This window comes from Prionailurus bengalensis, chromosome B1, assembly GCF_016509475.1.
Source record: "Prionailurus bengalensis isolate Pbe53 chromosome B1, Fcat_Pben_1.1_paternal_pri, whole genome shotgun sequence".
Lineage (NCBI taxonomy): Eukaryota > Metazoa > Chordata > Mammalia > Carnivora > Felidae > Prionailurus > Prionailurus bengalensis.
In genome coordinates, this window is record NC_057344.1 from 103,838,085 (window position 1) to 103,910,173 (window position 72,089).

Sequence of the window (72,089 nt, forward strand, 5' to 3'; positions counted from 1 at the left end):
TCTTTACCATTGTCGTTCACCTTAATCAGTTTACTACCAGTCTTTACTTTCTCCTGGCTCTCTATTTTAAACTCTTAACCACTATCTCTTCTTCTCTTCCCTCTCCTGTCCTCTATCTCCCTATTTCCCATTGCCTTTATTCTTCATCTTATTGTGTTTCTTCTCCTACATGTGTCTTCCTGGACTTGCCTCAAAATATAGAGAAAGGGCGAGTAGGAGGTTTGTAAATGTGTTTGCTCATGCAAAGATAGAGTCAAACATTTTAGCACTTTTGAAGGTCTTTGTGCACTTGGATCCTCCTGGATTTGTATCACTTATTCCCTTAAGAACTTTCTCTGTCAAATTACAAAAATTCTGGTCTAGAATTGATTGGATATAAGATTACCTTTAGTTTTTGAATGAGATTCAGTGTTTAACACAAATTACATATTCCTCATAAGTCAATGTGAAATTTCCTCCATAGATAAGGTCATTGAAAAGTTCTTTCAAAATCAGAATGATTTTCCTATGTTTTGACAGACGCACAAATGAGTTCTTCGAAGGTTGGTATTTCAAATGACCTCTGAGTTTCCAACCTATTTGTTCACGATGTTATTTTCCTCAAATTTCAGAAAAATGTCCAACCCCTAGGCTAGCAGTTTCATCACACCAGAAATTCCCTCAGATTTTGACTGTGCAGTTGGTTTGGGGACTGGAACTGATACACCACCACTGTTTATCATGTTAATACAAATGTATGTACTTAGAAAGAGAGCTACTGACAAAATGCTAGGAAGACAAAAAAAAATCAAGGTTCCATATTGATTATATTTTATAGAGAGAAAATGTCATATAAGGATTAATCTGAAGAATGAAGATGATTTAGGTTATATCATCTAAGCTTACATTAGCAAAAATCAGAATTTTCCTTTAGAACACCAGGAGTTTTCAGAGTCACATCAGACTCTGTTGGAATGAAAGCTGTTTTCCCAAAATAATTTCAGTGATTAAATTACAATTTATTGCCCAGGAAAAAAAAATGGCTTTACTCCTTTTATAGGACCTGAAATAATGCAATTTTTTTCTTCAGTAGAGCATAATGAGAGTTGAGAAGTTATGCTCAGAAAATGAGAACCACCTCTGTTTCTCATTACCTTGAACATACAGATTTTGAGTTTTACAGAGTAGTGATTCATATTTGATCTAGTTTTACAATAGGATCTGATTTGGCACAATGAAGTAAATATTAAGACATTTCTTTCCTAGACGTGGTATTTAAAAGTAGAAATGTGACAAAATCCGGTGTTAACTGCTCTAATCCAATAAGGAATTTACTATATTTCAGTCTGATAGCACACACAAAGAAGCTGAATGGAATTTTTCCATAATGCTATTCTATTCAAGAACAGTTTTATTTTTTGAAAGGGAAAATGTTTATAAGAAATAGCTAAAAATGATGTTGATATGACTGGAGTTGACTCATTCTTTAATTATTTAGTTCATTCCCCCACATTTGTGAGGGAACACCTTGAATCTATTCCAAAAGGGGAGAAGAGAGTGTCATAGAAAAAAGTATTGCCTGGGTTCAAATTTCTTCTTGGCAAGAAATATGACAAATTCTGACAGCCTTAGTAGCTTCATCTCTAAAATGGGGATCATAATAATACCTCTGGATAATGGTTCTTGTGGGGACTACTGAATAGTAACAGTAGCAGGCACATAGAAACCACTCAAGGAATATAAGGATTAGACAGTCAAAAGGTTAATGTGGATGACTTTTTTTTTTAAATAATTGATCTCTAGGGTTAACAAATTACTAGTAATGGAAACTGGTTGAGTCAAAGGTACATGTAGGCTATATGTCTACTTTTTATGAGCTGCACATGATAAGACTGCAAAAATTATGTGCACCCTCCTATCCATACCGTTTTTCATAGACAAGCTAATTTGTTAAGTACCTTTAGGGAAGGACCCATACTGTGTCATTAGGAGAGAGTTTAAATGGTTGTCTAGTAAAAGACTCAGGCAGCTAAATCAGTCTGGACTACTTCAGCTCCCTCTGGTTTACTTTTCCCAACTTGGGACCTGAGAGGTTTGTGGCTCGAACTGATAAATCGGCACACTTTTGTGAAGACGGTACGTGTGGTTACATTTGCTCTTATGGAGCACCAACAAGGAGCCACCAAATCAAATTCTGTGGTAAAATCCTCTCTTAAAAATTGCCCATTAACATGACAGCACCAAAAGGAGAAAAATGAATCTGTGAAAATAGTTACTAGAAAGGCTCCAAGTAATATATCAGGACAGCCTGCAGAGGCTTTGGATCAGACTCCGGCCTGGCCACTCGCATCTCTAAATCTGTTTTCTCATCTGAGAAATGTGGAAAGTTATGTCCTTTACACTGGATATTTTAAGTAATAAGCTAGATAAATTTATAAAGAGAAAGTACTAGATATAATACATTTTGTCAAACATGAAATCACTTATTTTGGTCATCCTAATGAGCAAGTCCTGTATGTGCCATTCATGTTATTTTTTCGCTTAAAAATGGTTTTCTAATTAGGTAGGGGCAAATGATTTATGCATTTTAAGGCAAATTAAATTCAGGGATTAAGAACTGCCAATTATTTAGTGCCTATTTTTGTAGCAGGCGATTTACATATTTACATAATTCTGACAACAACCCCATCAGGGAAATTTTATTACCCCCATTTTACAGATAAGAAAACAGAGCCTCAGAGGAATTAAACAATTTTCCGAGTTCACACAGTGACAGAGTTATTAAGAGCAATGTAGGAAATCATACCCAAGACCTCTGACTCAGAAGCTTGTGTATTTTCCAGTATATCTCATGCCATTCGGCTTCACAACATTTAAAAACTAACCAGGCTTTGTGTCTGTGTGGCCTTAAGGCAGTATGATATCACCACCATGGAACTGTCAGGCACTTGGGCCAAATTACTCACAGGAAAGAGTTTTCTTTTTAGCTGTGCCTAAACACAGCAATTCTTAAATGATCCCAAATTATAGGAACGTATTAATAGCAAGCCCCTGGACTCCCTGTTACAGCTCAGAATGCATCCTCACCCCTGTTTCTTTCGGCCCTTTTTATACTCCAGACTTTTCTCATCTCTCTATTTTTGTGTGCATGTATCTTTTGCACCCTTACAATATTGCTGCTAGCTTAAGCTTGCATTGTTCTTCATTGCTTTATAATACATCCAGTTCAGGATAGTGAAAACAGCAATCCATGCTGATTTGGTCAACAACCTGGACCAAAGAATAGTGAGGGAATACCAAAGGCTGAGACTCAAGGTCATCAATAGATTCCTTCCTCTAGAACATAGGAGGAAATGTTTTCTGGATTTACATTAACAAATATTTTCGTTTTTCCAGCACATAACTGATAGAGTGTAATATATCAAAAATGCTGCTTTTACTAATTGCTATATTAATGTGTATATTGAAATGCACAGATATATTGAAATGCAATGAATGAACAAATATATACTTTAAAGTAAAACAGATAGGGGATTTTTTTTTTTTTTTTGTAAGAGGAACGCATTTACTACAATCAAAAGAATCTCTCTTTTACAAATCAAGAGTGTCCTCAGGGCACCTGCCTGGCTCATTGGGTAGAGCAGGCAGCTCTTGATCTTGGGGTTGTGAGTTTGGGCTGCAAGTTGGGTGTGGAGATTACTTAAAATCTTAAAAAAATAAACATTTAAACTGTGCAAACCAGAAGTGTCCTTCTGGACTATGGCAAACGGTGCTTGCTTTAAATGTTTTAAGTTTTACCCATTGCCAAGAAGATCAAGTCCAAACCTCCTCTAACATGGTCACTACAATCTGCCCAACCTATGTATCCAATTTTTTTTCTATATTAATTCCATTAACAAAATCGATCCTAGCCAAACTATACTTTTCACTGCCTCTTAATGCATCTTGGTATTTCCTTCCTCTGAACCTTCCCCAAAAACATTTCTGTCGCTTTGATGTTCTCACCCTCTTTGCCGTCAATTCAAACCTTTCCTAAAGTGAATAAATTCTATTTTATAATTTTTATTACTCCCTTGGCAATTATCCCTTGGTGTCTGATGCTGTGACTGATATTTGAAAGCCAACTAATTTGGCACTCTTGTGCTGTAAGCACTCTGAGGGCAGGGGCAACATCTGTCTTTCTAATAATACATCCTCAGGATCTGGCAGATAAATATTTATTGAATGTCTCAAGAAAGGAAAGAAAAAATGCCTGAACTCTTCTTGCAATGTCATCCTGGACAGTTACTATTCTATGTATTTTTCAGTATGTCTTTCAGCAGTGAGTATAGTGCCTTGAACAAAGCTACATAAACAAATTCCATGAAACAAATTTATGAATTTATTTTAAAGCATGAATTTATTTAAAGTAAGAATAATTTTTCTTTGCCATGTACTAACTAACTTAATCTTTGAAAATTCATGCAAAATTATGCTTGAGGTTTTTAATACAATTTTAGATATTTTTTTAACCCAGTGATATTTTGTAAGATAATGGTAATTCTGATGTAAGTTATATTGTATTTAAATGTAATATAGCAATTTTTAAATATACCACTCAACTTCTTAAACAAACTAAAACTCAAGGAAAATATGTTGATCTTATCTACACCTTTATAATTAAGGTGATTTAATTAAGGAAATTTTCTATAGTAATGGTCTCTTTGTTACATTCCCTAAATATGTTACTCCCTAATGTAACATATGTCCCTAATAGGTAACATTCCCTATATCTGTTTTTACTTCCTTCAAACCCCATTGACTCCACATGTCTATCCTTTGACCCAAGATGACTGATCCATTTTTTAGGTTTCTGGGTGTTACTTTTTTCAAGAATTTTTCCCCAACGTCCCACTCCCACCCTCCTCGTGGACTTGAACAGCAAGCCCACCCCCTTATTATATTACATAGTAATTACCTAATTTTCCACTAGACTACAGCCTTTGGGGAACAAGAGCTCTGCTTATTCTTTTATTCCAGCACCTAGCATAATGCATGGCATATAGTATGAGCTTAACAAATATTTATTATGAGAATGATTGCCCTCAGGAAGAATGAAAGGTGGCTCAGGCTTAACGTTTCAACTTTACATTAGTTCAGTGTGTAAGAGCCATCAAATCAGAGGTTATCACTAATTTCAAAAGAATTTTTGAGAACTACTTCAAGAACTGTGTAAGCATCTTTGCCATGGAGAGGGTGGGATGGGGAAAGGATTGAAAGTGAGTCAACTAACAAAAGAATGCCCAGTACTGATTCAGTGGTATGGCCAGGACTATGACACTGGTTTATACAAGCTTCAGGATTTGTACAATGGTTTCTGCCAGTTCTTTTGTTCAGGTCCCCAGAGTAGTGATGCCAACCACAATAGTCTATGGAGTTAAGTACATGTAGAAACTATACATATACTATATACATATAGAACTATGTATATATACATATACTATACATATATTATATACATATAGAAACTATACATATACTATATACATATAGAAACTATATGTATAAAATGAGACATATATTGGACAAGTATAATTGAGGTGGTGGCCAATCTATAGGCAGAATATTATCATAGTATTGATGATCTTCAGTGTATTCCATTTTTAAACAATTATTTTCCATCTATTGATAATATTTCTATCTATTTCATGATTGAACCTATTCCGTATAACGGTGGTCCTCAGGAACACTTCATAGTCTTAAAATTATTGAGGATCACAAGAAACTTTGGTTTATGTGGGTTATTGCTATCAGTGTTCATTATATCATATATTAAAAGATAAATTTTTAAAAATATTTATGAATTTATTTCAAAATAACTGTGGTATATCTGCTACATGTTAACATAACATTTTTTTCTGAAAATGACTATATTATCCAAAGAAAATAATTTAGTAAGAAAAGTGTCATTGTTTACATTTTTGCAAGTCTCTTTAATGTCTGGCTTAGTAGAAGACAGCTGAATTCTCATATCACTTCTCTATTTACTCTGTATTGCAAGATGTTGTTTTGTTTGAAATAGATGAAGAATATCCCATTTCACACAGATATGTGGATGGAAAACAGCAGCATTTTAATAAGATTCTTAATAATTCTGGATATTCTTCTTTGATGCTACAAAGTTTCTTAAACTTTGTAATTGCAGTGCGGAGTATGAAACCAAATTGGTTAATATTTCATACTCCATTATATTAACATTTTTTGATCTATCTTGTACTTTGGACATTTAACTCATGAATGATTTTATAACATCATTTGTAATTGGCCATTTGGAAAATACTGGTTCAATGAGTTATGCAGATCTTCAAAATGTCAACATATTTCATTACACAATATGAAAAAACACATTAATTAAAATGATCACAATCTAATTACAAAAGATTTTAAATATGGGAAAGCCACCAAGCTCATAATGGCGGAAACAAATTTTCTAAATTCTCTATTTTTTACTTGAAAGCTCATATTTTTCATTGAAAATAAATACTTCCAGTTGTTTACCTTGAAGTGACAAGGCTCACTTAACTTGTTTTGAAAAAAAATGTTTGCAAAATATCCAAGTGTGAATAACCATAGTTTGTCCGTTGTTCTTTCAAGTGAAAAATAAAACAGCTTGGGGCACCTGGGTGGTTCAGTCGGCTCAGGCCATGATCCCAGAGTCCTGGAATTGAACCCCACTCTGGGCTTCCCACTGAATGTGGAGCCTGCTTAACATCCTTGCTCTCTCTCTCTCTCTCTCTCTCTCTCCCTCTCTCTCTCTCTTTCCATCTCTAAAAAATAAATAAGTAAAATTTTAAAAAGCAACTAGTTTAGGGGCGCCTGGGTGGCTCAGTCAGTTAAACGTTCGACTTCAGCTCAGGTCATGACCTTGTTGTTCCTGGTTTCCAGCCCTGCACGGGGGCTCTGTGCTGACAGCTCAGAGCCTGCAGCCTATTTCAGATTCTGTGTCTCCCTCTCTCTCTGCCCCTCTCCCGCTCATCCTCTTTCTCTCAAAAATAAATAAACATTAAAAGAATTAAAAAGAAATAAAAAACAGCTAGTTTAGCTCACAACCTAATTACACAAGTGTTTCAATTCAAGACCAACACTGTGCTTTGGTATGCCGCAGAAGAATTTTCTGTGTACTTTCCATTTTACCACACAGAATACTAAGAGGACAGAGTCAAGAGTTTAAATTTAATAAAATAAAAAATCCTTCTGCTTCATCAAAGACATTCTTGAGTGAAAGTGACATTTGTGGCAGTGGGCACTACGACTCCTAGCATGGTTGGGCTGCACTGCCCTGGGCCATCCTCAGGTGCTAGCAGTTTTACCCGCCATTGCTTCTGCGTCAACACAGTAAAACAAGCAATTGATGTAATAATACAATAATACAATCTTAGAATTAGTGTAACAATAGCTTTGGCCTTGCAGACCTCCCTGAAAGGGTCTCATGAACCCCTAAGGGATGTAGGCTTGAACTAGGAGTTCTCTTAAATAGCCTTGAATGATATTCTTAATTTTATAATCATTTTGAGCTTCCCCCCCCCATTGAATAATCATAAATCATAGTTTAAAAGTAATTTAAGATATAAATAATCAAATCTCTGCCAAACACTTGAATAGGGTATACTACCTAACCCTCACAAAGCATCTGTAAATCAACTATAATTCGTCCCTTTTTTATACTTGAAAAAATGAAAACATTGAAGCTCAGTGAGGCTAACCTATTTACTCCATAGCAAATAATTATCGGAGTCTAGAATTAAATGTAAGTCTGTCTGACTAACGCATGTTCTATCTAATATGTCATATCACCCAAGTCTGAAGATGTCTACACACACACACACACACACACACGCACACACACACCACATACATTTTGAGAAGATAGGCATATTGATACATGCAAATCGTGATGTTCTGTTCAAAACAAAAATATCTTTAGGAACTTTCATAAAAATATTCTTCATAGAGTTCTTATAGAACTTGACACAAAGGGGCGCCTGGGTGGCGCAGTCGGTTAAGCGTCTGACTTCAGCCAGGTCACAATCTTGCGGTCCGGGAGTTTGAGCCCCGCGTCAGGCTCTGGGCTGATGGCTTGGAGCCTGGAACCTGTTTCCGATTCTGTGTCTCCCTCTCTCTCTGCCCCTCCCCCGTTCATGCTCTATCTCTCTCTGTCCCAAAAATAAATAAACGTTGAAAAAAAAATTTTTTTTTAAATAAAAAAAAAAAAAGAACTTGACACATGGATTTGGCCTGTCACGAATCGTCTGCATTAATGATAAGTCACTTTAACATCTTTTAGACTCGGTTTCTTCTCAGTGGCAATTTTAAAGCACTATTTCCGCCTCTGGTTTATTCAAACTCCCCACCAACCCTGTGAGATTCATAGACTAGTTAGGGTGCCCTGTCCGTGTTGAGGAGGGAACCGATGCTCAGAGAACTTCATGGAACTTTTTAGCCTTTCCCTTTCCACCTGCTTTTCCCTCAACTTCATGCAATTAAGACCAAGTATCTCACATAAGAAAAGCAAACAAACATACAACCTCCACACAAATGCTTTTCTTATAACTCTCTGTCCTTTCCCTCAAGTCCAAACTGCTAGGTAAATGAGCTTCTTCCCCATGATCCCACCTTCTCTACCCACTCTTATCTGGATCCTTCATATCCGTAGACCATAAACTACAATTGCTTAGGTGAAGATCACAGAGACATTGGTAAAGAGTAGCAGATGCTTCTCAGGCTGGCTGTCGTGATTCTGCCACATTCTGCACTGGTCAATAGTCCCTTCCTCCCTTGGCTTCATCAACCCAGTTGTGCCTAGCTTCCTCCTCCCTCTCTGGTCTGCATCTCTTTTTTTGGCAGGCTCCTCTTCTCCCATCAACCCCTGCGGGAACGGAACATTGGTGTTCTGCCATGTTCCATCCTAAGTCTCTTCTTGGCTGTCTTCTTCTCCCTGGCTTCAAGAAACACCCGAATGCTGATGATTCCTGATGATCCTCCAGCTTGGGTCTTCTCTTTTAGGAACAGAGAGAAGACACACTCCTTCTAGTGGACTACATAGTGCTGCACTCAGATATTCCACAATCTCCCCCAACTCAACAAGTTTAAAATAGAACAAAATAGAATGCATTACATTCTTCCCCAAACTGCCCCTCTCTATATGTTGTTCCTCTTGGCAAACAGCACCATCATTTGCCTTCTTGCCCCACCCAGAAATCTCCAACTCAGTCTAAACTACTCCTATTCTCCATTACCCTCCAAATTCAGTCAACCACTAGGTCCTGCATGTTCTGTTTCCTAAGTATCTCTAGAGCTGTCCCAACCTCTCAATGGGCACTGCCATTGCCTTAGTTCTGACCTAAATTTCTCTGGAAATAACCTCCTCACTGCCATCTCTCTCCTATTTGTCTTCCACAACAACAGCAGACAAAACTTTTTAAAACTCTTATCTGATGACAGTTAGAAACCATAAAATCTGTCCTCACTTAAAGCCCTTACTAGTTTCCCAACTATGCACCCCCTTCAGGAGAGTTTTGGCTCCTTGGGCCCACAGATCCTGGTATGGCCTGGCCATGCTTACTTTCACCTGCAATCCAGCCACACCTAACTTCTCCCAGCTCCCAGGACACACCGTGTAATTTGACAATTTCCTAACCTCTTCACTTGCTTTTCTCGGTTTGTGGAATACCCTTCCTTCTCTATCCTTATTTGCCTGGCATTCTCTTCCTCATCCTTCAGAACTCTACACTAAAATCTCTATCAAGAGTACCTTCTAAAGAAGAATTAGCTGTTTCCTTTCCAGTGTTCCTACAGGAACAGGTACACATATTTATTATAGTGATAATCCCATTTCCATTTATGCCTCAGTCTCCCCACCAGGCTGTGAGCTCCTCAAAATCAGCAAGGTGTATGACTTACCTTGAAATCACAGCACCAATATCTACATAGTACACAGTAGGCACTTAATAAATGTTTGTTAATGAATGCCCAATGACCTGTTCTGCGTCATATCTGTTAAGCGTTGGAGTCACTTCTCCAGATCTTCTGAACAGACACCAAGAGATCCCTTTTTCCCACCTTATTGTCCCATATGCAAAAAAAAAAAAAAATCTTGCACAGTGATGTCAACAACCCTTTTAGCCGTTTAAACATTCTATGGCTTTTGCAAAACTACTTTGTGGAGTATAAACTGTTCCATAAATCCATCTATGGCAGTATTCTCACCTAGGAGCCACAAAACCCTGGGAGCCTCATTGGACTGCCCTCTGTGACCAGGTATTTAACAAAAAGACCATAGTTGTTCATATGACCTCGGTAAGGCTGATTTGCATCTTACTTATCTTCATTTCTCTGTGGCAAGAAGAGGGCAAGTATCCTTCATGCTTTCAATACTGACACTGTATCTTAATAAACTGTTTTCTGAGAACATAAAATTTGAGAGTCTAAAAACCAGGTTTGCTGGAAACTAGGTTCGCATTTGGGAAAATGAGATCACTAAATCACTCACTACTCCCCTCGCCCCCCGCCTTTTTTTTCTGTGCCCTGGCCAGGTTGCTAATTAGGTAACTTCTTATCATAATTACCTAGTCAGCCTTAATGGCTTCACACACTCTGCTCCGTCTCTCACTGGTCCTGTAGGGCCGCTTTTCAATTGTTAAAACAGCTGCTGAGTTTCAAACCGGAGGAGGCTTGGTGTGCGCCGAGGGGGAAGCGCTCCCTGAGTGAAGGCGGTGGTAGGCAGGCGGTGGGGTGAAAAGTGGGACATGAATGCACAGTTTGCACACTCTGCTTTCCGCCTCCAACCTTCTGGATTTAGCTCGTCTCCCCACCCCCGGCCCCCAATCAACCCCAGAGTTCCCCCTTATTGTGCACCCGGGGCTCCCTGACGGTGCGATGGCCCCGCGTACGCTTCTCCCTAGGTTTTGTGGCTTTGAGGGGGTCTCGGTGGGCCTCTCTCTTCTTCCCCACGACTGGCGGGGAGGTAAGAACGGCGGTGCGTCCCCTGAGATGCCGCCCGCGAAGGTCCCCGTTTGGGGAGCGCTGGGTCTCCGTGTGTGTGTGTGTGTGTGTGTGTGTGTGTGTGTGTGTGTGTGTAAGTGCGCGCGCGCGCGCGCGCGGTGGCGCGCAGCGGGAGGGAGGGAGGAACCGAGGGGGGAGGCAGCGGGCAGAGGAGGGAGGGGGCGGGCGGGCAGCGGTGGGGCGGGAGGGGGAGCGGCTCTGGGCTTCAGCAGTGACACTCGGGAGCGAACACACACTCCCGGCTCGGAGCCGCGAGAGAGCGGAGCGAACCGAGCCGCGCACCCGCCGCCGCCGTCGCCCCGCGCGCCCCGCTCTCCTTGCGCCGCACTCCAGCCAGGCGCCGGTGCCCCGAGCGGCCGCCCGCGGAGCCCGCGACAGCCCCCGCGGGGCTCGCAGCATCCTCGCGGCGCCCAGCCCCCGCACGTTCCCGGCCTTTTAAAAGGACCTCCCGCCACTTCCCCACTCTGCCCAGGGATCCCCCAGCCCCGCGCTGCTCCCCGCTCCACTTCGAAGCAACTTCGGCTGCCGCGCGCCGCCAGCCCTCGCCCGCCTTTGAAGTTTGCAGCGCCCACCGCAAAGTTGGGACACTTCGGCCGATTTAATTTTTCTCTATTATCGGCCTCCTCCTCCGCCTCCCAGCCCCTTCGGTTCCTGAGTACTGGTGCTTAGCATCTTGGCCGGTGCCGGGGACGTGGACTGTTTCGCACACCACACCTCGTGGAGGGATTTTTCCTCTCCCCCTCCCAGGAAAAGCAAACCGATTTTTTTTTAAGGTAAGTAACGAGAGGAAAGCAACTCGTGACGTCCCGACGCCTTAGACCGCCACCCCAAGACCTGGTACAAGGAGTGTTCACACCCGAGGGCTCCTCTGGGGTTGGGGGTGGAGGCGCGCGTCCCCTAACTCAGAGGGGCCCAGCGAGGTTCTCCGTCGCGGCTGGACGAGGGCGCCAGATCCCGAGGAGCTGAGGGCTTAAGGGGCGTGGAGCAGATCTCCCTCGGTTTTCCACACTGGCTTCGTGGCTGGGCGGCCCCAGCGGTGTTAGGAGGTGGAGAGACCGTGCACGGGCGGGGGACACGGGGTTCCAGGTGCCCAGGGTGCGGCGGGGTCCCGGGAGCCGCAGAGCCTTTATCCCCGACTTGGCCTGGACACTTACTTTGCCCGCCTGCCGGGAGGGTTGCTGCCTCCCCCTCCGGTTCACCTCCTGTAGCCTTGGCTACAGAAAGTCTGTGAGACCGGCGCGTTGAGTGTGGGACGAAACGCGAGGAGTCCGGACTGCGCACCCGGCTCGCGCTCGGGCAGAGCAGGCGCGGGGTCCTGGTGGGCTGCCCCCAGCCGCAGCCAGGGGCTCGGGGATCTCGGTCCGCTTCGGCCAGCCGAACCTCTCCGCTTTGGCACCTCGTTCGCGCTCTGCCTCGGAGGCGAGCATCGTTAGAGAAACTTCCTCGAGCTGAGCAGGGGACCTGGGACCTGATCTTGCTTTTGCCGCGGTACCAGAGCAGCCACCGAGGGGACGCTCCTTCTCGCCCCAGACCGAGCGATAGGGCGTACGTAGTGCACTAGCCCTGTCTGTGCACCAGTGGGTGCTCGCTCCAGTCCGCCCTACCTTCAGTACTGAGGTGAGACTTGGGGCGGCCCCTACCCTCAGGAATGAACGAGTGGTTCCAGGTCCCCGCTGTTCCCCTGGGACACTTCGCAAACTGCAAAATTTAGGGTGTGGTTTCGTTTCATTTTGCGCCCTTCCTGCTCCCTCCCCCCCCCCGTGCCCCCGCCCGAAGCTGGAGAATTCCCCTTAGCCCTCCGCACCGGGTCCGCGTGGGTCGCGGAGGCCCTCGGAGTTTGCCGCGGGCACCTCTGCAAAGGGCGCTGAGCTGACCTTCGGGCAGGTCGCGGTTGTGCTCCCGGCCCCCTTCGGGGCGCTGTCCATCTCCTGCTCAGGGTACAAGTAGCTCCGTGAAACCAAGACCTTGAGCGAGAAATGAACCTGAGAAAATGTCTCTGGGTTTGTTTTTTGGGTTGTTGTTGTTGTTGTTGTTGTTGTTGTTGTTGTTTTCTTTTTTCTTTTTCTTTTCTTTTTGTTTGCTTTTTTTTTTTTCCACATAGTTCCTTTTAGCAACTTAGTTGGACTGGTAAATTCGTCCACTTCGCATCATTCGATCCTACTATATCAAAGAAGAATTTATTTCTTCATTTAGTCCCTGACCTCTCCAACCACACTACCCTCTTTCCCCCACTCCCTCACCCACCCCTTCTTTCGCCTCGCTTCCTGAACCCTTTTTCTTTTCTGAAGGAGGGAATCTCCGCACCTCCTCCCCTTTTCCTCCCACCCGGGCTCTGAGCGCCTGTGAGAACCCGGGGAGTCGTCAATGGAAATAAATAGGACCCAGCTCCATTCCCCGCCCCCTTCAAACAAGTAGAATCCTCCCTGGGCTCACAGAAGTAGAGATAAAACATCCCTCCAGAGGGAGCGCTTTGGAGGATTTGATGGGATTGAACTGTTTTATTATCCTGAAAGATGTGATGGATGGACGCGACAGCAAATACGCGTACGGAGAGCGATCAGTAGTTATTATTATTAATTATTGTTTGTAACAGTGATCGTAAGGCCATACCCTAGCTGAAGACCGTGTTTATATTTGGTTTTGATTTTGTGTCAGTCTCTTATTACAGTGGTTTCAGAAAGTGAGTACACCAAAGGGGTATTAATTTCTCACACTCATTCTGCATGTGGAATTAATTAAATGTCAAAAAGATACTGTCATTTTACCAAAGTCTTGACCTATGAACTTTTAGAAGGTTGCAGTCTTATGAAATGCCCTCCTTTGCCTCAGTCTGTCTCCTTAAAGTTCAAAAAACATGGCAACATAATTAATTATAGTCCCAATTCCCATTTTCAATCTAAACCTATATGCAGGATTACATTAAAATATCCCATCATGTATCCTTTAAAAGTGACTCTGATGAGTTTGAATTCTTCAGGAGGGGGAGTCCGCTGGGAATGAGGGGTCCTGCAGTTAGAAAAATTGGTGACTATTTCAGATTTCACTAAAAAAACCCTTTAATTCTCCCTTTAAAGAAAGAAATTACAAGTGTTTTCTCTGCATAATTCTTAACTTCAGTGAATATCCTTAATCCTTACCACACACTAGAAACATAACAGCTTGCAGCTTTGTCTGTATTGTTTTCATTTTTATGTCAGGACGTTTGATTCATTAAACCTGTATGTGGAAGTCACAGGCTCCACGTGGCAGTAACACTCCGTTTTAATTAGTAACTATCATAAAAAAGAAGCTAGAACTCTGTAATGGGCCTAAATTGCTAGGAATTATGTGTGGTTTAAATTACGCATTTATTTCAGCAGAAATGAAACCATGAATATAAAACATCTTTTAATCACTTGCAGACACAGCTTTTATCTCCTAAGATGTAACAAAATGTATAATTGAAAAATACCCTTCTAAGAATGAGGGAAGCCCTCACCCTCCGTTTATTTGTCCTGGGTCTATTGAGCATTCATGTGGCAACATATGAATGGTAAAAAAGCAAAGAGTGATGTCATAACCTTGGCAACACCATGCTGAGGGAATGCTTACATTCAATGTAGCCACAGTGGATCAGTCTTCCGATAACTTAATGTAGCGAATGTTTCAATCAGCTTCATGAACCTGGTGATTCAGATTTTAGTTTTCTCACTTGGATTTATTGACCATACTCTCCGTGTATAATACGGGAAATTTTGTGTTGTTAAACTATAATTATTTGGAAGGAAGAAGGGAAAGGTAGAAATAAAATGTATCTGTCCATTGTTGTCTTCCCATGTTCATTTCTGTAGTATCTCTAGTCAGTCTATGAAGAGGTCAGAACTTTTATTTTAAAACTGATTGTGTTTTTGTTGTCATTGTTAGGACAGAACTTATTTTTCATTTTGCAGCGATGAATGAGTAGATATTGGGATTGTGACGACTATGCCTGAGTTAACAGATAGCAAGAAATAGTAAGAATTCCACATAATGTGCATGGATTAAAATTATTTTAGTCTTTTTTTCCTTAGTTATTCCAGTGATAAAGTAGTTGAGTCTAGTGTCCAAGCAGTGTTCTCACACTGTTTTGCTCCCTCTTTTCTTGTCAGGTCTTGCTCTGGGGAGCCCTGCGCCCATAGTACCATCCAAGTAATAAATGGAACTTGCCAGGGTCAGTTCCCATCAGCTTAGGCACCAGGAAGAAAGCATATCCCATAGTCATCTATACTGGGTCAAAGGCAAGTGTAATCTACAAAACTAATTCAGATTATTCACTTGACCTTGAAACAATGTCTAGAACCTGTAAATGTTTATTTTGGAGCAATTATTCTGAAGAATATAATTTTTTTTTCTTTTCTAGTTGGCTCAGTCATTCATAGAAGCACCAATTAAACAAGTTATGTAGTTGAGTAGTAAACAGTAAATCGCACCAAATCTTTGCTTTCAAACTGATTTCAAAATTAAAGTCCTCAAATATTTAAATATTCCATGTAAAAATGCCTGGCCACTTAAACCCCAAAGTTAGGATAAATTGTGCCTTGTTTCCCCTTATATTACAGTGCACATTGACACCTACGACACACATAATCATGCTTCCGCATGTTATTTTTCACCTAGGAAGAAAAGGAAATACTGTGCCACTGTTGTTAAAAAGGAAAAAAAAAAAGAATCACATAGTATGACATAGAAAAACAAAACTAATACTTTATCGCATCGTATAGTGTTATGCTGATCCTAAATTCGGTTGTATTTCTGGGAAAAAAACAAAGCATGTTATGATGAGTCTGTGTTTGGACCTGTGCATAGAGATCTCTTGCCACTCCTCAGATGACACCTGACATTTGATGTCTGTAGCCCACCAGTGCCCAAACCAGTGACAAAAGCAGGTGTGTTCTCAGCTGCTTACTTCCGAAACACATTCCCTGAACCCGAAGGTACTATATTCACACCTTCCCCCTTTCTTTGTGTATCTTACTACAACTGCAAGCCACCTAATCTGTGTATTTTAGTATTCTGAAATATTCGGAAATTATAAACTATATAATATTAATTCACCTCAAATAAAAAAGGTATTGTTAGTTTTGCATTTAAAAAATTGAGGGTAAGGTAGTTGATCAGTAATGGAACAAAAGTGAACTAGCGATATGTTTCTGCAGATCTTTCCCTTTGGGATGAAGAGACAGACTTGACCACAGAACAGCTGGATATTGGGTTCTGTTACAATGTCAATTTTTTTTAAGCACTCACTAAGCTAAAATTGACTTAAACTTTAACGTCCACAGACCTCAAGTCTTTAAATATAGAAACATCCAAGATTATATCTCATTATTCCTTCCGCAATTATCCATATCCCTTGGAAACTGATATATTTTAGTAAGTTGGTGGATAGTTTGGGGTTTTGATTTGTTAATTTTTCCTGTATCAAATTTGAAAAGGACATATATTTAATATCATATATTTCTCTGAAATATTTATTTTTAGTTTCACTTGTGAAAACTCTGGATCTTTAAAAAAGAAAAATATGACAGAATGTATATAGTTAACTTTTCCAATGGCTCTTTTAATTGTTCTTTTGAAAGAATTTGCTGCCTTCTATATAGTTATTAGAAAAGAAAAAAAATACTTTTTTAGAAACAACAGGAAATAGGGGCACCTGGGTGGCTCAGTCTGTCAAGCCTCCGACTTCTGCTCAGGTCTTGATCTCACAGTTGGTGAATTCAAGGCCCGTGTCAGGCTCTGTGCACAGAGCCTGGAGCCTGCTTCAAGTTCTGTGTCTCCCTCTCTCTCTCTTCCACTCCTGGCCCCTGTTCACACTCTGTCTTTCTCTCTCTCTCAGAAGTAAATAAACATTAAAAAAATAAAAAAGAAAGAAACAACAGGTTATATAAAGTTTGGAAAGAACTCAATAAAAACGTGATTACACATGACTAGAAATCAGCTCAAATGAAGGAAACTCTTGGACACAGTGTGGACATTTTACATTTAATAACCAAATAACAAAAATCGAGTTAGCAACATGCACTCATGTCTGTTTTCTAATTGGAATGCTTACAGCCAGTATCACAAATAGTGGTCCTGACTGTAGTCTACAGTGACCGTACAAGTTTCTGTCTTCTCCCTAACATGAAAGCAAGGCAAACACTCTCGTATTCCAGCTGTGTGCTCAGAGGACGTGTACTCCACGATCTAAAGACATAGCCGAAAAATATGGACTCTATTCATATGGGCATTTTATCCATAACTAAAAGTCATCATAACTACATCTTGTTCTCTGAGGCAATTGTCCTTGTGTACACAGATCTAGACAAAATGAGACTGAAATTTATCATTTTTAAAAAATGTTGATTTATTTATTATTTTCGAGAGAGAGAAAGAGAGTGCACAAGCACACAAGTGGGGAAGGGGCAGGGAGCCAGAGGGAGACACAGAATCTGAAGCAGGCTCCAGGCTCAGGGCCAGAGGCGGGGCTCAAACCTAGGAACCATAAGATCATGACCTGAGCTGAAGTCAGATGCTTAACCGACTGAGCCACCCTGGGAACCCCTGAAATTTATCATTTTCTAAAAGAAAGAGTAAAACCTGAACTGATCATTAGAAAGATTTGTGAAGGGTGATATCTTGTTTTTGAAATCACCATGACTGCTGTTTAATACAGAAACTATGAGCAAGTGTTTATTTGCAAAGATAGAGAATACCATATCTGGATAGTTGACAAACAAAATGAGGGGTGACATTGTGATACTTGAAAATATTATGTTTACAAGAGAAAAGCTTGTGTAAAGGGCTTGATTTATTTAGGGATAGTTTCTCCAACTTAGGTGCATCCTGGAGTATAGGTGGTTACAATTTATAGCACATGGTAGTGAAAAGTTAAACCTCAGCAATCCATGTGAACCTAAGAAATGGCTTTGATTACTCCCTTTTGTTCAGGCCATGTGTACTCTAAGCTCATGGGCATTGCCAAATGTCACATTATGCATTTTATTTCTGTAATAAAATATGTCTCTGATTAAATTATCAGAGTCATACCAAAATAATCTCACATAAAAATACACATACTTGATCCTTTTTAGTTATCTTGTTTAAAATACATTTAAAGACAGGTAATAAATACATGTTACCCCTAAGAATACACTAGTATATATGTCATGATTTAAATCTAAATATTATTCATATGTTGATAGCACTCAATAAATGTTGTAATTCATATTAAGTCACAGCATTCACTAAAATTCACTGATACCATCCAAAGCTTCAAGTTGGGATTGTTTCAGAAGTAACTGGATCCTATAGCTGAAGAGATATTTGTTGCCAACAGTGGTGACAGAGATCAGAAACAGCACTGGTAGTTAAAACACCTGGAAAACTGAGAAAAGACAGCAATCATTTATCTTTTGGCCTTCCCAAGTCTCAAATATTTCAGTTCGAGGGGTGATCCTTCGAAGTTTGCTAAAGTGTGCTATGAACACATAGGACTTTTTTTTTATGGAAAATGAAACTGCTTCTCAAATAGAAGACAAGGATTTGATACTCCAACGATCACAGTAGCAAGTACAACCATATTAGTAGATGGACAAAAGGGCAGGTTCCCTGAGGTACTGGGGAAGGAGTCCTGCCCCCAAATGTTACCAAGGCCTCTCATGGTACTAAAATGCTATCTTCGAAAGATGATTTTTTTTTTCCCTTTTTAAAGTAATTTTATTTGTCAGTGTCCCCTATAAATATGAAAATACCCCTGGGGAGGAAAACAGGGGAAGGTCATTGCTAACATCTTACAGAGATGTTAATAGCCAGATAAAGCCAGATTGGAAAGAATTTTAGAGAAGGGAGATACTTATCTTTGGATCTCTTAGCCTCTCCTTTGGACAGCCTACCCTTAGTGTGTATCTGCTTTTTTCCCTTCCTCTTCCCTTCCCTTCCCACCGGTAATTGACTCTCAGTTTCTTATACTCTAGTGTAACTTATCCCCGGGGCCAGCCTCAGGGGCCACACTTGGAAGGTCTCTTGTGCTTAGTCGAATGCTCTTCTGTCACCATCTTGAAATTCTTACTTTTTGAACAAGAGGTCTTGCACTTTCCATTTTACACTGGGCCCACAAAATATGGAATTCACCTTCTTTCTTCCTTGATGTAAATTTAAGATACGGAATCTAGATGTTGAGGAATCGGTGAGGACACTTGAGATTATCTTTGCAAGGTTAGGTCTACTGAGTATTTGTATTTAAAAACATATCTTTTCAGTAAAATGAAGGAAACAGGATACTCTTTTAAATAATTGAGGCACTGAACAGATATCTAGTGTTGATCTTGTAAAGCAGAGGTCTCTAAAAAAGGGTGTCCTCTTTCCCTCACAAGATGCCTCATTATGATGAAATGAGAAAATATCAGAAACCCTATCTATACTGACTTTTATGTATAAAGAGGGAAATCTAAATGTTCTGTTAACATTATGTAATAGATCTAATGTCAAAAGCACTCTTATTCAGTGTATCAGATGGTCAATGAAAAAGAAATAATGGCAGAGGTCACATTTCTATGAAGTAAAAATAATGTCAGGTGAAAATAGTGGCATTCCAATCTCCAATTCTTTGACAAGAAGTCAGCCCTACCTGAAAAAATGACATGAAGTATAGGATTACATCCAATATAATCAACTAGGATACTCACTGTGGCATAGAATGCCTTGTTATTTTATATATATGAAATACAGGTATATATATTTTTAATCACAATTCCAAAAGATTTGGGAAACAACACATTAGAGAGCCAGAGGTCTTGAACAGAAAGCTGAAAGAGCCCTCAAATAAATTAGTCACCATTGTCTTCAAAAGTATTCTTAGTTATATGTATACACATTTGATAATTCCTCTGTTACAAGTAAACAGATAATACATTCCATTATGTTCTGAAAATTTTCAGTATCCTAAGAGTTAAAAAAAAGTTGTCTGGGGCGCCTGGGTGGCGCAGTCGGTTAAGCGTCCGACTTCAGCCAGGTCACCATCTCGCGGTCCGGGAGTTCGAGCCCCGCGTCAGGCTCTGGGCTGATGGCTCAGAGCCTGGAGCCTGTTTCCGATTCTGTCTCCCTCTCTCTCTGCCCCTCCCCCGTTCATGCTCTGTCTCTCTCTGTCCCAAAAATAAATAAACGTTGAAAAAAAAAAGTTAAAAAAAAAAAAGTTGTCTAATCTGCTCTAGTAAAAATATATAAAGTGCTACATTTGGAAATTTTTATTTGAAATTTTATTGTTTATTGTCAAGTTGCTAGTTACTAACTTATGTTAAAGTTGCTTCTGTGTTTTGAATTTCACAACAGTGAATGGAAATTATTCTACTTATTAACAATATTATAACTTTGTAAAACCCATTGATTGTTTACAAGGTACTTCCACATTCATCATTTACCTTAATCTTCACAGGAACCCAGTGAGGAAGATAGTAACCCTCCTCCTGCTGAGAAATCTGAGACTCAGTTAAGAGACTTCCCTACACTCATTCACATACTTCTAAAATAAAGTAGGGACTCTTGGTTTCATAAGCAAAATTGATGGAAATGTCTAAAAATTTTTAATTGAGATTAATTGCCAAATTAATTTGCAAGGATGCATTTGCTTGGAAAATTTTTCTTTTACAATTTAATGATTAAAAAAGATCATTAATTTAGTCTCAATTGATAAGACCTTAATCACAGACAGTTTATGTGCTAGATGTTTGCTGGTTTTGGTAATTAACTTACTAGAGAAGTTTTTACAGAAAAATGATTACAATTTTCGACTTTTAATCAGTATGTGTTAAGGTACAACACTGAAAAATTAATAATCTGCAGAATCCCTTTTTAAAATAGTGGTATTTCATAATAATAATTCACCTCTAGACTCATTCCATTATTCCACTAATAATATGGCACTTTTGAGAGAAAAGATTTGAAGTTACGTCTCTTTTAAAATTATTTAAATAAATGATTCCTCCCCCTCCCAAGTTGGATGAAATTACACATTTCAGTGGAATGAAAGTTATTGTAGACACATATGATAGGATATTCCAAATATTCTAAACAGTTAAAGCCCTTTAAAACATAATGAGGAATAAGTAAGTTCAAACAGTGAAGATATTTATACGCACACTCACATTAACATTTCAGCCAGCAAGGTCAATCTGTAATTGAAAACAATCTCTATATTTAAAGTTTTATTCACATTTACAAAACAATGACAACAAAGAGGCAGTTTTGAAACATTTTTTTCTCCCGGCAGGCTCTATCTTGTGTAATGACCAATGAACATTGTTGACCCCTGACACTCACCAGCAGCAGCCTTTCCCCAATGCTTAAAAACAATTTTTTTTTTTAAAGGAAAACCACACCTAACGGTAGATCTTACTTTTGGAGGAGGGGAGGGATGAAATGATTGTGGTCAGTGTCTTTTGGTTTGTCATCTCTCTGTTGTAGACTTACGAGCTTGTGTTATTTCATCATAATTTACTATAAACTCTTCATTAAAAGTGACCTTGGGGTCTGCCCGCACTATCTGCCTTTTGAGTGCCCTGTTCTTTAATCATCTCTTAATCCAGAAATAATAATGCAGAACATCCCAGGAACTGAGCCTGATCCTCAGCTCTCTAATCTCGACACGTGCATCTGAAATCCCTTGCTAGATCTAGTGCCTAAAAAGCCTGAGAACACTCACCTTTCAATCCGCTTAATCCATCTTTGTTTATTAAACAATATTGATGCCCTCAGATATGGTCTATCAAGGCTAACAAAAAGAATATTAAGAATTTCCTCCTGTTTATGTGATTCTTTTTTAAAACCCAACATCTTGGCCTTTCCTCTGTGTTTCTAGTCAGTCTTTAAATAGGAACCTAATCTGTTACCTGATAGATTAGGTAAATTCAGATAGAATAACCTGATGCTGAAACTCTTTCTGATACCTGTTTGAAGAGCAAGTCAAAAGATGTATCTTTTGTTGTTGAATAAAATTTTGCAACTAGTTTGAGAAGCTGTTTTATACTATTTATAGATAAATAGGACCTTTTTTCATTGTAAAAAAGCATTCACACCCACCTTTTTAAACCTCATTAACAACCCTGAGAATAAATGTTTTCCATTTATGGATGAGGAAACTCAAAGAGTATTAAGAGATTTGCTAAAAGTACAAAAGCCAATAATGGTTTGGTCAGAACTCCTTCAACTCAGATCTTCTTACTCAAAGTCTAGCGATCATTTTCTATTTTACTTTGGCAGCCTTTTAACCGTCCCCAGGCTTGGAGACATGAGCCCAGAGAGTGAGATACAGAAAGAAAAGAGAGGTGATGCATTAACTATCCTCTCTTTGAGGTTCTCTCAACTGTGAGATTGTCACGAACCAGTGTCCTTGGAGAATATTATCTCATCTCTCCGAAGACAGGGCTCTACATTTGTAGTTTGTTTTTGGCCTTGGATATTATAGGAGGGATCGCCGAAGAAATCCATATTTTAAAACTGTTACTTGAACTTACTTCTTTTTACAAGAACACAACAACTACATACTTGTGTGCCCCTTGCTTTTTTTTTCCTTTTTTTTTTTTAATCTGGAAATAATAACTTAGGGTTTAATCATTTGAACTATTTAAGGTTCCTGGTACATCTGTCTCACTCTTCTATATTTGACGTATATTATCTTGATTACAGTATGTTTAATGACTACTTTGATTTTGTCTTTACTTTGGCACTTGAGGCCACTTCCAAAACTCTTTGATAGCAGACAGGCTTTAATGCTGTCATATCAAAATAACTGCCAGTGGGGAGGAAAGAAGCAAAGCTTCGGGACTATCAGGTATTTGGGAGAATATGGGATTAGGTCCATGGAATCAAATGCCAATTCTTAGCTATGGTATTTACTATTCTACGGTAATAATTATTTCTTCTTGATAGCATCTTATTTCTTAGTAGTATATTTGCCAACTTCATTAGGTATATGAATAAATTAGGATCTTGTCACAATCTCCTAAAAAATTCCACTAGTTACTGGGCTTTAAGTTAAACACAGACGTATTCCCCAGAGAGAATAAACCTGCATATCTTCTTGTTTTTTAATCTAAAGAAGGTAAAGAAAAGAGAAAGCTGTGAAATTGTGTGGATGTAATAATAGTTCTCAAAGTAAAAGGAAGAAAGGATATGTATAATCTCCATGTCGTCCATGGTAAATATATGTTTAAAACATTAACATTTGGAATGAGTGAAAATTAGAAATCAGAAAGTGCAAACAATGAGGGGCACATGGCTTGGTCAGTCGGTAGAATGTGCGACTCTTGATCTCGGGGTTGTAAGTTCCAACCCAACATTGGGTGTAGAGATTACTTAAAATACTTTAAAAAAATTTCAAGCAATGAAAATCCTGGAGAAGAAAATCATTGTGCCGCCATAACCAGATAATCGGTCATGGAATTGAAAGACACAGATCTACTCAAAGTGCAGCCCATGAACCATCAGCATCGTATCTCTGGGGAGCTTGTTAGAAAGGACGAGTGACAGGCAGACTTTTTGAATTAGAATCTGCATCTTCACAGGAAAGTTGAGTGATGTGAATCCACATTAATATTTGAGAAGCACTGGTCTATAGCATTCCTATTCCCTGATCAGAAAGTATCCCAACCAAACCATATTTCACCTATTTTCAAGGAAAAGGGTTCTCTTGAGTAATGCACTGTGTTATTCTTACATGTCCTGGTAACAACGGAAAAAAATGCTTCCCTATACCAGGCCTCTGGACCATCCGGCACATACCACCCCTCTATGGCAGCCAGCCAACAAGTTTCCATGAGGCCCACCTCAAAAGATTAAGGAAATACTTCCCAAGTCTTTAAGTTTTACAAAACAACCTATTTTATACCCATAAAATCGCCAAAAGCATCCATAACTTGTTTCCTATTTAGCTTATTATATCTCTTATGAAACAAATCCCATAAATCAGCAATAATAGTTAATTTTATTACTTTCAATTTCATTTATTTGTTACACACAAAATGTCATGTACATGTGCTTGGTGTTGTTCTATGACCACCATTATAACTGTCATAAACATAGCATTTCCTTTCTACAGACCCTGGGCATGTCAAGAATATGCACAAACAAATTAAAACGGTGTGCAGTAGAAGTATGCACGTAGAAAAGCACACAACTAAATTCCCTGTGGTCATAAATGTTTGAGTCGTGAAGAATGAGTAGGAGTTGGCCACCGAGAGAAGCAGCAAAGGTGTCCTAGGTGAAGGAGTCCACTGAGTCCTGAAGAACACACGGGAATGACAGCCAAGTACAGACAGTTGTCGGGAATAAGTCTGGTGGAGTGAGCAGTGAGGTAAAGGACCTCATGTGCACGGACTTCATCCTCCAGTTTGGGGGAAACATCTGACTTGTTTTGGTTAGCAGAAGAGTGAAACATTCTTGTTCATAAAGATAATAGTGTCATTACTGTGCAAAATGGTCAAGGAGAGCTGTGGGAAATGGGTGTGAGAAGCACTAAGTGGATAATCTGAGGCATTGCCAGTTTGGATAGAGAAGAGAGAACAAATTTGAGAGAATATGCAGCAGGTAGATTGGCAGGATTTGTTGGTGAACAGCGGATGGAGATCCAAAAAAGTGGCTACTGTTGAGGTTCTTCATTTGGTACGTGGCAGGACTGTGCTGCTGAGCTAATTAACACCAGCGTGTACTTGTTTTCATGTGGCATCTCAGGTAACTCTTGAGCAGCCTGGTCAGGAACACTATTCCATTTGAGTCAACACGGAAACCAGGGTGAATCAAGAAGCTGTGGGGACTTAATCTGCCCATGGACTCAGTGGTACAGAAGTGCTTGGCAGAGGAAGGCATAGAGCCCAAATTCAAACTCCTCACCAGCCTGAGTCTGGCTTGGTGAGGCCAGTGCTGAGCCACTTCACACCTTTGAATGTTGGATCCTGGGCATCAGAAGGAAAACGGGCCTGGAGCTAAGAATCAGCCTCGAGGCCTTGGCAAACAACCACCCCCAACTTCCTTGCATAGTCCAGAATCTGATGGGAGAGATTTCAGATTACCCTCTTCTTTGCAATAAACTCCTTGAAATCAGTATAATTAAGCAAATACTTATTTAGTGCCTACACTGTATAAGAACTAAAAAAGTCTATATAGGAGATACAAGGATGAGTAAAAAGTAATCGTTTCCAGGGGACACGTACTTGAGTAAACTCATGTTGCTTCATGGAGAGCTTTTTTTTTTTTTTTAAGGACAGGAAAAAATATTAAAATAGCTATAATTCAAGGAAGATAAGAAAGTGCTGTAAGAATCAAAGTCTCTGGCTTCACTGGAAGACCTTAATTCTGCCTTATCCTCCTCTTATGTCTCCAGGGATCTTGCAACAGGCACTTAATAAACACTAGTTCACTCACTGACAGTTTACAGGGAGAGCTCAGATAACAAACCATCTAAGTAAACACTATGCCCCTACAATCCTATTAAGAATCTTCCTGCAGGTTTTATAGCCCTTTTTTTTCTTTTTTTTTTTCTTTTTTTGTTTCGTTTTGTTTGCAGTGTCTCAGTCCAGAAAGTCAGGAAGCATCCTTCCTCTGTCAGAACACCTACTCTTTAAACTGCTCTGTTCAGTTTAACAGCTTTGTCAGATAAGTCTTTATTTTATTGAGCCCCAATCTCCGTCCCTATAGTGCCATGCGGGCAGCTGGTACTAGCTGGGCCAGCCAGAGTGTTTCTAATCCCTCTTTCATCTGATAACAGACCTTAAAACATCTGGTGTCACCGCCCATCCCAGCATGCCTGGATTTAACACTGCCAGTCCTTCCTCATGTGACTGTGGCCGCCTCACTGAGTCAGTGCTGTCTTCTGGTCCCTGTGGATTGTGATTGCATCCCTCTTAGTGGCTGAGGGTGACAGTTAAGGCACAGATGAGGCAGATTCCTGGACATAAAATCCAGTAGACCAAATAGGTCCTTCCCCTCAGTCTCCATGGCTTACTACTCCTCTCCATTCAATCCCCTGCTAAAATGTCACTTCCTCAGAGAGGCCATCCATGACCACTCAGCCTAGGAGGGCTCCTTCCCCCCAACCTACTCCCTCTTCTCCCCTCCAACCTCTTTGCCTGTTTCACTTTCTTCACAATGCTACTGCTGTCTGGAACGGTTATGTGTAGTTGTTGACTTGGTCATCATCTCCCTTACCTACCGAAGCACAAACCCTGCTAACACAAGAACATCACACATCTTGTTCACTGCTGTGTTCCCAGTGCCCGGCACAGAGTAAGTGCCCAGTAAACATTTGTTGAATCAGCCAATGAACTCTGCAATCCCATCACGCTTGCTCTTTTAGAAAAAGTTCCTGTTGTCACTGCCTTGTTGATGAGTATCGCTTTTTCTTACATCACTAGAATCTGGGTTATAAAGATTTCTTTGATCAAAACTTTATGGAAGATTCAGCCCATGTGTTCAGCAGACTTAGCTGGCAGAATTACCAAAGCAATTTTTGAAACCAGGTTTGTTATAAGAACGGGAATATCTTTGAACCAGAATAATTTAAGTACCTGGTTTTTTTAGTATGGTAAGTCGAACTAAAAAGGCCTTTAAAATTTTGAAGTTTCTTTGAGAAGGTAGTATATATTACCTGAGATAGATGGAAAATATGTAAAGAAGGTAAGGTTGTTGCTGATGGGTGGGTGAAGAGACTGATTATTTTTAGAATCTTCTATTCCTTCTACAGTATTTTATTTTATCCTTGCTATCACTAACAAACAAAATTAGTAATGATCTCCGTTCAGGAGACATGGCGATTACTCAGTTTGGTCCACCAGTCAATTGGTATTTAGTAAATCCTTGGTATATATGTGACAAAATATCTGACAAGATTGCTGACCTTTCTCCTTTAGAGTATTCTACACTCTTTGGTGTCTCTAATGACCCTGCCAGCGATCTCTTTGCTCTCTCAAGCCTGCTTTTCCCTGCCTGTCACTGAGCTTACTACCTGCCTCATCCTTGCCCATGCCTGTGCCCTTGCCTTCATTCTCATATCAAGCCTGCTGCCTTAGGATTCCTCCGCGGATGGTGGCACTCTGCAGAAAAGTGCCCAGGAGCATCAGTTAGATGACATTTGGCAGATGTGGGCTTATAGGAAGGTTTGTAAGTTGTATTTTAGCCTATCCATTTGGACACAGCTTATGAAGAAGTCTGGTCACATGCCAAACTGCAGGGTTTTCTTGTCAAATTTTCTTCATAACTTCTTTTTCTTTTTTAATTTTTTAATGTTTATTTATTTTTGAGAGACAGAGATGAGCAGGGAAGGGCAGAGAGAGGAGGAGACCCAGAATCTGAAACAGGCTCCAGGCTCTGAGCTATCAGCACAGAGCCCTATGCGAGGCTTGAACCAACAAACAGCAGTGTCATGACCCAAGCCAAAGTCAGACACCCAACCAACTGAGCCACCCAGGCACTCCCTTCATAACTTCTGTCTCTCTTAGTTTCCTGCTCACTGAGCATGAACAACCCGTTACCAGAACTTTTTTTTTTTTTTTAAGTTTGTTTATTTTGAGAGAGAGAAAGGAGGGGAGGAGAGAGGGAATCCCAAGCAGGCTCCATGCTGTCAGCACAAAGCCCAACGCAGGGCTCAAACACATGAACTGTGAGATCATGACCTGAGAGGAATCTCAGTAGTAGTTTGCATCTTTGTAAACTTTGTAAAACTTAGTTTCTTTCTTATGTTGCCATCTTTCCTGTGAGGTCTGATGCACTCACCTGGACTGAAAGGGGTTCACAAGTGTAGGGCACGGAGGAGACCATCTGGGCCCACAAACCTTCAACGTGGATAGTTCTCCTGCCTGTGGTGAAAGTGTCCTGACTCAAACTGTGATTTTTCCACTGAACCGTGCCTCCTAACCTTGGGGGTGTAGGAGAGGGAAACTCTGTGTGGAAAAGAGAAGTTTTGCAAATAGGGCTCTTTGAAAAAGTAGCCTGTCCTGAGGAAGTACTTGTTCTTGCCTCCGTAGTCTTTCCCTGTGGTCCTAGGACACGATGTGGGGCTGTAGGGCCCTCTTCAGAATTCTTCCCAGGAATTCCAGCAGTTGATAAAAAGCATAGGTTGTAAACCATGAGATACTTATCTTTTAGCTTTCCTAAGTTTTCTCTATAAAAATTATGAACCTTCACAATTACTTCCTTACTGATCTCTCTGTATAAAAATATTTTCTTCCTCACTTCTTTCCAGACCATAAATAACTCAAGAAGAAAGGATGTCTTATGTACCTGGCACCTTGTTCAGTGTTTGGCACAAAGGAAGTGCTCAGTTAACATTTGTTTGTTAACTTTTACTGCTATAGTTCTACGTCTGTGCCTCAGCCCCGCACTTCACACCTCCATCTCCCTTCCCGGCATCTGGCTCTTCTCCCCTTACCCTACTTTCTCTCTGAGTCTTGTTCTGTCTTCACCAACTCTTGGTGAGTTTTCGCTCCAACTCTGAAGGCATTTATCATATGAGCCCCCCGTTTCCTCTTGGCATTGTGCTATCTTACATTGCAGGTTACTTCTACCCATAATTAATGGCCACTCAACTCGATTGTAAGCAGCAGAACAGTCTGAATCTACATTAAACATCTTTGTACTTTCAGTGTACTTTTGGTGTGTTATACACAACAGAGGCTCAGTATTTGTTGACCATGACACTTCATGTCTTATCTTCTAGGCTGATATGTGCTGTTGCTAGATGCTCCTGGCATGTTGCCATATTACATCTTAGCTAAATTTCAGTAGAGGATGGGGTATACAGTTTGTTAACTGCTTTGGGGAACATTGCACAGGAAGTCATTTTCATTTTGTTGCAGACCAACAGGAAACAAGGCTTAGTTGCCAAACTAAAGTAAGAAAAGCAACCAAGCATATTATTTCTCCCTTAGGGGCTTTCATTATTCTAGGAATCATTAGCTGCGCCTAAGATCGTGGAAATTATCCCAGCCATCTCAGTTGCACATGCAGAGGAAATTTTGATAGGAGGAAGATGTTCACTCTTTTGTTCCAGTTTTACTTTGCATTGTCTTCTGTATTGCTTTTGGATTTATCATATCTTCTAATCACCTATCAGATGCATTTTAGGAGATCCACTCCTTCCTTTAGTAAAATGGGCCTGGCTTCCTGAATCAAAGACTACTCTTATCTGTAGTACACATCGTTGGCCATTTCTATGGTTCAGTATTCTTATTATTGGCAGTAGTGATGGTGGGAATACAGGGTAACTTACTTTAAAATCTGATCCTCTTTCAAGCTTATTCTGTAGGCATGACCATCTTTTAAAATTAGAGTGCCCTAGTCTTGGCCCCACTATGAACTACACACCATGAGGATCAGAGGGGAGGAGATGACAGAATGGAAACTGTATTCAGATCCTTGGCATGTTTTAATTTCACATTGCTTTTTCATGCTAATTTAATTTCCTTCCAGAATGAAAGTTGGCAATCATGTAGAGAAGTGGTAGAGGAGGTTGGAATCACTGCAGCTGAAATGCATGTGAAGGTCCCTAATCCATAGATCATTGACATAATGAACTCTAAAACTGTTAATAATCTTTCCCCTCTGTAATGACAGCCCGCATTTGGAGAGCTTTCGCCTGTGGGTTCTGTGCCTGACTCTGGCTCTGCCTTGTTGAGGGAGGCTTACTGCAGCTGTGCTGTATAGACACTGCAGAACAAGAGCTCACCTGGCACGTGCCACAGACCGCTCCTTAGGGCCAACCCGGGGCCTTCCACTTCCACCTGCTTCATTTCACCCTTTGCAAATATGGAAACACACCAAACCACAATATGCTCTGTATCCCTCAAATTTTCAGCCATAGCAGAGGATACTTCTGTATGTATGAGAACGACCAACTAATTTCAGTTAACATTTTCGTTGTTTGCAAAAGACAACAGAACAGAACGATTTTGGGGAATCCAGCTTTTTTTACCACTAAATTTCAGCCTTGAGGGAGTGTGCATGCCCACGCTGGGCATTCTGCTATTAAAGTGTGCAGACAGACCCCCTTTGCTCACAGAGCAGGCTGTGGCAGACGCGGGGGCCGTTCCCCCAACAAAGGCTACATTTTTTTTTTCTTTACAGCTAGGTTAAATGCTTCAGATTTATTATCAGATGTGGCATGGATGATTCAAACAAAACAAATGCCCTTGAGTTTAAAAATAGAAGTGGAGAGACTAAATATTTGCACTTAAAAAGGAAAAGAAAATAACAGAAATCTCTGCGGCAGACCATTCCTTGAAATTATCCTCACTAAATTATAATCATGCACTTTCCACTCTCTGTAATTAAACATTAGATTTCATTTATTCCAGATGCATTTGCCTCAAGTAAATTCAGAATGCCCATCCTTCTTTCTGGGGATTGTAAATTTATTTCATGGTTTTAGCCTACATGTGATTGGGTTCATTGAAGAGTTTTTAAGTGAATCTTAATGACATTTTTTTTTTTCATTATTTGCTTGGTGTGGCCTATTGATACAGATGAATCTGATCTTACTGGGTTTACAACATGTAATATCTGTAAGAGCTGAATGATATATTTTACAAATACATTCACATGTTTTTGTAAGGAACTTGCAAGCCCTTGGTGGCTGGTTGTGGAGGAATGGAGAAATTTGATTTGATCATCTCACTCACAGGTAGACTGACCTGTTGACTGCTGTTTCTGAGGAAACTACAGCACTGATAAAGGTCACAATGTCTTTAATATACAGGACAGCTTCTATTTCAGAGAGTCTTAGACAGTTCATGAAAACCTGAAACAGCGTTTTATTTACCAGATTTGCAAATCCCTTACATTAATGGGATAATATAGCTAAACCGTAGTCTATAAATCTAAAGGCAAGCTTTTTAGTGGCTTGAAATATTTCCCTACACTTAAGACAAGATTATCAATAGGGATTGTGGTCAAGTACATCTAATATATTTTTTAAAAGAAGTAAGAAAGTAAGCAGATTTATTTACTTATAATCATTGTTTACACAATTTCCAAAAATAAATTTTTATTTTCACTAGGTGAGCCAATGGATTAACCAAGATGATAAATTGACTAGCCGGTCATATGTAATTAAAGATAAATTTTGCGAAATGACACTAGTGAAGTTGTAACAGACACCATAGGGCAAGTTTTATTGCTTTTACTATACTCTGCTTTTGTGGTAATAGAGGTTGTCCTGGGTGTTTAGTTGATACATTGGTAAATTATGTAAACTTCCCTTTTTTCTTGCTTGCCATTAGACTGTTTTACAATCCTCAAACATTTCTGCAGGTTTGTGGTAAAAGCGTATGCCAGGTCAGTTTGACTATTTATTTTAACTACACTAAAGGCTCTACAGAATAAAATGCTTAAGTTAATACCGAAAATAAAATCTTAGAACGAGTTGTATGTTTGCAGTTATCCATCATATGCTCTACCCTCTACCCTTTAGGAAACGACACAAATGCTTCGTATCTCTTCATTGGCATTTTCTTTAAAACTGATCTCCATTTCATCCCCTATGCTTCCTAGTGTCCCCTTTCCCTCTATGGGATGGGAGACCAGAGACCCCCACAGAGAAGATGGCGGAGAGGAATGGGAGAAGTGACCCTGGTAGTCATTCCTAACACATCCCCAAGAAAACCGCTCTGTAGCTTTTACCCACTCTCCAGAGAGGGGGCAGCAAATATAAAAGTAAATTTTTATATGTAAAAGATTCTTCTTTTAGAACCACTGCTCATTTGCCTTTACTCTAATATCAACTAACTGGACTCATATAATGTTTCCAAATAGTTTGACCTTAAGTGTGTGTGTGTGCGCACGTGCCATAAAAATGAATTATATTTAAAATTATTTACTTTACAGTACCCAGACCTCTCTCAATCTTTGTAAGTATAGAACGCATGGTTAATCTTTGGACAATTAGATTTCAAAAACAATTTCTCCTTTTAATCTAGGACACACGGGTTTTCCAAAGAATAAAACTATCCAATAATCTAGATTATCCATAATCTAGACTAAAGGTTGAGGTATATCAAACCATTAGGTCATTTTTCTTTTCTCACTTCAGTCTTGGCAGGATCTGAAAGTGTGTGCCAGATATGCAGATGCTTCTGATGACATGAACAGCGTCAGAGTTTTAAATTCGCATCTAAAATCAAGTATAGTATTTATATATGTAATTCATCAGAATTTTAATTGAAACAATTTTAATTGAAACAAAGTCACTCTTCTCCATAGGATAACACCATCTAGTTTTCCTAGGCTGTGAATAATTGTGGAACCGAGTTGGCTGCTGTGCCTAGAAAAATAAAAATATTTGGAATCATCCTAGCAACTTCCTACTTCTATTGGAACTAGACCCTTGATTATAAAAAGATAGCATGGTTTCTTGCTATACAGATAGGTTGCCTAGATTACCACCAGATGCCCATGACAAAAGAAATAATGCTGAAAGAGAAATTCTAAGGAATGTTATTTAACTTAAACTCTAAATCTAGATAAGCTCTGGATACCTAGAAGTAACAAAAATAAATGAGAGGAAAAGTTATGCCATTAGAGGGCACTTTTGTAATCTTAGAAGAAAAGTCAGTTCTTATAGACTGGCTTACCCAAGCCTTACTCATGAGAGGAATGTATTTTTTTAGTTGTTTATTTAAAGTGACTAATTCTTAAGCTGAGTGTCTGAGAGAGAACATTTTATTGGTAGGGGGAAAAATCTATATAATCTTAAAACAATCCTTTAAACAATATCTAAGTAAAGCTTTAAAGTTGAATTGGTGAATAGAAATTGTAAAAATATACACAACATGTCTGCGCAATAGTTTTTTGATCAGCTATAGTCAATGCTTCCTTTAAGTGCAGTTTATTTAAAGTAATTCTGCCTGTAACCTGATGAAATTGGTCAAATGATTAACTTTCCCTAATAACAGAGTAAGTTTTTTCCCAACAGTAGATGAGTGTTATTAGATAACATTTGAAAAATATAATCCTGTAAAATATAAAGATCTGTGCTTTGGGATCACACTACTTTTTTCCAGTTTTATTGAAAAATAGTTGTCACACATCACTATAAAAACATAAGATGCATGGCATAATAGTTTAATCTATATATATTATAAAATTATTACCACCATAGGCTTAGCTAGCATCTATCTTCTTATATGTATACAATGGAAAAAAAAAAGAAGAAAAGAAAACAGGGATCATAAAAATTTTAAACACCTTTCCAAAAATTGTCTGTCTTGTCTATAACATATAGCAATTAATATGGTTAGAGTTGTTTCAGAAACAAAACGTTGGCCTCATAGAATTTTATCTGGGGAAATAATTATATATATATGTATATGTGTATGTATATATATATATACACATATACATATATATATATGGAGAGAGAGAGAGAGAGAGAGAAAGAAAAAGATAGAGTTGAGTCTACTCTCTGTTGGTGGTAATCCAAATAAAAACATCTACCTGAGCTAGTAGTGATCCAGTAAAATAATTCAGTAAGAAAAATGTAGTGTCAAAAATATGAATGAAGAATCTAAGATTTTACTCTACTTGTAAGTTAACAAGTTAACCTGTTATACATAGTTTCATTGATACTAGATGGCATCAGACTACTGGGTTGGAGACAAAAGCAATACTCAGAGCAACTCAGAGCAATAGCAGAATCCACAGTATTATCATTTTCTCCCCCTGGCTCACTGACTTCCAATTTCCACAGAATGAAAAGAGGGCCAGATGGCACTAGCCCCCAAATAGGGTTTTTTTTACAAGAGAGAAGCCCTGAGCTTGGGTAACTCAGATCTTCCCTGATATAGTGATCATGCCTGCTCCAGAAGCTTTATCTTCCAAGGCTTTTCATTACACAAACATCCTTGAAAATATAATCTGGCACAAAAGCAGTCAATTCTTCTGCTTCCAAGACATGCAAAACCAATCACAGAGACCCATGGAGAATCATCTCTCACCACTTACTTTGTAGAATCCTGTCATCTTAAGTTGTTCACTGTTATTTGTTTATTTATAAATTAAAAAGTAGCTGATGTGGAGAATATACAATAATCCTACTTTTCATATTTTTAAACTTACATATGGTAAATAGTTTGTATTTTTTACATCATATTGTATCACTATGTGATCTTACCTGTCCAAGCTTCAGTTAGATCGTTTTTGAAATGAGAGAAATAATAGCGCCTGCATCATAGGGTTGATGTAGCATTACATGAGATAATATATATATATGTGTATATATATATATATATATATATATATATATATATAGCATTTAGAAGAGTACAACATGTTCAAAACAAACTTTGTTAATATTGTTATTTTTTAACTCAAAATTCATTTCTTATCATTAGCTGATTCAATAAAGAGAAAGTTCTGCCAATGGATGGCTGAGGATACTGGAAAAATTCCCACCAGTGATAACTAGTGAGCTGTCTTACTCTGGAGCTGACTTAAATATCCCAAATATCCTGGGGCACTGGGCAGCCTCTTCTGCTCGGTTATGGTGGTACTGTGCAATTGACAACTTTATGGGCAAACATAGAGCCTAATGAGGTAAAGCTGTGCATTAGAGTGGGTCTAGAGCAAATACACCTGAGTATCTCATGTTCAAGGGCTGCCATGGCATGTTGGCTCTAAGTTCCTAATAAGTATAGAAAGCCAAATTCTAACCATTTCTAAAGAGACAAATTTTATTATATAGCTGCTTCTGCTCTCAGGGGGCAAAGTTTCAGGGACACTGCTACAGAGTAAACAGGACATATTATGCTGAAATAATAATTATTTCTTAACAGGGCCAGCAAAGCAAATTCTAGCATATCAGATTTTTCATTTCTTTTAGCCACAGGAGGAAGGGCATCAGAGGGGAGGAATTAAAGGTTGTGAGTAGAGGTCCCATTTAGTTTAGCCAACTATGTCCATGCTTGTTTCAAATAGGTTCACTGAGTTTTGATTTTGATATATCTAGCCATCTTTTGTAGTTATAAGCTTCATCTGCTATTAGTAACTAATGTGAGCTCCTGCTTCACATCCCCAACTGCCCTTGGATCTCATCCTGACAATCATTCGGATATCTGAGGTTCAGATTACTTAATGAAACTTAAGAAGGCCTGGCCTTCTAAACTGCTATCTAGTTGGGAAGAGGAGTTGAGTATTCAGTCTCAGAATCACCATTCGTTTTCAAAGTTTAGAGATCATCATCCAAACCCTTCAGAAAATTGAGGTCCATCTGGAGTGCTTAAGTGAATTGCCTTAGATTACACATCTAATTAGTGCTGAAACCAAAAAGTCAAATTTCTTAGCTCTCAGTCAAGTTTTCATTCGATTACAAAACAATCGAGAAATAAGGATGAAAAATAAGAGCCCTTGTAAAAAACTGTTATGCCTTTCTTGAAAATATTACAGAGGAGAAACCTTTGGGCTCTACAGTCATCTCCACCTGGATTTCTATCCCTCTCTGATTATGTAAAAGATTATTTTTATATAAGAATAGTACCTACTTCACAGATTATTGCGAGGGCTAAATGCAATAATGCAGTTAGCGAATTTGGTGCCTTTTTTTGCACATAGTAATTCTCAATTACTGCAGCTGTCTTATATGGAAAACTGCAGAACAAATGGCAAAAAAAAAAAAAATTGTTTTTGAGAAAGGAAGTTAAGAGGCGCCTGGGTGGCTCAGTCGGTTAAGCGGCCGACGTCGGTTCAGGTCATGATCTCGTGGTCCGTGAGTTCTAGCCCCGCGTCGGGCTCTGTGCTGACAGCTCAGAGCCGGGAGCCTGCTTCAGATTCTGTGTCTCCCTCTCTCTGACTCTCCCCTGTTCATGCTCTGTCTCTCCCTGTCTCAAAAATAAATAAACGTTAAAAAAAAAAAGAAAAGAAAAAGGAAGTTAAATTTACTTTTTGGGTAAGCTCACTGTGGAAAAGTTTCTTCTCACATTCTCATAGAAAAGAAAAGTTTATTCCCTTCAAAAATATTTTTAGTTGTATGAATCTATTTTTGATAGCACTCCAAGGAAGATAAAGTCAAAGGATGGTTTAAGTAGAGGTGATCTCATAGCTATAGGAATGACTCTTTATAAATAAAACTGGTGTTCATTTTATTTCAAATTATTGCAAATATTTCCATTCGACTTTCTCACTATTTGAAGCACTTATGTGTAAAAACACTGTCTTTCCCTCATGCTTGAATTCCCTGATATATGTTGTCAAAGAGATAAAGGAGAACAACTCCTTACAGAGTTCTTTCTGTGAGAGAGAAAGGCACCAAATCCTCAACAGAAGCAAAGCTTTCACCAGCACTTGACATGAAAAGAACTTGCCTACCTTAGACTTCCTGTTAGGGACACTGAGACGTGTAGAAGATAGTGTCCTTGACAATGTTCCTATAGCAATGTGCAGCAGAGAGTGATCCATAATTACCTAGAGGATCTTTGATAAAAGACAGTTTGAATGCCAAAATGTAACTCCATGAAAATACTCTGTTGCAGTAGTAAATACATAACTCTATGGGAGGTTAAGGGAAATGACCAATGATACAACTTTTCAGTGGTCTCATTTAACCTGAGAGTGGTAATCCAAGCCCATTTCTATTACAGTAAAAGGTTTTGTTTGTTTTTTTTAATGTTTTGTTGAAGAGTTTAATAATGAATGATAGTTAGACATCAGCAAATAACAACCTTTATTTTGGACAAATTGCTTAACCTATGAGAAAATTAAACTTTATCATCTCTAAAAATCTCTGATTTATGAAAATCTGATCTTGGGAATCAGAATAATACTATACATGTATAATCTTAGTCAAATTTCAAGAAAGAATAAAAATAATTGTGCAATGGTAATTTTCTGGCTCTCAGTGAGTCTCTGTGATTTATGTTATGGTTCAGTCACTGAGACATTTGTATACACATTTCTGCAATAACCACATTGGCTTTTCTGGCCATATTGAAGTGGGGATTTTCTCTCTGAATACCCAGGGAAGTTAATGCATCAAGAGTCCTTTTATTTCAAAATCTTTTATAAATCCTAGTGAATTTGTTATCAACTCTATGAAATAGTATGGGAAAAAACAACAACAACAGGAAAGTTATATCTGAAATGCATAATTTGGCTCTGTCTGTCAAAACTAAAATATTTCTTATCCCTTTAGAACATTTGCAATGTGCCCAAGTGTCTATCCACAGAACTAATGTAAACAATCATTTCTTTTGCCCCAGGATGGTGCCTCTCCATTGGTGTCTGCTGTGGTTGCTACTACCACTCAGCTCAAGGACTCAGAAGTTACCCACTCGAGATGAGGAACTTTTTCAGATGCAGATCCGGGACAAAGCATTTTTTCATGATTCATCAGTAATTCCAGATGGAGCTGAAATTAGCAGTTATCTCTTTAGAGACACACCTAAAAGGTATTCTCCCTGCAGTACTCTCTTTATCAATAAGCTCATGAATGATACTAAAAAAGAAAGTAACTTTTTAGACTTAGATTAGATAACTTGCAATCAACCTCTGAATAACATTGCCTATTTTCTCTAAGAAAAGAAAATGACAGTGCAACTTCTAATCATTAAGTAGAGTCTGTTTGATCCTTACTGATTGTGATCTCTTTGGGGATGGAGAGGACAATCTTTGTAGTTCTTACATTTTGGAATGATGATTTTCTTATCTTTAGGATAGCAGGAAAATTTTAAGAAGGACTCTGTAGGATTATGATGAAATTAATCTAAAATAAGCTTCAAAAAAGGGGCATAGGAAGACCCTGAACTCACTTTCTCCCTTTGACACAACAAATCTATAGCTGCATGTAGAACAATTCTCTCTGAAGAAGACCTGAAAACTAGCTGAAGAGTTCCTTCACACAAAGGATAAAAAGGCCACTTAGAGATGGATAAGAGAAGCAGAGAAATGGTCTTGCCAAAAACCCCACCCCTAGTGTGGTAACTCGCAAAGAGGAAGGCTCTGACAAATATATAGCATATTCCTGAGGAGCAAGGGGTTTGAGCCCCATATCAGGCACCCCAACCTTGGGATCTGCATGCACCAGAGAGACAAGCCAAAACATCTGGCTTTGAAAACCAAGAGGGCTTATTTCTAGGAGACCCAAAAGGCTATAAGAAACTAAGACTCCACTCTTAAAGGGCATAGGCTCAAATTTACTCACCCTAAGACACAGTGAAAGCACAGTAAGTTGAAAAGTTCCTGGACCACGTGCAAGGAGATTCATTAGCTAATCTCAAAGTGTCTTCTAGAGGGAAAGGGGTCTCTTAGAACTCTTTCCAGGCATGGAGGTGCTGGCAGGTACTATTTTTGCACTCTCCTTCTACCTTGCTAGTACCACTTAGCCCACATTTGTGCCCTCCCATGGCTCCATCCTGCTAAACCTGGCAGGCAGGCATGCCCCAGCCTGGCACTGCACCACACCCTGACTAAAGCCAGCAGGTGTGCACGGGCCACAAAGGGGATGGCCCCTTGAATTCCTGACCAGGATGGTTACATTTCTGAGCGCCATGGGACTGAAACAATCAGAGAGACTGTCATTAGCAGGTTACCACCACCAGGGCACTGCATAGACTAAGACTGAAACACCCCCAGTCTCCCTGTGACCAATCCTTCAAAACTGAGAGAGACAGCTCTTGCACCGAATGCATAGAAACCAACAGAGTCGAGCAAATGGGGGGGTGGGGGGTGGGAAACAGAGGAATATGTTGCAAATGAAAGAACAAGATGAAACTGCAGGGGTGGGGGGAACCTTAATGAAACAGAGATAAGTTATTTACCTGAAAAAGGGTTCAAAGTAGTGGTCATAAAGACACTCACCAATCTTGGGAATAGAATAGGTGAACACAGAAAATTTCAACAAAGAGATAGAAAATATAAGAAAGTACCAAACACAAGTCCTAGATCTGAAAAACTCAATAACCTAACTGAAAAACACACTAGAGGGGTCAGTAACAGACTACATAAAGCAGAAGAAAGAATCAGTAACCCAGAAGATAGGGCAGTGGAACTCACCCAAAAGAACAGTAAAAAGAAAAAATAATTTTAAAAAGTAAAGACAGTTTAAGGAACCTGTAGGACATTAAGTAGAACAACATTTGCATAATAGAGGTCCCAGAGAGAGAAGAGAAAAATGAACATAAAACTTATTTGAAAAAATAATGGCTATAAACTACCCTAACCTAGAAGAAAAAACACACATCCATGTCCAGAAAATCCAGAGACTTCAAAATAAGATGGACCTGAAGAGATCCACACCAAGATATGTTACCTTAAAATGTCAAAAGTCAAAGACAAATAGACAATGTTAAAAGCAAGAGAAAAACTTGTTGCAAATAGGGGAATACCCATAAGATAATGGCAGATTTTTTTAGTAGAAACATTGCAGGCCAGAAGGGAGTGCATGATATATTCAAAGTGCTGAAAGCCAAAAACTTCCAAGACCAGGAAGATTATCATTCAGAAAAGAAGAGAGATAAAGAGTTTTCCAGACAAGCAAAAACTAAAGGAGTTCACTACCACTCAACCAGCCTTATAAGAAATGTTCAAGGGACTTCTTTAAGATGGAAAGAAAAGGCACTAACTAGTATTAAGAAAACATATGAACGTAAAAGTCTCCCTAGTGAAGGTAAATATAGTGAAGTAATCACTTATAAACCTCACATGAAGACTAAAAGACAAAAGAAGTAAAAAATAACTAAAACTACAGCAATTACTTAAGGTACACACACAATAAAATGATGTAAAATGTGACATTAAAAGCATAAATTGGGGGACTGGGGAGTAAAAAATGTAGTTTCAGAATGTATTCATACTTAACTTGTTATCAACTTAAAATAGACTGGTATATATATACATAGGTATTTGTAAATCTTATGATGACCACAAAAGAAAAACCCAGATTACAAAAAAGATAATGAAAATTGAATCTAAACACTAAAGCAAGTCATCAAACCACAAGAGAAGAAAGCAAGGGAGGAAGAAAGGACAAAAGGAGCAAAACAGCCAGAAAACAATTAACAAAATGGCAGTAAATACACACCTACTTATAATTACTTTAAACATACAAGGACTGGGGTGCCTGGGTGGCGCAGTCGGTTAAGCGTCCGACTTCAGCCAGGTCATGATCTCGCGGTCCGTGAGTTCGAGCCCCGCGTCAGGCTCTGGGCTGATGGCTCGGAGCCTGGAGCCTGTTTCCGATTCTGTGTCTCCCTCTCTCTCTGACCCTCCCCCGTTCATGCTCTGTCTCTCTCTGTCCCAAAAATAAATAAAAAAATGTTGAAAAAAAAATTTAAAAAAAAAAAAAAAAAAAACATACAAGGACTAAATTTAAACATAAATGGACTAAGTTCTCTAATCAAAAGACAATAGAGTGCCTGAATGGATTTTTTAAAATATTGTATGCTCCTTACAGGAGATTCACTTTAGATATGAGGACACACACAGAGTGAAAATAAAGGCATGGAAAAAGAAATTCCATACAAATATAAACCAAAAGAAAGCTGGGGTAGATATTGCTTATATCAGACAAAATAAACTTTAAAACAAAAGACTGTAATGAAAGACAAAGATGGGCATTACATACAGGGTTCAATCCAGCATAAAGATTTAGCATTTGTAAATATTTATACACCCAATAGAGATAGGAATACCTAAACATATAAACAAATAACAGACCAAAGGGAGAAACTGACAATACAATTATAGTAGGGAAAGTTAGTACCCTATATTAATCAATGGATGCATCATCCAGACAGAAAATCAATATGGAAACATTGGCCATAAATGACACAATAGACCAGATAGATATACTGGGTATATATAAAACATTCCATCTATAAGCAGCAGAATACACATTCTTCTCAAGTACACAGGATACATTATATGTTAGGCCACAAAAAAAGTCTCAGTAAATTTAAGAAGATTGAAATTATATCAAACATCTTTTTAGACTATAATTGTATGAAACCAGAAATCAATCCACAAAAAGAAAACTGGAAAAAATCACAAATACGTAGAGATTTCAAAACATGTGACTGAACAACCAATAGGTCGACAAATGAATAGGTGCAACAAATGAAAATGGAAATGTAACATACCAAAATTTACGGGATGCAGCAAAAGCAGTTATAAGAGGGAAGTTCATAGCAATACAGCCTACCTCAAGAAATCAGAAAAATCTCAAATAGTCTAATTTTACACCTAAAGGAACTAGAAAAATAGGAACAAATGAAGCCCAAGGTTAGAAGAAGGAAGAAAATAATAAACATCAGAGTGGAAACAAATGAAATAGAGACTAAAGAGACAATAGAAAAGACCAAGGAAACTAAGAGCTATTCTTTGAAAAGATAAACAAAATTGATAAACCTTTATTTAGTTTCACTCACTAAGATAAAATGAGTGGACTCAAATAAATAAAATCAGAAATGAAAAAGAGTAAGTTACACTTGATAACAAAGAAATGCAAAGGACCTACTATGAGACTACTGTGAACAATTATATGCCAATAATTTGGACAATCTAGGAAAATTGGATAAATCTCCCAAAACATACAATCTTTAAGACTGAATCATAAGGAAATAGAAAATCTGAATAGATGAATTACTAGCAAGGAGATTGAATCAGTAGTCAAAAGCATCTCAACAAATAGAAGCCCAGGACCAGAGAGCTTCATTGGTGAATTCTACCAAACATTCAAAGAAGATCTAATACTCATCCTTTTCAAAATATTTCAAAAATTGAAGAGGATGGAACAGTTCCAAATTCACTTTATGAGTCCAACACTACTGTGATACTGAAACCAGATAAAGACAACACGCGCATAAAAGAAAATTATAGGCCAATATCCCTAATAAACATAGATGCAAAAACCCTCAACAAAATATTAAGAAACCAAATTTAACAATACATTAAACATATCATACACCATGATCAAGTGGGATTTATTCCAGGGATGCAAGGATGATTCAACATCTATGAATCAATCAGTGTGACACCACAATAACCAAATGAAGGATAAAAATCATCTCAATAGATGCAGAAAAAGCATTTGATAAAATTCAACATCTATTTATGATAAAAACTCTCCACAAAGCAGGTATAGAGGGAATGTACCTCAACATAATAAAAACCATATATAACAAGCCCACAGCTAACATCACACTCAATGGTAAAAAGATGAAAGTTTGTCCTCTAAGATCAAAGACAAGACAAGGATGCCAACTCTTGCCACTTACGTTTAACACAGTATTGGGAGTCCTAGCCCAAGCAATTAAGAAGAAAACAATATAAAAGGTGTCCAAATTGGAAAGGAAGAAATAAAACTGCCACCGTTTGCAGGTACGATTTTTTATGTATAGAAAACCCAAAGTTTCCACCAAAAAACTGTTGAAACTAATAAATTCATTAAAGTTTCAGGATACAAAATCAATATACAAAAATCTGTTCTGTTTTTATTAGTTTATTCTGTTTACACTGAAAATGAACTACCAGAAAGAGAAAATAATAAAATAATCCCATTTACAACTGCATCAAAAAGGTTAAAACGCCTAGGAAAAAATTTAACCAAGAAAGTAACAGACCTGTACACTGAAAACTGACATTGATGAAAGAAATTGAAGAAGACATAAATAGGAAGATATTCTGTTTTCATGAATTCTAAGAATTAATATTGTCAAAATGTCCATGCTACCCAAGGCAATTTATAGATTCAATGCAATCCCTATCAAAACTCCAATGGCATTTTTAACAAAAGTAGAACAAATAATTCTAAAATTTGTATGGAACCAAAAAGATCCTGAAAACCAAACCAATCTTGAGAAAGAAGAACAAAGCTGGAGGTATTATGTTTCCTGATTTCAAGCTATATTACTATACTCCAAGGTATAGTAATCAAGACAGTATGGTATTGGCATAAAAACTGATACATAGATCGATAGAACAGAATAGATGGCCCAGAAATAAAGCATGAACTTATGGTCAATTAATTTACCAATAATACACAATTTTCCAAGAATATACAATGGAAAAAGGACAGTTGTTTAGTAAATGTTGTTGGGAAAACTGGACAGCCACATGCTAAAGAGTGAAACTGGATCACTAAACTCCTGAAAGAAAACATAGGTAGTAAGAGTAAGCTCCTTGATATTAGTCGTAGCAATATTTCCTCCCCTCCCCCTGGATCTGCTAGGGCAACAAAAGCAAAAATAAGCAAGAGAGACTACATCACACTAAAAAGCTTCTGCACAGTGAAGGAAATCATTAACAAAATAAAAAGGCAACCTACTGAATGGGAGAAGATATTTGTAAATCATGTATCTAATAAGGGTTAAAATCCAAAATATGTAAAGAGTGTATACAACTTAACAACAAAAACACAACCAACCTAATTAAAATATGGGCAAAGGATATGAATAGACATTTTCCAAAGAAGGCATACATATGGCCAACAGGTACAGGGAAAGATGCTCAACATCATTCATCATCAAGGAAATGCAAGTCAAAACCATAATGAGATATCTCCTTACACCTCTCAGAATGACTATTGTCAAAAAGACAAGAAATAACAAATACTGGCATGGATGTGGAGAAAAGGGAATCCTTGTGCACTTTTGGTGGGACTATAAATTGGTGCAGCCACTATGGAAAATAGTATATAGGTTCCTCAAAAATCTGTAAATAGAACTATCATATGATCCAGCAATTCTACTTCTAGGTATGTAGCCAAAAAACCCGAAGGGTTGTAACGTACAGCATAGTGACTACAGTCAATAATATTGTATTGCATGTTATGTAACTTCACATGGTTAAAGGGATAAAGTAGACTTACTGTGATGGTCATTTCACAATACATACATGTATCAAATCATTATTATGTACATCCAAAATTAATATATTGCATTTTAATTATATCTCAATAAATATAAGGATATTATTATAAGGATAATATTTCTTTGAACAATATGATTACATTCTTAAAATATTAAACCAAACTATAGTAAAAACTATCACTGTTCATTTACCTTTACTCCATCAACAGATTGGGTTCATACAATGGTTATAAATATTTTAAGTTTAAAAATGACAGTATGTATATATATATATGGTGTATATTGTTAACACATGCCATGCAGCATGGCCAGAGGAAGAAAATTCTACTCTCCAATATATATTTGTTTATTATTTCTTGTCTTTCCCCTTCCACCCCCCACAAATAAAGATTGGGGGCTTTGATATTTGGATGAAATGTTATCTTACTCTAAGTGGAGAGGTGCAGAAACAATAGAAACATCATTTCTAGGTGTGAAATATGCAATGGGAGGCATTCATAGACATTGTTGATATTACAACTAAAGATGAAATTCCAGATATAATTTAGCAGCAGTGGATAGCTTTTTTCATTAATTATTCTTAGGTTTACACATACATTCCAAAGGCTAAATGGTTCATGGAGTGTTTATCCCTCAGTTTTGGCATTATAATTTGGGACCATGTTTTCTTAGTTATTCATTACATTTCTGTCTCCCTCACCAGCCAGTAAATAGTTGGAGAACATAGATCATGCCCTGTTTTCCCTGATTGCTGTTCTCTTCCACAAGTGCTCTGCGCATGGTAGCCAACAAATGTTTCTCAAATTGTTAAAGTTTATTCAGATTATCTTTTATCCCAAATCATAAGTACTTCCATATGAAAATGTTGAGTTAGAGGGACTCCCTGCTGTTTTATATGTATAATGAGTACCTTGTGGAATGCAAGAATTGTTTTATTTGTCATTGGTTGCCTATGGCCCGTATTTAAGTTACTAAGACAGTTACTTTGGGAAATAAGCTACTTTATTGTTTGAAGTGAGAACAGAAGGTAGTGGATGAACTGACATTGATTTCTGCTTCCACAGCTAGTGCTGCTACCCTCACAAAAATCAAAACGTAGTCATTTTGAACATTTTTTCACTTACGTGATGCCAAATTGTTTTGTTTTATCTATTTCTTTGTAATATAGATGAGTTCAGTTGTGTGTATAGTGTTAACACATGCCATGCAACCTGGCCAAAGGAAGAAAATTCTATTCTCCAAAAAGTAGACTGAATTGAAAACTCAGCCACCTGACATATGTCTTGAAGGATGCTTATGGTACATATAACTTTCCACACAGTAAATATTTCAGTCATCTGGTTGTTTTTTCAGGATGACATCTAGCTTTACTATTTCATGAACAGGTTGTTTTGCTTTTATAGAGTCTTCACTTTATTTGTCCTCCCACTGCCCTACCCCCACCTTCCTTTTTTTAATTCATATTTGAGGGGGGATGAAGTACTTCTAATGCCATTCAGATTCTGTATCTTTCAACAGAATAGACTCTAGGTGTAAGTATCCTGGGTCTGGAACAATAGGGTTAGTGCTAGGTTTCTTGGGTTCTGTTCATTAATTTAGTAATTCATTCATTCAAAAATATTTAACAGGTACCTACTATGTGCAGACATCAGTACTAAATTCTGGGAATACAATGGCATGGCAAATGAACCTTAAATGGGCCTGTGTGGGGAAATTGACAATCAAATAATACAAATATACAGTCACAAATTTCAATAAGTGCCCCAACTGAAAAGTACAGGAGGACACTCTGAGAGTATATAAGAGAACCTGATCCAGAATGAGGAGTCATAAAAGGCATATTGTGACACTTAAATATGTGTAAGGGCAAAGGGGTGTATTTCAGGCATACGAGAAACATCCCAGAAGTTCTAAGATAGGGTGGATCCTGGAAAACTAGGGGATCCCACGTGGTTTGAGCATAGAAGACAAGAAGCCAATGAGGCAGGCAGACCCCCCCCCACCCCACCCCCACTGAGGAAGTTTTAGACTCTGCAAACAATTAAGGACTTTTCCCCAAAAGCCTAAAGTCTAAGCTTATTCATCAATTCATTCAACAAATACTGATTAAGAATTATTTTAGTCTCTCAGTCTTCATCAATGAACCTTGCCCTCTTGTAGCTTTCATTCTAGTTGGGGGAGATAGAAAAATAAAGAGGTAAACAAAGAAATATAATATGTCAGGTAGTGATAGCTTCTTTGAAGGCAAATGAAGAAGTGTGAAAGAAAGCTTCTTGGGAAGGAAGGTGATATTTTACATAAGGGGTCAGGATAGATCTGTTAAACGAATGAAAACTAAAGCAGCCAGTGATTTTTCCAGTGACTCTTGATTGTATTGTAAGTCTTATAATGAATGATCTCAGTCTGAACTGGTCCACTTCCCCATAGGTATTTCTTTGTGGTTGAAGAAGACAATACTCCACTGTCAGTCACAGTGACTCCCTGCGATGCACCTTTAGAGTGGAAGCTGAGTCTCCAAGAGCTGCCAGAAGAGGCAAGCGGGGAAGGCTCAGGTAAGCAGCAGGATGAATCTGGCCCCAGACCTCTGAATGGATAGCTAAAAGGCTTATGAAATATACATCCTTCTGTTAGTAAGAAGAAAGAAAAAACAGCATGAATGCATATGTGAAGAAGCTGGAGACTTTGCAATGGAGATGAGGAAAATGGAAGGTGGCATCAAATGATGGTGATCTTAGTTAAATGGCTAAGGGAGACAGATGTGGAGACTGAACGTGTGAGGAAAAATGGAGAGGTTTGGACTAGGCTCTCTAGCTGTGGTTTGCAATCTTACCAAACATTGGAATCAGTACTGGGGGCTTTAAAAACTATTGATGCCTGGATCCCACCCTTAAAGGTCCTGATTTAATTGTCCTGGAGTGTGGACTGGACATTGGGACTGTTTAAATTTCCCCCTCTCTGATTCCAATATGCAGCCAAGATCTCTGGGGAATAAAGAATGGCACCAAAAAGAGGAGCAAGAAGGCATTTAGCACCAGTGCAAGTCCAGGATGACAAGACAGTCAGTATAAGGTGTGCGTGAGGCATTTAAAGAAAATGCAGATGGTGGAAAGCAAATACCAAGACACAGGGAAATGAGAAGAGTCTATATACGAACCTGGTGTGATCTCCTTTTAAGGGGTGAAGGCATCATAGCTTAAAGATGAAGGCTTGGAGACTGGTGCCAGGCGAAGGATGCCAGCAGGCTGCTCCACTCACAGTGATAAGAGGACGTTGTAACTAGGAAAATATGGAAAGTACAGCAGAGGAGATAGAGAATAAAGAGCCACACGAGATTGTGTTAATCTCATGGTTTGGGAATATGAAAGTCTACATACCTCACTCAAGCTGCAGTAATAAGCTGAACAAGGTTCATTCCCACCCTGGCAACCCAGTCCTTCACCAATTCCTGTCAGCTTATCTGGCATTCGTGTGATATCTGATGTTAACAATAAAAAGAAAAAAATTAGTTTAGTTTCAATACTTTCCTCCTATTATTTATGTGCATGTGTTCTCTACACTGAAAATTAGGTACCCCTACTGGTCCTTTATATTCTATATTTTAATGAGAGATTGTCCAGTCCTAGATACAAGAGCAAAATCTGTGAAATGGCTGGCCATCAAAATGCAATCAGGTTGAATCCTTTTGATAAGCAGATTGACAGTAGGGATTAGTCTCTAAAACATTTACAGTCTTTGACCTAAAAATTCCACTAATTGGAGCCTATCCTCAAGCCTAAATTTAAATTCAGAAAAGCCTAACATATATGTAAGAGCACAATTTTAAATGATCAACAATTGACCAACAATATTATTTTTATGATATAATATTAATATAATAATAACATTGAGAAAGACTGGATTCAAAAATGAAGGTTTGCCTGGGAACATATATGTATGAGAATAAATGTTATTAGGTTATAGAGAAAGATGAAATAAATCAATTGCATAGATGGAAATGAATGAAAATATTAGTAAAGGACTGTCTCAGGATCAAAAAATATTAATAAAGGACTGTCTCAGGATAAAAAGTTAATGATTTTTTTATCTTATTCTTTTTCTCTATTTCCCAATTATCTACTGGGAACATTATTAGTTTTATAACAGAGAAAAAAGAAGAGTCTAAAAACACAATTTAAGGTCAGCAAGCCACAGTACACACCCTGACATGTAGCTTGTATTTCTCTCGTGTCTTCTAGGTGACCCAGAGCCTCTGGAGGAACAGAGGCAGCAGATCATTAATGAGGAAGGCACAGAATTATTCTCCTACAAAGGCAATGATGTGGAGTATTTTATATCTTCTAGTTCTCCGTCTGGTTTGTATCAGTTGGAGCTTCTTTCAACAGAGAAAGACACACATTTCAAAGTCTATGCCACCACAACCCCAGAGTCTGATCAGCCCTACCCCGAATTACCTTACGACCCAAGAGTAGATGTCACATCCCTGGGACGCACCACAGTCACCTTGGCCTGGAAACCGAGCCCTACAGCGTCTCTGCTGAAACAACCCATTCAGTACTGTGTGGTCATCAACAAAGAGCACAATTTCAAAAGTCTCTGTGCCGTTGAAGCAAAACTGAGTGCAGATGATGCTTTTATGATGGCTCCAAAACCCGGGCTGGACTTCAGCCCCTTTGACTTTGCCCACTTTGGATTTCCTTCAGATAATTTGGGTAAAGAACGCAGCTTCCTAACCAAGCCTTCCCCCAAACTGGGGCGGCATGTCTACTCGAGGCCCAAGGTTGACATTCAGAAAATCTGCATAGGAAATAAGAACATCTTCACCGTCTCAGACCTGAAACCCGACACGCAGTATTACTTTGACGTCTTCGTGGCCAACAGCAACAGCAACATGAGTACGGCTTACGTGGGCACCTTCGCCAGGACCAAGGAAGAGGCAAAACAGAAGACGGTCGAGCTCAAAGATGGAAAAGTGACAGACGTATTTGTCAAACGGAAGGGAGCCAAGTTTTTGCGGTTTGCCCCGGTCTCTTCACACCAAAAAGTCACTTTCTTCATTCACTCTTGTCTGGACGCTATCCAGATCCAAGTGAGAAGGGATGGGAAGCTTCTTCTGTCGCAGAATGTGGAAGGCATTCGGCAGTTTCAGCTCAGAGGAAAACCTAAAGCCAAGTATCTCATTCGTCTGAAGGGACACAAGAAAGGAGCATCTATGTTGAAAATACTAGCGACCACAAGGCCGAGTAAGCAGCCATTTCCCTCTCTTCCCGAAGACACAAGAATCAAAGCCTTCGACAAGCTCCGCACCTGTTCTTCGGCCACGGTGGCTTGGCTGGGCACTCAGGAGAGGAACAAGTTCTGCATCTACAAAAAGGAAGTGGATGATAACTACAATGAAGACCAGAAGAAAAGAGAGCAAAACCAATGCCTCGGACCAGATACAAGGAAGAAATCGGAAAAGGTCCTCTGTAAATATTTCCACAGTCAAAACCTACAGAAAGCAGTGACCACAGAAACAATTAAAGGACTTCTGCCTGGAAAATCTTACCTGCTGGATGTTTATGTCATAGGACATGGGGGGCACTCGGTGAAGTATCAGAGTAAAGTTGTGAAAACCAGGAAGTTCTGTTAGTTACCTCACAGAGAGAGATACTATTACATAGAACTGCAGGAGAGACACGAAATCACTTTCAGTATAAACTGACTACTCCCACAGCTGAGAGAAGTTGTGACTGGTACTGGGGAAGGAAGGATATCAACTTGTGTACATGGATGTTTATATGAGTAACTGTTGAGGAGCCTTGTTCTAGTGTGCCCCGATGGCACCTAGTGTGTGTCTGCTGCCCATGGATGTCAAAGATAGAGGACATCTTGAAGGAACTGCCATCTCTTGCTTTGACCACTGCATGAACTGCTTCTAAATTATTTTATTACCTAAAAATCTAAGATAATGCCATTCATTGCACACATCCACAAAATGCAAATCATTCCTCTCTATAGATGCTAGGATATATATAAATTATTTTATAAAGTCGTTTTAAATGTCAGTGTTTCTATGATTGTAAACTATTAAATTCTTTTCCTGTTAAAGTACAGATCTAATCTAAGTATATTAAGTGGACAGCCCTCTAGTCAGTTATATTGCTATTGTAAATTCTTATCTGTTGAGTAAAATGTTTAAATACTATATGTATCTCATGTACAAAGTTGACATACATTATATTCATGTACATAAAATTAAAGATATTAGATTATATACTGTTCATTTTCCCAAGCAGCTACCACGGTGTATTCAATTTCTATTCTGTTCACAAAACTGCGTCTTTATAGAATTTGGCACCAGAATTGACCCTTTTTTTTTTTTAACAGTTAAGAAAGCATGTTGCATCTCTCTAAAGTTTCTGTAGCATTAGAGAGAGTTGCTACAATTTGTATTTTGACACTGAATTGGAGCCGGAGCCAGGTATCAGCAGGGTTGAGGGAGCTCTAATAGACTTGTTTTAAAAGAATAGGATAAGCCAAACACTGTAGCTTGGTAAGTGTTCAACAAATCGTTCTTAATGACCTAAAATGTATTTCATTTATTTTAAACATAAGCATCTGTTTTAAATACAAAATTGGGACATTGCAAGTATTTTCCATCTTCTTGAATATTAGCAAAGTATTTTAATTTCTACCTGAAGCAATCTAGCAACCACCAGTTAGGACTCGAGCTAGAAATGAGGAAACGACAGAAGCTACTGTTTTATAACATTAACAGTCTGATACTTTGATTTGTCACGAATTTTTACAAAGTAATTTAGGTGTAAGATAAAATATAGGCAAACAATAACAGAAACCGTTTAGCAAAGACTGCACAAAGAGCTGCTTTAGATCGTTTCATTCTCCACAGTTCTATACATGAGATGTCACGAGAACATTAGCTCAGGATTCAGAGAGTGTAAAGTCTGTCATCACCAAAGCCACCTAACCTTAAGAAAATCTAGTAACTCCCATTGCCCCCTTTTTCCATTTATAAATTAGGTGGTGACAGATTCAGATAAGGAGACATTATAAGATACCTTCTTTATAAGACATTGTCTTTTGTAGAATTCTGTGAGTCTTAAATTGCAAGGTGCTCCTGCAACTACAAGTGGGCACAGATATAATCTCTTAACCTCTACACTGTCCCCTACATGCAGGCACCACCTTTCATACAGTGGGCATGCATCCGTCGCATTCCTATGGAGCACAGAATTGCTTTGGCTAAGATAAGTATAAGTGGTGGCCAATAGGAAAGGTGCTCTGATCACCTTAGGATAAAATATTTCCGCTAAAAATCTATCCTCCCACTCCTCTAGGTTATGATATTAAAAGGAAATTGATCACATCCAGATAAAACAGTAATGACACCTGAAAGAATTTTTAAAAAGAAAAAAAGAACACGTACCGAAGCCAGGTAGCCTATCAGACTGGAAGGAGAACTTTAAAATTGACAATATCCCGGAGATGTTAACATCCTAAGCTATAAACGTGGTGCATTTGGAGGGAGAACCAACTTTCTCATATTACTCACTAATATGTTATTACAGACCAAAGTGCTAAATGGAGCCACAGTGGATCAAAGAGTTATTGCAGCTTCTGAAGGCAATGGACTTAACTCTCAGATATTGCTTAATGCCTGGGAACCCCTGGGAACAGGGCCAACTCAATTTAACCAAGTTTTTGCTTTTCAGCCAGCTGTGATGCTGGTTACTACATAGTTTGGATAAATTTGAGAATTCTTTCATGGCCCCAGTGAAATTTGCCTTTTAGAACTTGTAGGGAAATTAAATACACATTGTGAAACTTTTATCAGTCACAAAGAAAGGGTAAAACCTATTAAAAATAAAGATCTCATTTACGAATGTGTTAGAATTTTAGCAGCACTCAGGTGAGCTGGAGACAAGAAAGAAAAAACTGTTCTTAATTAACAAAGAACTAGAAAGTAGCTAATACAAAAGCACCACCTTATCTTCTTTAAACTCCAGGATAGCTGTTTTGAGAACAGGGCTTTTAGAATCCCAAGGATAGCCATAGTATCATTGAGGAGGGAAGAATCTTTGAGGACACTTAGTTCAAGGTCACTCTCTTTATTTTTCAGGTGCAGAAGAAATTAAAGACCAGAGAAATAAAAATAAAATCCTCATGGTCGAAACAGAGAGTGGAATTGCCCAGCCAGATTCCAAAATATTTACCAGAATGTAAATCACTAATTCTTGAGGGGGAAATGTGACTTGTGGATCATTTTCCAAAAGTAAATAATTTTTTTGTCTTATTTATTACTTAAAAGGAACTTATTCTTAAAGGCCATTTCAGATTTTCTTAAGAATGTGTGTAACCTATGACTGACTTCAAACTTGTAAGAAAAAAAAATTAGTTATTTTCAGAGACATGAAGTATTTTAGGTTTTCATGCACATACAAACTTGAGGCTATAAGATCATTAATCAACTATTGTAATGATAAGCCCTGTATTTTTTGAATCGAAAACTATTCAGAATCTATAAAAAAATTATAGCAGATGATTTTCTTGGTTAAATTATTTTGTAATCAATGTCTAGCTTAAATTTTTAAGTGTGAAGCATTAAAGGGTATGTGCTGGAAAGGATATATTCATTCCTTATTTTCATTACTCAGAGTACATTTGAAAAGATCATGATTTTGGTGTCTTGAAAAGCCAAATGAAATGAATTCAATCAAAAAAAATCACTTAGGTGAACTCTCCCGTTTGAAATCAGTTTAATGATTCTTAATAGATTAGAGGTCTAGATGTATTCAATGAAAACACACACACACACACTCACACACACACACACACACACATACACACTCAGTTTTATATACAACTCAGTGGATTTGATGGACCCCAAACCAATCAGGATCTCTTCTAATACTTTACCAACCCCTCTTAGAGATCATCTATTTCTACTAACTCATTTTATAGATGAGGAAATTGAAGCCCAACTAAGATGAGAACCCAGATTCCTGCCCTCCCAGTAAATGTTCACTCTAGGATTTCATTGTAAGCATTTCTTTACTCCAGAAAGCATGCAGTGGCTCATCCAGAGTATATTTCTTTGTCTCTCTTCCTTGGCTGGTTTCAGAGCAAAACAAAACAAGAACTAGCATCTAACTTGAAAAACAAGGTCATTTGGAGCATCTCCAACTACTTCCTTTCCCACTTTGATATGGTGTGATGGAGACAAAATCGTCTGGGAACATGACTTTGGGTTGTCACCAGCACCAACAGAAGTGACCACTGCCAGACTTCAGCTGTCCTCTGCTCTTGGTTGTCCACAGGACCTGGGAGGCATCAGGGCACACTCGTTGTGTTTTCCCCAGAGAATTTTGGCCAGATAAATAAGCAGTGGTTTGGGATTTGAGCCTTGTCTGTTGCTTGAAAGGTGGAAAGTGAGAGAGAGGAGGGCAGGGAGATGAAATGGAGTGTGGAGAAAAGTATAGTTTTAGCGAATTTCTTTCTTAAGAGGCCTGAGAGAATAAGGGCAGTGAGATATCTACTATAGCTTAACCTTATTAAGGTTTTGGATTCTGTTTGATGTGAAATATTGTATTGGAAAATTTGATCTAGATCACCATCCACTCTATTAACATTTCATCCACTGATTGATATTCTCACTTCCTAGGAATGGTCGATCATGTTATTTGGATAAGATTTTCGCTTCTGTTTATTCACATTCCTCCTTCTCAGCCTTTGAGAAATTTAGTAATCAGAGTTCAGAGATAACGTTGCTTAGAATGGCTTTTCATATCTACCCTCACACCTCTTTCGAAGATACTTTTTAAAAGTTTATTTGTTTATTTCTAAGAGCGAGAGGAGCAGAGAGAGGAAGAGCAAGCAGGGTAGGGGCAGAGAGAGGGAGAAAGAATCCCAAGCAGGCTCCATGCCGTCAGTGCAGAGTCTGACTTGGAGCTCAAACCCATGAACCGTGAGATCATGACCTGAGCCGAAACCAAGAGTCGGACGCTTAACGGACTGAGCCACCCAGGTGCCCCTCAAAGATTTTTTTAAATATTTTTTTCAAAGTGTAAAATAAATTGAAGTCTATTGATTGCCATCACAGAAAAATAATTGGCTCCGAGATTGAGGGGTGCATGGCCTTAGGCATAGTTACATTGGCATTTTGTCATTATTCAGATACTAATAAAGATATGGTGACATCAGGCACCCCACAAGTGTTAGAGGGGGAGGAAAGTAGTACAAGGAGGGACACTGAGTCCTAGTAAAAGACTCATTAAGAAACAGAAATAAGGAGGAATGTAATTCACCATCCCATTATGCTACAGAGAACTTTCAGCAAAGCGTCAGGTTTTCTTGAAACTTGTCAGAAAGGTAAATTTAAAGACTTTGAGCCAAGGACACATTAAGCACCCTCCCAGGATGTGGATGTGTCCTAAGACTTCAGAATTTGAAATAATATTTGAGTTGAGACAAAGGTGTAATAAAGAGAAGTCAGAGCAGACCAATTCTCATTGTGGGTGATGAGATCCAGACAGAGCAGTCTGGGAAAAAAAGAGCCATCCTACAGCAAGAGATGTGATGAGTATGTTGCTTTGTTTTTAAGTCTGATACTATCATCAGCAACTGAGTTTTAAGCAGCAATTTCACAATGTTTTGGGTCTCTCTCTTCTTGTATAAATACTTGCCAAGATTAATGTTGCCATAATTTGGAAATAAGCAAATGTATTTCTTGTCTGTAGTTTGCTCTTGGTATAATCCTTCTAACTTGTGTAAGTAAGGCAGCACAGAATAATATAAGCAGTTGTTTAATGATATGTTTGACAAAACCCCAAATGTCCATCCTACATCATAACCCTGAAAGGGTTTTCCTTCTGAGAAAAATTGTTTATGATAAATAGAATAAAGTACATTAATACACAGCAGCATTAGAGGTTAGACTGTTCAGTCTCATCTCTTCCTATAAAATGAACGGAGAGGTATTAAGTAAGATTAATGTGATAGCTGCTTTTCCCATTCAGGCTGGAAAATTTTCCACACCACCAGAACAACAGCAGTTTTTAGAAGCAGCTTTACCCTCAAGAGCCACAGAAATATTGCACAGGCCTCTGTGTTTGTCTGACCCATTTCATGCTCATCTGCAGATCCATATGGCAAAGTAACTAGATTTTGGCTTAACCATGTAAAGTAACAACAACAGATAGAGTTTGCTACATGAGCAATTTCTAAGAGCAGCTGGTGTCGTCACAAATACGGCCCATTTCCAAAGACTGAGTGTCCGTGTATCACGGCAGCCACAAGTAGCCTTAGACATATTTACTGTGTCCTGCTCTTTCTGGATGGAGTAAGAACTTTACCTGAGACAAGAGGCAAGGGAGACAAGTGAGAGGGACAAGTATACATATATTTGTTTATAAATAACCGAGTAAAATTCAATTAGTTTTATTACGGTAAAATGCCATCTTAAGAACAGCTTTTAAAGAAACAACAGACTCTTTGGCTGGCTATTTTTAAATGGCAGTGTTGAATATCTCCCTCCTGCTGAATAAAGCTTGCCATTCTTTCTCAAAGAGTCGAAGATCTAAATTACAGGTTGCTGAATTTTTGCCTGTTTTCATCATGTACATGATAACGGCTTCTCCTGAGTTATCCATGGTGATCTTCAGGTATGGGAATAGATGACAAAGATATCGAAAGCAGGGTAAGAGCACAGCATTTACATTTAAATTGCTTGTGTTTTGTGCAAGTTCCGTGGACTGATGGCAGAGCACTGTGCTTCAAATACAGCTGTGTGCTGAGCAAACTTGACTGCTCTACATTCTGAAAGCCAGCTCCTTTGCCAATTGCACGGGCAAGCATTCCGGGAGGCCTGAGTTGAAATGTGCAGATAAATACTCAGTTCTGGAGTTTTTGGAGCCAAAGCATACAGAATACTTATGCTCTGCTATGGAAATCTTGGAAGAACAGAACTTCTGTTTTTAATGTTTCTGAGGATTTAAGACAGTTCTTAGACTACTTATTACCTTTCATAAAACTCACTCCCACTTTTAAAATCTCTTGGTGACTTACCTATATTAAAAAGAGGAAAAGAATACTTTTTGATTCCACCGAGTTTTCTCTTCTCTGTTGAAGTTAAAGCTCTAGGGGAAAGGACCGCAGTGGAAAGAGTGCATTAGAAATGGGACTTCGGGTGTGCAGATTTTTTTTTTTTTAACTTCTGTGGACTCGAACTTTCTCATTTGTAAAATGAGAAGTGATGATCTCTAAGATTCCTTTTGGAAAAGCAGGGAAACTAACAACCTTTAAGCACATGCCGAGTGCCAGGCATATGAAATACAGTTATGTAATCCTAACAACTCTGAGATGAAGACACTATTGTAGTCTCACCGAACAGACAAGTAACCCAAAGAACAAAGGAATTACATAATGTGCTCAAGGTCACAAAGTGAATACAAAGTGGATACATCTGGCTCCAAATTCATGCATCTTTCTCCTTCCACTTGTGTGGTAGTGAGCTCTGCTGCTTATTAGTTAGTGAACCAGAATTTCATCAGAATAAAATACAGTAAGAGTAGATGGGTAAAAATTGGGAAAAGTTAAAATACACTTAAAGCTTGGCCTGGACATTTGTAAACAAACTATCTTTGACACAGATAAATATGGAGAGCTAGAGACAGACGAGAACTAATTCACAAAGTATTGCTAAATTCCTCTTACTGGGCGGAATGTTTCCATTTTAATGGTGTCCTATACTACACCACAACAACCTTGCTTGGCGGTTTCCTTATACATATATCTTATTATATAGAATTTACTGTAATGCTCACATATGATATAATATGTGTCTGTAATATGATGCCAATAAACCTTTATTTAATGCCTTTGTGTTTTAGCATATAAAGAGTTGTCTGTGGTTGTTTTTAGTTTTGTTTCAGTTTTGTCCTTATACTTGTTATAGTTCTTTTTTTTTTAATGGCAGATATTTACTAGGCCTTCATTATATGTAAAGCCCTGAGCTGAGGCATTATGGCATTAATTCACACAACAGTCTTATGAGGTAGAGACTACTGTTTTCCACACTTTACTGATGAAGAAACAAACCAAAGATCAGAGAGGTTAATTAGGTTGCTTCCCCAACGTCATACGGCTAATAAAAGATACAGCACAGTGTCAAATCCAAGGTTATAGATAAGCCAATGCTGGAAGGGATGACTCTTATCCCTTGCTTGTTGGTTTCCATGAAGTCCATTGGAACAAGCTTACTTTTAAAGGATGGTGACTAGTGTTCATTCTAAAAAGGACTGGGGCGCCTGGGTGGCTCAGTTGGTTGGATGTCCGACTTCGGCTCAGGTCATGATCTCGCGGTCCTTGAGTTCGAGCCCCGCATAGGGCTCTGTGCTGACAGCTCAGAGCCTGAAGCCTGTTTTGGATTCTGTGTCTCCCTCTCTCTGACCCTCCCCCGTTCATGCTCTGTCTCTCTCTGTCTCAAAAATAAACGTTAAAAAAAATTTTTTTTAAAGGACTTGCTTTCACATTAGGTACTTGCTATTAATATTCTTTTGTTTAAATGTTTTAATGTTTATTTTGAGAGAGAGAGAGAGACAGAGTGCAAGCAGAGGAAGGACAGAGAGAGAGGGAGACACAGAATCCGAAGCAGCTCCAGACTCTGACCTGTCAGCACAGAGCAGGGCTTGAACCTGTGAACCATGAGATCATGACCTGAGCCGAAGTCGGACACCGAACCAACAGAGCCATCCAGGTGCCCCGCTATTAATATTCTTCTGATTCACCTTCTTATATCTTTGTTCCCATACAAATTCTTCCTATGTATTTGGCACTTACAAAGCCCCCATAGCTATTGCCTGAATCCCAGGTGGGGTAAACTTTGTGCCCTGCATGAAGAAGGAGGGAGATTCAGGTGTTGCCTTTGGGGCTAGTAAGTTAGTTGATGTGGCTTCCTTAGTAGTGCTCTTTCTTAGACAATGCTAAGGAGGGATGAGGGCCCTTCTGCCCCTCGGCCTCCTTCCCCACCACTTTGAAAATAGTTTCTCCTAATTGCTAAGGCAACATTTGGTATTAAAAAACACATAACATGAAACTTGAATCTTCACTATAATTTCAGTCTCCAAAGAAAACTATTTTTAGCAATTCTGTTCCCATTTCAATGCTTTTTACTTCCCTGTACATAAACTAATATTTATTATAATCACTCATTTTCATCAAATATGGAATTATACTCAATACACTCGTTTCATCACTGGCTTGTATTACTGAACTTGATATTTTGGCCCACCTTCCATGTCAGCTTGATCTCATTCTTTTTTAAAAAACATCGCTTCTTCCCAGACATTCTCCTCAGATGTGCGAAGTGTGTATCAGCATAAACACATGGTGGTGACCTCCATCCTCAAAGTCAGTGCTGAACCAGCACCTACCTCTCTTGCATTCGTGGTTGCACGTGAACTTTCTCTCCCAGTCAGTGACAAAGATTCTCTTGGACCTCTCTCAAGAGGCTTGTCATTTAATCTGTTAAAACCTGGACTTTCAGTGTCAAAAAAACCCCAAACAATAACAACAACAACAACAACAAAACAATAAAACAAAGACAAAAAAAAAAAAAAAACCCCAAACAACCAGTGTCCTGGTAGGTCCTGCATAGGCCGATTTTTTTTTTTTTATGTTTATTTTTGAGAGAGACAGAGCATGAGAGGGGGAGGGGCAGAGAGAGAGGGAGACATAGAATCTGAAGCAGCTCCAGGCTCTGAGCTGTCAGCACAGAGCCCAGTGCAGGGCTTGAGCCCACAAACTGCAGGATCATAACCTGAGCCGAAGTCAGATTCTTAACCGACTGAGCCACCCAGGTGTCTCCTGCATAGGCCAATTTTTGCAAGAATTCTGCTCAGTTTAGACAGAATCCCCACCCTGAATATCTGGTAGGTTTTAATATCTGACCAAACTTCTCATCCCTCACCACCCCAAAGATAATATCTTTTCATCCTGGTTTGCCTTCAGCCAGAATCCTGTTAGGGGAGTTTAACCAGAATGACCATACTCCCATAGCCATTTTCCATCAACAGACCCCTTCCCCACCCTGCTACTTGACTGTATATCCCTACTTCTCTTTGTTACATCTGGATCCAAAATGATCTCTCTCCCCTATTGCAAACCCCATTGCAGTGGTCTCTGGACCTATAATATCAGTCTTGAATAAAGTCTGACTTACCCTTTTAACAAATGTCAGAATAATTTTCTCTTCAACACAAGCAACACGTGGTCAGACCTTGTCTTCATCTTCTATTTCATCAGTATCTTTGTGGGAGTATTCCCTCCCACAATATGGAACATTGCTTAGGGGTTAATGCATACAGAATTCTAAGAAACAAACAAATATAGTCAAATGTAAGTTCAAAGGAAACATTCGAAAGCCCAGTTTAAGAGACTTTTATGTTAACATTTCTATTAAACATCATTTGGGATGATCCGTGTTTCTGTTCCACACTAATCAAGCTGACATTTGGCAAGTGAAGCTGACCATCTACATAGAAATTGTCCATGAGCCCATGTGACATAGAGGTTGGGCTAAAAGCAGGTTACCCCCTGGTTTCTCTTTTACTATCAACCTCACAAACCCCTACCACCCCCCCCCCCCAAAACACACACAGACACTCACTTAATCCAATAAGAGCAAGAAATGGAGTCCTTTCAAAGGACTCTCCATTCTGCATGTGTCTTGAGCTGTAATCAGTTTCCTGTTTGGGGAAAGAATAGTGAGGAAAGAAAGTCTCTTATATTTTTACCATTACTCCCAAACAATTCTGTCCTGGTGGGGGGGGGGGGGGAAATGACCGACACAGGCAAGTCCCCTTAAGGCTTTCTCCAGTGTGTGCTGCCTTTGGAGCATTCAGGGAGGGGGCTGACAAAAGACAGCCAAGACCCAGGTTCAGGGTTTAGTATCTCCATCACCTGGGAGGTAAATGTAGAGACAGACACCTGTGAAAGGATCTCAATCTAAAATGGAACCAGAGGATATGAAATGGAGAACCTCTCACATGTGCCCTCAGGAAAATAAGAAGTGAGGGACCAATTTCCCATAAATGCCTGACTTCTAGAAAACCAAAGCTTATCTCCTGGGCCAGTGAATATCTGACAAGAATCTCTCCCCATCCTCAAGCCAATGAACTTACTGACTGGACCTTGGCTGGACTTCCTGCTCTTGCACTCCCACCCAACCCCCCAGCACTCCCAGACAACCCCCCACCCAACGCCAGATCATCAACGGCTTCCCTGTAGATTGCTTCATTTTGCATTTCCCAAATTGCAATTCCTCTGCTCTTCTCAAATAAGCTCAATTTTTGGTCCTTCGAGCTTGCCTCCGTTACCTCCTCACTTAGGATAACACACATTTCTCAAAAAAGAGCTTGAGCAGATAGCTTTAATATTACCATTTCATGCTCATTCCAAATTCTGATTAAACAAAGCGACCATAAAAAAGTAAAATGAAACTACTCTCAAGGGACCTATAGTGGACTAAACTAAGAATTGAAAAGTATTGTTAAAGAGTATATAATAAAAATTATTACTGCATCTGCATTTTGGGTAAGATAAAATACTCAGTTTATGCCAACATCTGGTTTGTTGTACAAGTTCTGATTTATATGTATTTACAAAAAAATTATATGTATTTTATGTAAATACACAGAGGATATAAAGTTATTTACAAAAAGCATGTATAGAATATAATAACCATAAAATGTTTGTCTTAGATTTATGCTCTCGTGTTCCAGAATGAGAATGCATTCTAATTTTTCTTTCTCCTACTGCCTTTGTCTGCTTTTCTTACAAAAGTTATCTTTGCTTCACAAAATTAATTGGGGAGCTTTCCTTTTCTCTTTAAGCTCTGCAACAATTTGTATAATATTAAGGGTTATTAGTTTCTTAAATATTTGATAAAACACACCTGGGAACCATCTGGTTCTATTATTCTTTGGAGCCTTATGACTACTTATTCTATTTATTTACTGATCATATTCTACTCAGTTTTCCTATTTCCTCTTCAATCAAAATTTAACTCATGTTTTCCTTTATAACTTGCCATTACATTTTCAAATGCATTGCTCCAAAGTTATTCATAGTGTTATGTTATAGTCTTTATTCTCTCTATATATAGTTTTATTTTCTTTATTATTTCTCAAATTATTTGTATCTTGTTATTTTCTTAAAAGCTTCCCAAGAACTTATCTATTGTTTATGTTTCTCAAAGAAAGCATCTTCTGCTGTCATTAATCTTCTAATTTTTTTTCTTTCTTTCTTATTATTCCTTTTGGTATATTACATCCCCATGACTTGTATAACTGGAAGTTTGTACCTCTTGACCCCCTTCACCAATTTTGCCTACACCCTCCCACACCCCTCCCCCTGGCTCTAATTGAGAAGGATCTCAGCTCCCAACAGCCCTGTTTCTCTTTGGGTCTGTTGTCTTTAATTCCCATTGGTTTTCAGAGTCAGGCATTTTGGGGCTCATCGCTCCATTGCAAGACCCAAGGATTGGGTGCCTGAGGTAAGGCACAAACCCCTTGCTCCTCAGGAAGAAACTCCAGGTCACAGCACTGGGGTGGAGTTTTTTGCAAGACAGCTTCTCTGCCTCTCTTAACCTCTTGATGTGGGTCTTTTACCATTTGTTGTGAAGGAGCTGTTCAACTAGTTTTCAGGTCTTTTTCAGGGAATTCTTTCATATGTAGCTATTGATTCGGTGTGCCTGTTGGAGGAGGTGAGTTCAGTACCTTCCTATGCCATCATCTTGAACCACCTCCTCTGGCTTTTACATTATGTGAATTTCTAATGTTAACTCTATTTCTTTTTTCCTTCTGCTTTCTTTTCTTTAATCCTGTTTTTTAAATCACATGAGTCGAACACTTTATTTTTATTTTGTTATATTCTAACAGTATACCTTAACATATGCAAATTTTCAGAAATCATTTAAGAGGCCAGGGAATCCCAGAATGGAATACAAATTTTGACCAGAGAATCTAATTGTATTACAAATGTATGAAACAATCCCACTGTAGGGGATGGGGGTGGGGAAGTTTCTGACCTAAGTACCTTTGAAAATATGTGTAAGACTAAAAGCAAAAGAAACTACATGAGCACTGTGGTCCAGTTGATAAAGCTATTTCTCAGTGGAGTATTAATTCTGATACTGTTAAGCATGTATACTGGAATTGTACAATTAGATTAAATGTATGGCAGATGGAAAAAGATGGGTTTCTTGCTGTCAGAATGGGAGTTTACAAATAAGCCAGGAGAAGAGGAGGCTAGAGTGATTCATGTGGTAATGGAACAGAGTTGGAGATGCTATTATAATTAATATTAATAATTAATTACAATAATTAATAATTAATATTATTATATATTATATATAATATTAATATAATATATACTGAATTATATATATTTTATATATACTGAATTATATGTAATTATATAATGTTAATTAATAATTAATAATTTATATTATATTAATAATTATTAATATAATCATTAATATTATATAAATAATAATATATAATATTTTATATATTACATATATTCAGTATATATACTGAAATATATATACTGAATTATATATAATTATATAATATTAATAATATATTAATACTTATTAATATAATTATTAATATTATATTAATTAATATTAACATTAACATATATAATATATATTATATAAAGTAAATTAATAACATGGATTGACATATACGCTTATGTTTCCATGCTCTTTCAGCTGAGAGGGTCCAGAAGCAATGCTACCCCAGTAGCAATGAGCACAGCTAACACCCAGATGTTGGTTTCTGTCTTAGTCTATGTGGACTACTATAACAAAATACCATACTAAGCAGCTTATAAACAACAGAAATTTAATTCTCACAGTTTTGAAGGCTGAAAGCACAAGATCAGAGCACCATTCTGGTCAGATTCTGGTGAAGGCCCCATGAAGGGTTGCAGACTGCCAATTTCTCAGTGTGTCCTTATGTGGCAGAAGTGATGAGATAGCCTTCCGGGTCTCTTTTATAAGGACACTAATTCCATTCATGTGGGCTCTGCCCTCACAAGCTAATCACCTCCCAAAGACCCTACCTCCTAATACCATCACCTTAAGTATTAGGTTTTCAATATATGAATTTGGGGTTCAAGTTATTAAGGCCGACATCAACAGTGATAAGTGATCTTGATAGCAAGTACTCTGACATGATCTTCCATTGCCTTCCCAGGTCCCCCAAACCCATAGCCCCAACCTAATCATGAGAAAATTATCAGAGAAATTCCAACTGAGGGACGTTCTACAAAATGCCTGACCAGTACTCCTCAAAACTGTCAAGATCATCAAAAACAAGAAAAACCTGAGAAAGTGTCATAGCTAAGGGGAGCCTTAGGAGTGATGACTAAATATAATGTGGTATCCTGGATGGGATTCTGGAAAAGAAAAATGACATTAAGTAAAAACTAAGAGAATGTCAGTAAAGTATGGGCCTTGGTTAATAATAATGCACAAATATTGTTTCATTAATTGCAACAAATGTACCATAGTAATATATGAGTCTAATAATAAGAGAATTGGGTATAGGGTATATAGGAACCTCTGTACTATCTTCACAATTTTTCAGTAAATCGGAAATTGTTCTAAAAAATAGAATATATTAAAAGAAGCAGATGTTGCCTCATGACCTTAGAAAAAGCTTAAAAATGATTCCAGCATGGCCTAGTATTGAACTATAAAAATATAGTTTCCTAGTGAATCCACCAGAATGTTCTAGGTTTACATATATCCCTAAGTACCTTAATTGATATATCCACTGTATGAGGTTACTGAATATTTGCTGAATGAATAAATGAATATACAAACCATTATAAAACCAAACTCACTGTATTTGTTTTGTTTTGCTTTTGCTTTTTATTTAAAAAAAATTTTTTTAATGTTTATTTGTTTTTGAAGGAGAGAGAGAGACAGAGCCTGAGCAGGGGAGGGGCAGAGAGAGAGGGAGACACAGAATCTGAAACAGGCTCCAAGGTCTGAGTTGCCAGCACAGAGCCCAGTGAGGGGCTCAAACTCACAGCCGTGAGATCATGACCTGAGCTGAAGTCAGATGCCCAACTGACTGAGCCATCCAGGCACCTCTGTTTTTGTTTTTATTCATTCACTCATCAAATACTTACTAAGTGTTGTCTATGGACCAGACACTATGCTAGGTATTTGGTATATAATATTTGACATATATTATATTTGGTATATAATAATAATAAAACCAGATACCATCGCTGCCTTTCCAGAAAGGGTAGTCTAGCCAACACTCAGCTATTCTTCCTGACAACCTAGCTGAGGCAGATACCTACTGAGGTTACTCCTGGCTCCAACAGTAGCAATGTACAGCCAAGAGAGCCAAAGTCTAGCCCAAATATTTTCTGAATCCTAAATATTTTAGCTTGGGGAGGAAAGGGAAACGAAAGCATCCAATTCTTTAGAAGCAGTTTCAATCATTAAGATGTAATTTAAATAAAATAAGAAAAGGAAGTAAAAGGAACTGAAAGATTGTAGCCCTGTTTTTCAGGGATTGAGAGACTGTGACCCTGACTCTGATATGTGCATATATGTTAAAATGTAGAAGTTCTCTGCCTCTGTATTGTTATCCCCGGGCCAGAGTGAGAAGGTCTGAGTGAGGGAATAGGACCATACCTTGCCACACTCCTTATTGGTGAACTAAAGTGCGGATTAATTCCTCAACAGGAGTGATTCTCCTTTTGCAATGTGTAACAGAACCTTCAAGGAAATGAGGGGTATTACAATACTCATGTAAAAAATTAAAGTAATAATAAAAGCTCTGGGTTACTCTCTAGTCAAAAAAGCTGAAAACAGTTTCTCTTTTCTTTTGGATGACGCATGATTTTACTATGTTGAACCCATTTGAGAAATCCCGTGACATTTTTGGTTGACACAACAGTATTTCAGGTACTCATTGGCATATCTGGACTTCTCATTAGTGGGCTGATTAATAAGAACATGTTTTAGGTAATTTATCTAAGCTCACTGTAACATTCACATAGAAAGGAACAAGAAGGTTAAAAATATATATGTTTTTTTCTTCTTATTTTAGAGAGAGAGAGAGAGAGAGAGAGAGAGCAGGGAGAGGGGCAGAGGGACAGAGAGAGAATCTCAAGTGGGCTCCAAGCTCAGCCCGACATGGGTCTTAATCCCAAGACCTCGGGACCATGATCCCAGCCAAAATCAAGAGTCAGACGCTCAACTGACTGAGCCACCCAGGCACCAGGATATAAGCCCCTCTAGACTGAGAAAAAATTTTTATTTAAAATATTCAGCATACAAAGCTGCACACAAAGTCAATGACAATAAAGAATAAATGTCCACAGTAAGTCATAAAGTCAAGGGAACATTCACTTGTGGAGAACATTCATAGGTGGAGAAAGTATACAACAGCTTATAACATCCCGAATATCATCTTACTCTCCCAGATCTATGATGGACAGTTTAAGTGAAAGATTATTTTGCCATTTAATCAGGAATCACGAGTACCTGCACACTCACCAGAATCAGATGCTACAGAGAAGTCTGGGATCAGCACACTTAACCCAATTAAAGGCTCCATGTTTCCCCTCATGTGTTGTTGTTGATTGCTTGGAAAGCCAATATTTCCAGCCCATTTACTTCAAATTCATTCCACTCCAAGGTGTTATTTTGCATGGCCAGCACTCCTGTGTTACCCCTGGCACAGCTGTTGATTTCTCTGTAATTAAAATCCTCGTGGGGAGAGCAGAGAGCTGGCCTTTTACATCATTTTCTCATTAGTTTGGTTTTTCACTCCTCTTGGATCACTGTTTAGGCTTGTCACAGGGAAACTTTCATTAGGGTCTTTTGGCTGAAGTGTTGTTTTAACAGAGCAAATGGAATTTAGAAACGCAAACAAATATCTCTTCATCATTTTCAATTGATAAAAGAAAGATGCTACTAAACAAAACAACCTTTAGGGCTGTTATTTCAGCTGTATTTAATACTTGATCTTCAAGTTTAGGTAGAGACTGTATTGTTTAAGGAAATTTTACAAATGTTAAGTCAAAATGTTAAGGGAGTCAGTTGAGTTTTCAGAAAGGTATAGAATCTACGTGCCAGAAACTCATGAATGTGGAAACTCCCTCTGTTGTTGACTTTCTTCTCTTGGTTATGAACATTAGCCTTGAGTGCAGACCCAAAGATATAATTAAAAATTGCTGCTTTTGAGCATTGCATTTCTTTTAAATATTATTAGTCTTGACCTCAGCCATCTCTTCCCAAATTCAACTTACCAGGGCCTATTTGAATGCCTATTTAGGCAGATATATCTTACATATCTATAAGAGAAACATCTACATATCCACCTCTAAATTTTCATCTATTGTAGAAGCCCACTTCTAACTTTGGTCAGATATGTTATTGCTAGAACAGAGTGAAGATAGTTGCTTCTCCTCATACTTCTGCTCTGGACTGACCTTTATCACCAAGGTATTTAGGGAAGCCTGGTACCAGGCTTTCACACACAGCTAGATTATACCAAGGAGCCATAAATAAACTCAAGGTTGCTGACACCATTGCAGACATCAAGATCAAAAGAGAAAACTGCATTGAAACTAAACCTGATTTCAGATAAGAAAACCTTAGCCTTCCAATTTTTGCTTTGTGTTGACATTAGTGTTACTAAAGTTTCCTCTCACACGTCCTTCGCCCACTTAAAAACTAGAATGGAGTCCCTGGAAAACTCAGCTAATGGAGTCTTGGAAAACACTTGCATTTTGAAAGTGGTAAAATCCAATGACTTCCTATTGCTTACATCACAAAACAACTATGGAAAATGTATTCCTTCGATAAAAAAAGAAAAAGTGTGTCTTAATAATAACATGTGCATGGGGAACTGGCAAACCCTACCATTTAAATGTACTATCTAAAATTACACTTTACCAAGGGCCACCTATAATTGTTTGCAATAGAGGGTAAATGCCCCTCTTCTGGGACTGCTTAATGTTATGACTTGAGCTTCTGTGATTAGTTTCTTTAACACATCCCTGTTCTGAGAAGCTTATGTCATTAATGGTCTTGCTGTTTCAGTCCTAACTTATTAACAACATTCTGTGACCCTCCACATTTGTAATACAGATAATGTAGGTTCCCCGAAACAAGGGCTGTAAATCTGCAGTGTTATGAAACAGGCTAAAACGACGAGAAATGAACAATATACCTTGTCAACAACTTGGAAACAGAATGGAAACAACCTCACCCATCCACACAAAGTAATTTGTAGCAAGTCAAAAAACCACAGAGATAGAGAATACATAGGTAATTGATCCTGGAAGAGCTCTCTCAGCTAATCCAGTACAACATCCCCAGTTTAAAGTCAAAGAAATGCTCTCTGAGGGATTAGCAGGTTGCCCAGGGTCACACAGCAAGTTACAGAGGCTTCCTATTCAAAAGTGTTTTTTTTTTTCCTACAATATTTCCTTTGTTGGGCTCCTTCATTCAGTGGCACAATTTCAAAATTAGTTAGCAAACGTTAACCTGATAGTCAAAATTATTTTTCAGAAGTATTGTTAGTGATCTAAACAACATGCAAATATAAACTTTAGAGTTAAGTGGTAAAAGTGATGGTCAGGAATACATACATCTATTCCTCTACCTGTTTCCAACCTGTAATAACATTGATCATTAAAAATACTTACATTGGAGCTTTCCTTTAGAAATAGCATTTACCAGTTTGCAATAAAAATATTACAATGAGAGACTGGCCTGTAAGTCAGTTCTCCTTTTAGCCACACTTCAGCTGCATTCCGTGCCTAATCAAAAAGTCTGTTCTCTTTCAGGAAACTAGTCCTGACCCACTCCTTCCTGAGGTGCTGAGAAGCAGTAACCATGAAGAACAACTGTGTGAACCTTACGAAGTCACCAGTTGTTTGCAGGCCTCTGGGTGGAACTAAAACCACTGCCAGCCAGAGCCAAAGGCAATGAGGTCCAATAAATGCCAGAGCTGGTACAGAAACAGAAATCTACATCCTCCATCCTTTAAAGCAAGAAGGAGCCATAAACAACACCAAAGGAAAAGGGTGACCTCAGCGGGGAGGAGAGGATGCTGCTGCTGGGTTTCCTCGCATGTGGAATAATGAAGGGGCCTTCCGGAGAGGCCAGCCCTTAAAGAGCGGGAGCACAGGGTTCTCTGGGGCCTTCGGAGTCTCTCCTGCTACAGTAGTGTTAGCAGAGCCGAACTTGTTTCCTACACCATTGGAAACCATCAGGAGCACCGCTGGAAGCTCTTGTTGTTTGCTTTGTTTTTTCTGTCTCTAAGATAAAGATTTAGGGGGCCAAGTAAGAATAGTAGGTGGGGAGCGCCTGGGTGGCTCAGTTGGTTAAGCCTCCGACTTGGGCTCAGGTCATGATCTTGCGATTTGTCAGTTCCAGCACACCCCCTCCCCCCCCCCCCAACAGCTTTGTACTCACAGCTCAGAGCCTGGAGCCTGCTTGGGATTCTGTGTCTCCCTCTCTCACTGCTCACCTCCGCACTCACACACTCTCTGTCTCTCAAAAATAAATAAACATTAAAAAAAATTTTTAAAAAGAATAGTGAGCAAAATCAGAATCTTAGCAATAAGCTAATGGCAGGGGCTGCTTTAAAAGTTAAGTGTAAGGGTTTACACTACAGAAGATATCCTCTTGTTTCCTTTGAAATCTAACCTGAAAGGACAAATTGAGAGGGAAATGTTTTATTGCTCTGCTTTTGAATTCCAGAACTTAAATATTAGAAGGGAAGCGTTTGGGTGACAACACATCTGGGACCAAGAGGAAGAAAAGACAAAATCAATTAAGCAAACTTTAAGGAAATTCATCCATAGAAATAGTAACTATGTCTTTTAATTTTTTTTTAATGTTTATTTTTGAAAGAGAGAGCGAGTGGAGGAGGGACGGTGGGGGGGGGGGGGGGGCAGAGGATCAGAAGCAGTCTCCACGCTTAGGGCACAGAGCTCGAGGCAGGGCTCAAATGCAGGAACCATGAGATCATGACCTGAGCTGAAATCAGAAGCCTAACTGACTGAGCCACCCAGGTGCCCTGATAGTAACTATTTCTATGGAGAAAGAAGGCTGATGTCCTCTAACAGTGTAACTATTGAGGTTTCATTTCTTATAGCCCTGGGTGCTTTAGCCCAGGGACCCAATGGAAACTTAACCAAGAGGGCAGAGGCTGTTGGGCCCGCTGGCTGGCCTGAAGGAGCCCTAACCTGGTTAAGCTGTACTGAGAGTCAGATCCCAGGGGCCCTGTCCAGATGGCAGCCTCACCGGCTGTGGGCAGAAGCCATTTAGCTTTTCAGAAGCTCCGCTTTTTCAACTGTAAAGTGAGGGATTAAATTAGAGAATCCCTAATGTTCTTTTTAATAACAAAATTCTGATTCACAATATAAATAATTCTATGCACGCTTTACTTGCATGAAATAACTGAAAATAATATTTGCAGAAAATGAAATGGCAGAACAAAACGACACTTTATGTATGCAGCAATATTTCAATGAAGATTTCATTATAGCTTCAATTCATTCAAACCTTTAGCAAATTAGGCAGAATTAGGAAATGCATTTCAGGAGAGGTACAAAGCTGACAACTTTCCTAGATAATAAAAACTTGGAGTGGGAGTTCTATCCAGAGATTCTTTCATGTTTCCAGTCTTAAGTAATAAAAGAGATCTTGGGTAGTTTAAAATCCAGGTTCTACATCTAGTACAACCAAAGACGCAACTTTATGTTCAGATAGCTTTTCACACTACTAAACAAGTCCAATAAAAAGGATCTAAATATTGCATCATTTAGTGCTTCTATAGACACAGTGTGTCATAAAAATAACTTGACAATATTGTTTTTAACTTAGAAGATCCCAAATAATAACACCTTACATATTTGTACATCTTAGAGCACTCACATGCCCATTACTCTGCTTAGTCCTGGAAGTAATCTGGTTAGGTAGGTCTTTTACCCCTTTTAGTTGAAGATACTTAGGCTCAGAGATGTTAAGTGACTTCCTGAGGCTCACACAGCTGGAAGTAGCAGAGCTAAGACTGTGCCAACAATTCTGTCATCAAATCCAGGCTTCCTTTTCCTTTAATTAGTAATAGAGTGCTATTGTCTTTAGAAAGTGAGCTGTCCCAGGCAAGCAGTTTCTTCTCTTGCCCACTCTCCTATTCCTAACAGATGAAAGCCTCACTGATAGGAACTACACCAGATTTTGTTGAATGGGTGATTGGTGATTTGATTATTAAAAAGCCAGTACATATTTGTCATGGCCATTTTTGAAAACATAGAAGTTAAAAAAAATACCAATATTCAACTATTCAAACACAATCACTCTTACCTTTCTGACAAATTTATTTCATTCTCTACGCACCTTTATTCGGGTTTTACTTTTATGTTGTGCTTTGTGATAGTATGTATTAGGCATATATATGTAAGCATATATGCATATATATATAACTTTTATTCTTTCCAGCACCTCTTTTGAGAAATTCACTGTTCTTAATCCATATAGCTCAGATGGGTTGAATTTTTTTTTCCTTCAGGGCATTTAACTTTAGTCGTGGTGCTTGGTTCAATAATCATTTAGAATAATAACATTAACAATAGCTAATGATTACTCGGTGTTTACTATGTTCCAGGAACCCTAATAAGACATGTATTAATAATTTGCATGTATGATCTCATTTAATCCTCCAAATAATCCTGTAAAATACTAATTGTTTCTGCTTCCAGTTTTAAAATGAGAAAATTGAAGTAGAGAAACATAGCAATTTCCACAAATCACACAATTGGTAAATGGGAGAGCCAGGATTTTTACTTGGGTAGTGTGACTACAGAGCCTACTCCAGGCAACGTGGGAGAGGCCTGCCTGAGTAAACCCAAGAAGGAACGCCAGAGATGGATGAGAAGTTGGCTCTGCCAACATTAGTTTTCCCCAGTCGTAGCTATTTCTGAAGACGTTGCCACATCTAAATAGGCTGGTACATGCGTAAAGTAGTCAAGGCTATTTATTGCTTCATTACCTTAATAGCAAAAGACCAGAAACAGGCCAAACGTCTACCAACAAGAGACTAGTAAAATAAATAAATAAAGTGAAATATTCATACAAATGGACTTATGTGACCATTACCAAAAAGAAAAAAAGTCAACTATATAATTTAGCAACTTTCTATATCAGATACCAAAAGCCGTGTGGGACCTTTAAGGCTGGGTGGACATTGTAAGCACAGAATGCTAAATTCTGCTGAGATTGCTCAACATTTTCTTTGGGAAAACAAACACGATCACACCTTTCTTAAACTAAAGGAGTCTCTCCAACAATCCCCAATCTTATATCTGTATATATGCAATTATTACAAACTCTGTACTCTTTTGTACCATGCATGTCCTGGGCAGGAATTGGGGCATTGACTCAGGTGCAAGGAAAACAACCAGGAACCCATTGCTTATTTCAGTCCATTGGCCAACGCGTGTGCATCTCCCATAGAAGGTCTAGTAGCAGAGCTTGTGAAAGCTTCTGCTGATCTAGTTCTAGTGTCCCCTCAAACATGATGACTCCCCATTATGTGCAGACATCAGCCCTTCTCAGCTAGATACCTTACTAATATTCAGGGAAATATTGTTTATTTCCCTTTTAAATATCTCTAGTCATTCCTATAGTCCCTGAAACATAGCAACACTCCTTTCTCTACCTAAGAAGGAAAATCACATAACCTTTTGACTTTTGTAGGATACTTTTTTGGAAACACCCTTAGAGAATCCTGATTTAATTTTGTTTGTACCTAAAAATAAAAAATGGAAAATGTTACACAGGTTATATTCTCACAGATCAAACTTCACCATTAGAGTATGAGTTTCCACCAAAAGTTAAGTCCACCAGATGGCTGAATTGATCACTCTCCTCTGAGATACACAAGTCATATAAGTTAAAAAGCAAATATTTATACCAACAGTAGGTAAACTTGTAGGATGGGCCATGATGTAGGTAATGAGTCAGAATCAAAGAGGCTTCCAGAACTCTTCAGAAATAACGAAAATTATTGCAACCATACCCTTCAAAAAGAAATTAAAAAAATATTCAAAGAAGTCATCCATTGCCAAAGTAAGCTGCTGGTTCAGGCAAAAAACATTGGCAAAAATCAGAATACACATTGTTTAAGG

General features: G+C 38.6%; 1 protein-coding gene across 2 annotated transcripts; it reads left to right on the plus strand.

Moving 5' to 3' along the window:
* The first annotated feature begins 11,159 nt into the window (after positions 1-11,159).
* On the plus strand, positions 11,160-50,131 carry NDNF (neuron derived neurotrophic factor). 2 transcript variants are annotated; one of them, XM_043569385.1, is made up of 5 exons: positions 11,294-11,792; positions 25,574-25,662; positions 37,248-37,436; positions 46,281-46,405; positions 48,089-50,131. In XM_043569385.1, the coding sequence occupies exons 3-5, from the start codon at positions 37,249-37,251 to the stop codon at positions 49,480-49,482; spliced, it is 1,707 nt and encodes a 568-aa protein (XP_043425320.1). In that variant the 5' UTR covers positions 11,294-11,792; positions 25,574-25,662; position 37,248; the 3' UTR covers positions 49,483-50,131. The 2 variants fall into 2 exon arrangements, with proteins under 2 accessions (XP_043425312.1, XP_043425320.1); XM_043569377.1 differs by lacking the exon at positions 25,574-25,662 and having other exon boundaries at positions 11,160-11,792.
* The last annotated feature ends 21,958 nt before the right edge of the window (positions 50,132-72,089 follow it).

Coding starts and splice junctions, on each gene's coding strand:
- NDNF (XM_043569377.1), top strand. CDS start 37,249: ATGGTGCCTCTCCATTGGTGTCTGCTGTGGTTGCTACTACCACTCAGC. Junction 37,437..46,280: donor TTTAGAGACACACCTAAAAG/GTATTCTCCCTG, acceptor ACTTCCCCATAG/GTATTTCTTTGTGGTTGAAG. Junction 46,406..48,088: donor GGCAAGCGGGGAAGGCTCAG/GTAAGCAGCAGG, acceptor CGTGTCTTCTAG/GTGACCCAGAGCCTCTGGAG.